The sequence below is a fragment of the Sinohyriopsis cumingii genome, chromosome 19 (assembly GCF_028554795.1).
Source record: "Sinohyriopsis cumingii isolate HCF-2022 chromosome 19, ASM2855479v2, whole genome shotgun sequence".
NCBI classification, from domain to species: Eukaryota; Metazoa; Mollusca; class Bivalvia; order Unionida; family Unionidae; genus Sinohyriopsis; species Sinohyriopsis cumingii.
Window position 1 is genome coordinate 61,363,084 of NC_142979.1, and position 72,089 is coordinate 61,435,172.

The following is a 72,089-nucleotide window of genomic DNA, read 5'->3' on the forward strand; positions in this document are numbered from 1 at the left end:
ACAAGATGAATACTTTCAGAGAAACACAAAACAAGTTGTTTAGAAAGGCACAAATCAAGTGTGGGGCTTCTGAAGTGGAATGCGATTGTGAGCCTTGCGATGGGTACGATGCTGTACGTTGTGACCTTAGCGATGCCGTAAAGCATCATGGGAACTTTGTTCTTACGACCCCTATCATGGAAAGTGATGCTGTGCGTGTCAAACCGGAGGGATGCGAAAGTGATGCCGCTCGTCCTGTTGGACATTTTACTGGGTTTCGTTTTAAACGGGAATGTTCACCTTCACGTCTACCCCCCTACGGATGTCATCCAGCCCTGAGCAAACTCCTGTTCATGTCACCCAACCCTCATCGAAACGAACCTGTGAAAGACGAATATTCGTTCCCTGTGCGTTTGTCCGAATACTGCGACTTTGAAAATCGTCTTCAATCGTTCAAAGGAAAATGGCCTAAGTATCTGGGAGGACCGACCCCCGAAGAATTAGCCAGAGCCGGATTGTTCTACTTGGGCGAAGGAGATAAAATCAAGTGCTTCAGTTGCGGTGTGTCACTTCACCACTGGGAACCGCAAGATTCGGCCTACGTAGAACATGCTCGATGGTCACCGAATTGTCATTACGTACCCTTAGTGGGACCGAGACATTGAAGTAACTTACCATAATCTGTTCATGGATACTTTACAAGAGAACATTCGTGCTTTGCCTGTGGAGTTGAGAGAACGCATTTACCGAGAGCTGGTCAAAATACAAGTGAAACGTAAAGAACAATTGCATCCGTTACGTCACCGGTGTTTGAACCACTGGTACCTGAAAGCTATACAAGGACTGATTCAATTGAAAGTGTTCCATTGGACAGACATTGATCAACGATCCCCTGGTTTTAAAAAGGATTGGTTTGTTATGGACGATTCTATCTACTACATCATTGTAAACTTACTGCATCGAATTCCAGAGGAAGAGTTAACGAATTACCAACATCTTGAACACAATGTCAACTTAGTGAAAGAGGAAACTTCTGAACGAATTGTAATGTGTAGATTAGTGACTAAACGATTTAAATTCGACACTGAAGTAAAACCATGTTTGTGCAAAGAGTACATTTCTTGTGTCAGACCAAAGAGGATTTAGTATGACCTATTCATGAATACTTTGCTAGAGAACATTCGTGCTTTGCCTGTGGAGTTGAGAGAACGCATTTACCGAGAACTGATCAAAATACAAGTGAAACGCAAACGCAAAGTTATTCAACCGTTTTTAAATTGTGCTCTGTTCCAAAGTACAGGAAGACTGATTATGAGTGGATATTACATTAGGCACTAAGGTAAACGAGGCTATTGGCCACCACCCAACGATTCCAAAAACAGTGTATATACTTATGGATACTTTACAAGAGAACATTTTGGGCTTGCCGGAGGAGTTGAGAGAAAGGATTTACCGAGAGCTGGTCAAAATACAAGTCAAACGTAAAGAACAATTGCATCCGTTACGTCACCAGATCTTTAACCACTGGTACCTGAATGGTATAAGAGAACTGATTCGTCAGAAATTGTTTCAGTAGTCAGACCTTGTTAGTAAGTTAGTGAATGAACGAAATGTTCATCATTTTGGTTACTTTGAGATTCACCTAGAGCAACGCATTGAGGAAGACGAGTTAAAGGATTACCAACATATGCTACGTGGAATCTACTTAGTGGAAGAGAAAACTTCTAATCGAAGTTTGAACTGTAGGTTACAATATTCTAGATTTCCTTCTGGAGAACGAAGATGTCTGGGTAGAATGTACGTGTATTGCTTCCGAAACAAAGAGAGTACAAAAACAAGAATCCATGCCACGGCTTATGTCACAAGTGATTGAACAGATTCCGTGGAAGGAACTCAATGACCATATTCAAACCGTGGATCATTACCATCGATTATTACAAGAACTGTATCCATTCAATTTGGGACGACAAGTGGTGTGTGTCTTAGTGACTTGTTTTCTGGGATTTCGTTTACCAGCCGATTCCTTGTGGACTCTTTACGATCAGTACTTACCACCTCAATGGCCTTAAATGGTCACGAAGAACTCCTTTTGCTCAAAGCCTTGCGTTTTCATCTGGATACTTCTCGACCTCTACGGGAAAAAAAGATTCGTCAACTTTTAACTACCCAAGACGTGTATGAAGATGTGTGTGTAGCTTGTGACTTACATCCCCATTGGACAGATGTCCGTGCCTGGAAAGAATGGGATTTTGAGGTTTGGACCCAAGAAGTGGCCCAGTATGCACGAGAGTTGTTCAAGGAAAAAAGTTACTTTTCAACCCGTGTTAGTGACTGTGCCAGAAGAACCAGTCACCCAGGACAGGACTGTCGTGGACAGGCCTGAAAGACCCTTTCGGGAGGACACTTGTGTGACCTTACTACCCCCTACTATAGAACTGGTTAGAACATTACCCAAAACATGTTGTTGTACAGACACTTGTGTTTATTCCACGTTAATGGTTATCATGTGCCTTTTATCCTTGTACTTAAGCCATTGGCTTTTATGTATTTTTATCTTTCGTATTCATGTTTGAAAAGAAAACATTCAATAAACGTGTTCTGAAAAAAGTATATAAACTCTTGTCTTGTTTGTTTTCGTGTCACAAGTGACATTTCTCACACTATGGCTACCTCTGTTGTCTCTGCTCCCTCTTCCTCTACTGTCAAAGTCATCGACGAACACTTAGATCGTGCCAGTTGGGAGGCTTTGTATCTTCGCCATCCCTTTAACATGCTCATTGCTGGACCTAGCGGTTCAGGCAAAACCGAATTCGTCAAACGTTTGATCGAACATAAACATCATTTGATCGATCGGCCACCTCAGCGGATCGTGTGGTGTTACAAAGAGTGGCAATCGGCGTACAGCCTCTTGCGAGAAAGTCAAGGCGACTCCATCGTGTTTGTGGAAGGCATTCCTAAAGAAGACGACGGCATCGTCTCTGACTCCCGTCAAACCCATTTGGTCATTTTCGACGACATGTTAGGAGAAGACGAAGAAGAAATTAAACTGTGGTTCACGCGCAAAGGGCATCACCGTAATGCCAGTGTCGTTTACATCACCCAAAATTTGTTTCAACAAAGTAAAGCCCATCGCACCATCAGTCTCAATGCTCATTACGTGTTCTTGTTTAAAAGCCCTCGAGATAAATCGCAAGTGCAAGTCTTAGCCAAACAGTTAGGAACGCCTTGGCTGACTCAGGCGTACGACGATGCCACTCAAACTCCACACGCCTATTTACTCGTCGATTTAAAACCTACGACCCCCGAGGATTTGCGATTTCGTACCCACTTGTTTCACCACTGGTGCCAAGACGGAGGGCCTGTCCTGTACACGTCTCCGTCCTCGACTTAATTTCACTCCACATAAAAAAAATCTATAAAAACCTCAGACCCTTTTTCGTCTGTCTCACACAGTGTGAACATGACGTCCCTTCAGTCGCATCTTCCCGTCAAATTGATTCGTGCCTTGTATGGCATCAGTCGAGAAAAAAATCCACAAATACGAGCTCGTGTCTTAGAAGCTAGTCTCAAAGAAGTCTTACGATGGTTCACGGTGACGGCACGTCAAATACTCCAAGGAATCATTCAGATTCCTCATCAAACCAAACGCTTTTTCGATCGAAACAAAGTCGCTTTGGTCCAACTGGCCGATCCCCGCATCGACACTCAAACCAAAAAACAAATCATTTTGGAACCTGGAGGGAGCGGTACTCTAGGAGGGGTCATCATTCGCTCACTCTTAAGATGGGATCCTAATGCCCCCAAAGTTATAGCCAAGAAAATAGTCCAACTAAGCTCCAAGAAGAAGAAAAAGACCAGGTCCCCAAGAAGAACTTCTCCAGTGGCGGGACCCTCCTGTGACCAGACACCACCCCGGAAAAAGAAAAGAAGCCCCCAGAAAAAGAAAAAGAGAAAAAGTCCCCAGAAAAAGAAAAGTCCACAGAAGAAAACTAGTCGCAAGAGGGGCACTTCTTCTTCGGCCAGGACGCAACCTTACACTCGCAAACCACGACCTGCCACGGCGGTGACTACGTCTCCGGCAGCCTCACGTTCATCCACTTCTCCGTTGATGACACCAAGAACTGAAGAGTACTTGGAGACGTTGATCACACCAAGAACTTCTCCGTTGATGACCCCCAAAAGAACTTCCCCAGTGGCAGGACCCTCTAATTTAGTGGCAGTGGCTGCTGCTCACAAAGTACCTTCTCCCAAAATCAAAGTCCAAGAAAGATCGGGCATGTTACAAAGTTGACTGGATTTGCCCAAGCAAGAACTGGCTCGATTTAGTCCGTTACGTACCCCTGCACGACGTGTCATGCCTGTCCTCAAACTGATACGACGTAAAGACAATCAGTGGCGACGCGTTCCAGTATAAAAAAAGGCGTGTGACCAAGTAGGGTATCAGTGTTTTTGGTGCTCCTGAAGACTCAAAGATGTCACCCTCCAGAAAACCCCAAGGAAAGAAAAGGAAAGGACTGCCACCACGTTTAGTCAAACATGGGGACATGTTATCTGTCCTGTTCAAAGCTTCTCCACCCCTACGAAAAAAACTCATTCAATCGGCCTCCAAAGAGGTCATCGATACCGTGTGCGAATGTTGTTTGAACGTCTTGAAAGGCACGATCCCTTTGTCCAAACACCAGAAACAATGCTTAGTCAAACATCGTCACGTTCTTCGCCAAATGGTTCAAAAGAAAATTCCCATTCGTCAAAAGAAGAAGATGTTGGTCCAACGTGGAGGTATATTACCCCTCTTGTTAGGTCCCATACTGAAAGGAGTCTTAGGAACCATGTTGGGAGGACTGGTGGGAGCAAGATAAAAAGGCCCTCGGAAGTCCCAAGATCTCAGAATCGACCCCTGACAACCCCATGGAAGGACGAAAACTAGCTTTAGTGCCTTACAAACGATGGATGGAATACCATCGGTGGCAAGAACAACGCACCCCGCATTTACCTCCCAATCCCAATTTGAGCGAGATGTCCCAGTTACAACACGAATTGCAGTCCTTTATGGATCGCCAAGATTTGTCCGAGACAGAAAAATCGCAAAAGTACGGTCAACTCTTGCAACGACTGCAACTCTTTCACCAGAAAGCTTTAGACGAAACAGCTCTACCCACTCTGAAAGATTTTAAGAGCTTGATGAAAAGTCCAGCACCATCACCAGTACCAGTACCAGTACCAGTACCATCACTACCAGTGACCAAGACAGAAAAAGGAAAAGAAGAAGAAGAAGAAGGGTTTCAAACTCCACCAGAAAAAGTACGCAAGTTAACAACACCACCTACCTCCAGAATTGGATGGATTAAAAAGATGATGGCCACCCGTTCTTCATCACAAGAGAAAAAGAAAGTGAAGACAGAAGTGAAGACAGAAGTGAAACAAGAACCGATATCCCCCGCTCAGACATCCTCCTCTTCAACACCTATTGCCGGTCGCACACGCAAAGCATTGCAATCGAAGAAAATACCCCAAGAGAAAAAGAGTAGCATCCTCCAAGAGTGGGTGCCTTATTAACACACCAACCAACACAAAAAAATAAAAAATGGAAAAAGTCTTAGCCAGCATTTACTACGATCCCTCGCATCCTGCAGGTTACGCAGGAGTTCAAAAATTGTATCGTGCTGCCAAAACGCGACTGAAAAGTCTCCGTTTACCTCAAGTGCAACGATGGTTACAAGAACAAGCTACCTACACTTTACACAAACCCATTCGTCGCAAGTTTGCCAGAAGTCGCACCCGAGTGGAAGGCATCGATCATCAAAGGCAAGCCGATTTAGCCGATGTCTCTCATTTGGTCAGCTACAATCGTGGCTACAAATATTTGTTTTGTGTCATCGACGTCTTTTCCAAATTTGCATGGGTCGTGCCCTTGACTTCCAAATCGAGCAGCGAGTTAGTGCGAGCCCTGCAACGGGTGTTGAAACAAAGCGGTCGTCACCCTCTTCGATGGCAAACGGACAAAGGCACCGAATTTCTGAACCAAGCTTTCCAAAAAGAATTAAAGAAACGTGACATTCATTTTTTTACCACCGAGAATCCCGAAACCAAAGCCAGCATCGTGGAACGTTTTCAACGCACTTTGAAAGAACGCATGTGGAAATATTTTACGCATCACCACACTCTGAAGTACATCGACATCTTACCGCACCTGGTGCAAGCGTACAACCAATCTTACCATCGAAGCATCGGACGTGCCCCGCAAGACGTGACTCCCGACAACGAAGTGTTGGTGTTTGAGCACCTGTTTGGTACGTCCCCGACGAGGGCTGTCCCCAAGAAAAGTGTAGACTTGGCTGTAGGAGATTGGGTGCGCATCGGCAAAACCAAACGCACTTTCGACAAAGGTTACTTACCTGACTGGACGACCGAATTGTTTCGTGTCACTGGACGAGTGCATGGCCGTCATCCTGCCGTCTATAAATTGGAAGACATGAACCGAGAAGTGCTCAAAGGAACGTTTTATTTACCCGAGTTACAACGTGTCACCAAAAAAGAAGACGACGTGTACGACATCGAAAGCATTCTCGAACGTAGAACCCGTAAAGTGGGCAAACGACGTATCAATGAAGTCAAAGTACGTTGGAAAGGATATCCACCCAGTTTTGATTCTTGGATCGACGCTTCGCAAGTCATCGACTATAAAAAGAAGTGACCATCATGCCCTTTCACACAGCAGACGCAGCTACGTCGACCACTCCTCCTTCACCCAGTTCTTCTGTGCAAGATTTACAAAAACAACCCTTGTGGGTGTGGTGTGGAGAACGTGTGCCTAAAACGCAAATCGTCTTTTTCTGCCAAATCTTCATGGTGTATTGTGTCATCGGGGCAGCCATCGCCAATTTGAGTTTGCAACAAGGAGACAAACAATTGTGGACCATTTTATTGTGCAGTTGCATCGGTTACCTGCTTCCCAATCCCTCCCTGAAATTCTCCTCGAACGGGAACTACGGGAACCTTGTGTCCAGTGCCAGTGCCAGTCACCACTCCAACCACAACCAGAACCCCATTTTGGGCGGAGACACGCCTCTGACGTCCAGTAATAACCCCTCGGACAGCCACAGAACTCTGGAATTATGAGTCACGAAAACCAATTTTACTTAACCTTACCCAGTGACAGTTCCATGGAGGTGTTTCCCAACAACACGTTGTGCTGTTACACGGCCAAATTACCTCAAGCCATCCCGTTAGATCACGAAGCCCATTGGGAAGTGGCTTTAGTGGAAATCATTCACCCGACCCAAGTCCTCAATGTCCTTCCCAATCAAAATAAATTTGATGTGGAAGTTCATGACGAGCAAGTGCAACAGCACTTGGATACCAACGTCAAATATGACAAGAAAACCCGTTTACAAAATCAAAAGTACACTACCTATCACTTGTTCATTCCCCCAGGCTATTATTTTAGTGGTCAACATTTGGTCAGCACCATAGCCACCAGGTTTAATAGCGTGTTTCTGAAAGCTTTGGAGAGTGTCAGAAAAAGTGTCACCTTGGAGTACCACAAAGCAGCTCGTCGCTTCTCGATGACATTTGACGGGAGTAAAATCCTGTCCATGTTATTTTGTCCTGAATTGTTTGACATGTTGGGCGGAGACATGAACATGAGAATGACCATGATCAAGAAAAACGAATTACCCATCGTTTACGACAACGAGTCTTTTATCAAGTTATTTCGTGCCCCGGTAGAACTAAATCAAGGACTGAATTTGATGTTCGTGTATTCCGATGTGGTGGAGTACAACGTGGTGGGACACACCTCCGTACCGTTACTGCGTGTCATTCCTTTCAAAGTGGATTCTGCCACGAACGCTGACGAGGAAGGTGGAAACACTTACCACGTCCACCGCGAATTTGTCCATCCTCACTATTTGCCTGTCAGCAAGTCGTATTTGGACACAATCAACATTACTATAAAAGGAGATTTGGGACAAAATATTCCATTCACCAAAGGAAAAGTCACGGTGAAACTCCATTTTCGAGAACGGTTTTCTCACGACTCCAGTGTACCGAGGGGTCGCACGACAGCGAGGACACGGTTTAGCAGATATGTTAAAATCGGCCTTTCGTTCGGTGGCCCCAGTCTTGAAACCGATGGTGACACGCGGATTGCACGCCTTGAAAGATGCGGCACTGACGCAAGGCAAAGAATTTCTCCAAAATGTTATCATCGACAAACAAAACCCTAAAGAAGCCTTGATGAGGGCAAGCAAAAATGTCTTGTTGCAAACGGGCAAAGACATTTTGGGCCGACGAGAAACACCTATAAATGCCCTGCACGCTACCGAGTCAGGCATTCAGCAAGGACAAGGCAGAAAGAGACGACGCAGAAAACACCCTTTCACCAGACTTCAAGCTAGAAAGGCCAAGAAAAGAAGAACCGTTCGAGACTTAGACGCTTTCGATTATTGAGAAAGAACAAAAAAAATGATGCACCGAGAGTCTTGCGCTTGTTCCAAGTCGGAACTGGATATGTTTGCCATGCTCCCCTCCATGATGACCATGCAAGAATCCCAGTGGGTGGAATTTCACCCCGTCTCCTGTTTGACGGATTCCGCTCCCATCGAGTTTGAAATCAAAGGACAGCCCGAAGATTACATCGATCTGAATAGCAGTTACTTGTACCTGAAAGTCAAAGTTCTAGATAAGACTGGAGGTCCTATAGACGATGAAGCAGTAGCTCCCGTCAACAATTTCATGCATTCCTTGTTTAGTGGAGTGGACTTGTACTTGAATAACAAACTGGTCAGTAGCAGCATGGATACTTACCCTTATCGTGGCTACCTGGAAAATCTCTTGACGTACGGAATAGATACCAAGAACACTCATCTCAATACCTGTGTGGTATGGGAAGCTGACGAACCTACCAAGTTTGAAATATTGGAAACTGATGAAAAGAAAGACAACAATGATGGATTTGTAGAACGAAGAAAGAGAATCAAGGGAGTCGACACAAGTTTAGAACTGATGGATCGTTTGCATTTGGACATGTGGTTGCAAGAAAAGTATTTGCTGAACGGGGTGGATGTCCGCCTGAGACTGAATCGTAGCAGTACCGCTTTCCATTTAATGGCTGATAGTGACGGTTACAAAACCAAAATACAAGAAGCCAGACTTTACGTACGCCGTGTGGAAGTGTTACCTAAAGTGGGAAACGACATCAGTCAGACGTTGAGCAGAACGACCGCCAAGTATCCCATACGACGCGTGGAAGTGAAAACCTTCACCATTCCCAAGGGACAGCGAGCCATGATCGAAGATCATCTGTTCCAAGGACAGTTACCCAAACGTTTGATCGTTGGTATCGTCGAGAATACAGCCTTCAACGGAGCTGCCGAAAAAAATCCTTTCTACTTTCAACACTTTGGCGTGTCCAAAATCGAAGTCAGTCGCGATGGCAAAACCTTGTGTACCCGACCTTTCGAACCTGACTTTACCAAGAAGAATTACTTGAGATCGTACTTGTCCTTGTACGAAGCCACCGGACAGTTAGGAACCAATACAAGTCACGGTATTACGTACGAGGATTATGCAGGAGGTTATGCTTTGTGGGCTTTTGATTTCACTCCAGGCCAAGGCAGCGACGAGGGACATTTCCACCCTATAAAATCCGGCCAGATTCGTGTGGAAATTCAGTTTAAAGACCGAGACCCTGATGAAACGGTGAACGTCATCCTGTATGCAGAATTCGATAATACGATAGAAATCAACAGTTTGAGAGAAGTCATCCTAGATTACTAGAAACCATGGAAGACTGTTATCCCTCTTTACCTAGTGGAGAAACTTTGGAGATGGAATGTGAGGAGACCCTGGAAAAAGAAGAAGTGATCATGATGAAGTCGAGATGGCCAGAACAAGAAGCCCATTTAGTCTCCTGTTTTGCCAAACACTTGGTGGAAAAAATGACGGAATTGATCAAGAAAAATTGTTATGGATGTCAAAACGATCATCCCAGTCAAATTCAACACGATAAATGCCTGATGTTGAGTCAAGAAGAAAAATTGGACGAGTATCTGGACGAAGCTTGGAGTCTCATCTCGGACGAAGACGTGTGGCACCAGTGGTATAAAGACTTGCGTGAACATTCTTGTCCACCATTAACCATTCAAGAGATCCATCGTATCGAAGCTCTCCTGAATCAGATTGAGGAGACGAAACGAAGAAACGGTTATTTGTCAGACATTTTCAAGCAAAAAGTCAGGATCGAATTGACAACGTATTATTACCTGTGAAGAAGAAAAACAACACAAATGGATACCTGGGAACTTTATTACCTTTTGAACCACAGTTCGTATACGGCTTCTTGGAATCCTGTCGTCTGTGCTAAAGATGAACTCCCTCATCGCAAACCTAAAGACCATCTAGCTTACGTGATCAACACGGACGACAGTCATCTCCCAGGAACCCACTGGATAGCCGTCTACTTTCCTCAAGAAGGATGTGTGGAATATTTCGATTCGTACGGATTGCCTCCTTTGGAAGACGATATCATTGACTTTATGAGAAGAAATGCTCAGACCACCCGATTCAATAATGTGAAATTACAAGGCACAGATTCCTTGGTGTGTGGACAATTTTCTGCATCATCGCAGCCTGGGCTATTCCTTAGAACATTTAGTGACTCATTTTGATCCTTGTTCTTCTTCAAGAAATGATGTGAAAGTAGATCGATGGTTTTGTGACCATTATGCTTATCTTGTGTCTCAAGCTAGGAAACGTAGTGTCCATCAATGGCCTAATGATTTCCAACAGTGGAAATCACAACGTTGTCAGCCCTGTTTAAAGTAGAGTGTGAATTGAGAAAAATGTTAGTCATTTTTTTTTTGAAGAAAAAAATGTTCGATGTTATCATGTTGGATTATTGTTAAAAATGTTAGAAATGTTGTTGTTTAGTGTTAAGTGATTTTTGAATAAAAAATGTTGTGTTTTTGAAAAAAAATGCATTTGTCTTTTGTTTAGCTATATGTTTGATTGATGCTCTTTAATTTCTCACTATCCCTCTCATGACACTCACTGAACGTTGCGGCTCGAAAACCATGTGGGGGATGTTTTCCTTCACGTCCGCGCTTTGACTTTAAGAACCGGGGCAGTTTCCAGTCTAACCATCCATTGTCGACTCATCCTCCTACGAAGATGTGCTCCAAACTAGCTAAGCTCAACGAAGCCTACGTGAATTTGCATAGGGTCAGACACAGTCTGATACCGAAGCCAGAAGAAATAGAGAATGTGAGAATGTTAAAAGTCACTGAAGACCTGATAGAAGAGCTCTTCAGAGAAGAAATGAACAGGGAGAAAGAAGAATGGACAGAGAAGTACAGATTTCAGAGACAGCAGCAACAGCAGCAACAACAACAACAACAGCAGCAGCAGCAACCTGAAGCTGACAGAGGCTTTGTCGATTGTCGTATCGACACCAAAGAGTTCTTCTTCTCTTTCCGAAGAAGCAGACCTATCGCCAGAAAGTCTATCCTCAGAGGACATCGCATTCTTAGAAACTAAAAAAAAGATTGCCATAGCAAACAAAAAACAAAAAACAGCCCTTTTCAGGGCTACCCTAATACTCTAGAAAAGAAATAACCATCCATTTGCCAATGTGTGTGTGTGTAGGTAGAGTAGTGTGAATATAAACACTAACTCTTTCTTAAAAATGTGAGGGTATGTGTTTGTGTGTTTGTAAGTGCTCACGTACGTTGGTATGGATAGTAGATTAAAATGATGTTTGTTTTTTTGGCTGTTTGAGGTGTAGATTTGGGGTTAGATTGAATTGCTTTGCGTATGTGAATAGTCTATTGAAGTGATTAATGAAAAAATTTTAGAATAGGAATGGGTAGCATTAAAAGGTGAGTGAGTGTTTCTTTTAGGTCCGCGCGTTGTTTTTTGGTCATGATCTAGGTAAGATCAATTTTATGTTTTTTAGGGGATGTTTTCCTTCACGTCCGCGCTTTCGCTATAAATTGAAACTCGCTGGGCAGTCTAGCTACCCTTGTTGATTGATCAACACAAGAATGAATAGCAGAATAAGCAAACTTCTTGAACTCCAGATACATCTGGAATATGTCAGGCGCCTGTTAAATGAACTGGCCGCGGAGGCTATAGTAGAAGAGGAAAGAATAAAGAAGGAAGAGGAGGAGGAGAGAAGACAGAGGGAAGAGGAGGAAAAGAAAATAGGAGAGAGGATGTCGTACAATATTCCCGAGACAGAGGATTGGGGTGCTGAAGCGAATCATCCTCCCTCTGCGCTCCCCAGATGAAAGGTGAAAGGAGACTGGGGAAGAAGATGCGTGTGTGGCGCCAGGCCAGGAAGGTGCCATCATTAGATAGGTGCATCTGGAGTTTAAAAAAAAAAACAGCCCTTTTAAGGGCTACCCAATACTCTAGAAAAGAAATAACCATCAATTTGCCAATGTGTGTAGGTAGAGTAGTGTGAATATAAACACTAACTCTTTATTCATAGTGAGAGTGTATGTGTTTGTGTGTTTGTGTTTGTGTTTGTAAATGCTCAAGTAAGTTTGTGTGAATAGTAGTTTCTTTATTGTTTCTTAGCGTATGTGGAGAGTATAGTTTGGGTTTTATTATATGAAATGAGAAAAAGTGGGGGATGTTTTCCTTCACGTCCGCGTGTTGTTTGGTCATGATCTAGGTAAGATCAATTTTATATTTTTTAGGGGGATGTTTTCCATCACGTCCGCGCTTTCAGTATAAAACTAATAGTGTTAGCCATTGGAGCCCATTCTACGGAATAAGCAAACAAGAAGATGCCAGCAGCTTCAGCTTTATACAACGATCTTATGGGAAGTTGGTATTGGATGGTGGATGGATTGAGTGTAGCAGAAAGGGTTGAACAGGAATGGAGGTATGCAGTGACAAAAGACTTCGTCTCAAGACTTGTAACCAGCCTCCACTTATCCGTAAATATTGTAAAAGAAATGATAGAGGATGAGGAGAAGAGAATCAGAGGTTTAATTAACCCACCGTATGTGAAAGTGGGTAAGTTAAAAGAAGCGATAGTCCATGTGACGAGTGCAAGGTGCTTTTTAGAAGACATTGTAGAATGGACAGATTGGTCTTTCGCGAAGTGGGGGTTAGACAAACTTAAGAAAGCGGAAGAGGTAATGAGGAATGTGCTGACCGAAGAGGTCAAGAAGATCAAAGAAAAGTGGTCAAAGGAAAGAAAAGAAGAAGAAAATGGAAAAAAAGGAAGAACTAGAAAAACTAAACGCAAACTGGATGAAAATCCAAGAGAAGTTCCGAGCCATGGGTCACCCGGACTGGATGCCGGAAAAAGAAAAGAAGAAGAAGAAAGGAATGATGGAAAAAATAAGAGGATGGTGGAAGAAGTTAAGGAGCTAGAAGAAGAAGAAAAAAACCCAAAGGCCCTTTTCAGGGCCACCCATATTTCTCGAAAAGAGAATGACTTTTCAATTGCCTACCCCTTTTTAAATTTAAATTTAAATTTAAATTTTTTTTTTTTTTTTAAAAATCCCATATTCAATTTCCCTTGTCGCTAGAGTGACCCAACAATTTTCCCCATGTTAATTTCATTTGTCGCTAGACAGACCCACGATTTATTCCCATGTTAATTTCCCTTGTCGCTAGAGTGACCCACGATTTTTTCCCATGTTAAATTTCCATTGTCGCTAGAGTGACCCAGGGGTCTCTGTAATGCTAATTCCCATTGTCGCTAGGGTGACCCCATTCACTACTAATATGTCACCAAATTTGACCTTTTGAAGGATTCTGGCAAATTCCACTCACGGAAAATGAAAAGGAATTTCGGCATTCGTAACTCCAGATAGACTGTATCAATGTAAAGTGAATATCCAAATATAAAGCATATCCAAGGTACATTAAGTTAATCCACATGCAGACCAGAAGTCTTTCTTGACACTTTTTAAAACTCTAGTACAATTTTTAACAATATTTTTATTTCATATTTCAGTAGAAAGACGAGAATAGTTAGATAATATATTTTCATATCTGAATAGAAAGCTACAAACAAATTACCCACCTATACATTTGAAGTGCATATTATTTCAGCCCCTGCTCAGGTTATTTTATTCGGTGATTTCAACCCTGTTATTTTCATCAACAAATTGTAAATCAATCATTAGAGATTGCATAGACTGAGTTTGACGTTACAAGAATACAACATTGACAATAGGCACATCAAGAAAATGGTACCTGATTGCAGATGTACTTTCAAGTGTATGGAAGTACTATAGTGGCTTGCTTTGCTTATATATTGTGACATTTATTAGACAATTGTCTATACAGTTTTGATTATTGTAGTGCCATATGTATATTTGGGTAATGTGTTTAAGAATGCTTTATTGTATAAATATTTATTTTTCTTTGTGAGGGAGGTGCCGATTATATTTAATTTTGATTGTGTGATTGACCTTTGTACACAATTAAGGGGAGGAGTTTGGGTTTACATGACTAATGTCATGTTTTTGTAAACATGCTTACTTAGTGTTGAGTTCTAGATACAGCTTTAATTCTGACCTTAGAAAATTATAGAAACGATTTTTATTTTACAGTTGGATGGAAATTTACATTAGGATGACCCTTATCCTAGTCCTCTTATTGTGTCTTAGGTTCTTATAGAGGGTTGTTTACCTTTTTGTTTTTAACTTCAGTTTTGTTTAGATTTAATTTGAGGAATCTTTTATTTAAATCATTCTCAGGAATTACAATATGCTCATTAACACTTAATGACTAAATCACTATTTTGGGAATATATTAAATATATTTAGAGGCATTTTGGATTATATAAGTGTGATACATGAAGACTGTTAGCAAAGCAACACATTTCCAGGCTTGGGTATTATCAATACAATTGAATGTGCGTGTGTGTGTATTTATTACTGTGCGACTGTTCTTTGTCATATATCAACAATATGTGTAAAAATGTTTCTTTAATATAATAAATATGGCATTGCGATAGTAAGTCTTGTATTCTTGTATCTCAGTAAGTTAGTTTTCGCCACAAGTTACACACACTGATACGCACTCACATACATACACTGATGTATGTATATATCTGTATATATAAAAGTCAGATTCGGAGTTAGATGCCTAGGAAAAAAGTAGTAGAACTGCCTCACTTTATGATGACTTAAATACTCTTACCATTCATTAAAGCTCCCTTTAACACAATCTTTGAATCTGGTTAATTTACTAAACCGTGGGAGAAGAGATTTTCCGTCATATACATAAGTTCTATGACAAGTTCGATCTGAACAAGCATAGAAGAATATCCCTTGTAAATAATCTATGCACGATCATTACTGATATTTTTAAAACTCGTACTTGCACGTGGACGGAAGACATTGCGGTGATGGAAGAAGCACAAGCAGGGCTTTAGGAAAAATACTCTGCATACTTCAATACGGTTATTATTCAGGGTTCACCTCAAACATATATCTCGAAAATAAAAGGTAGATTTTATTGTGTTTTTGTAGATTATAAAATAGCGTTGCTAAATAATAGCTTGATAAATTATAGTCACCATTCATATGTAAGGGTATGAATGGTAAAATAGTAGACATTTAAATATACGTTTATAGAAAAGCGAAAACCTGTGTCTGAATACCTAAAGGTTTAATTACGTATTCCAAACGCACGTTAGGTACAAAGTAAGATTGTGTTTTGAGCCCTAGCATACTTTCTCTTTGTATCAATGATTTGATTACACAGTTTAAGAACCAATGCAATGCATATATCTTTATCTCAGAAGAAATTTACGCTGATGAGGTTGCTAACTGTGCTGATACAGTAGGGCTCATTTAACAATAAATACATGCCTTTTCAATGTTTCTGTGATAAAACCGGTATGATGGTAGGTAGCGATAAACTGCAATCATTGTTTTCAGGAATTGGGGGTGTCTTAAGCAAAATTAGGTTTCGTTTTCCAAAGAAAGAGGTATTGAATATTTGTGCCTTAATGCAAATATATGGGCTCATGTTTCACCCCAAAGATAATTTGGAGAAAAGCAAAGCTGATGCTAGCGTCTCGGGTAAATAAAGCAGCTACAAGGATTTTGAATTATCGGAAACGATTAGGCTGTTTTAGTGTAGAGGATGCTTTTAACATTCTTGATTCTGTGATAAAACCAATTGCTTGGTATGGATCAGAAACTTGGTATATAAATTTAGTAAAGATATTGAGATTGTGCAAAATGTTTTTAGGTGTTCCTTAAACTGCCAATAATGCGACTGCGTAAGGGGAGTGCGGATTATACAAACTTTATACATCGTATTTATGCAATGTATTAAACATTTTCTGAAAGTTGTAAGAATGCGTTCAATTTGCGATTTATTAAATACTGGCTGAAAGTTGTAAGAATATCTTCAACCGCTATCCGCACCAATATCATTTAATATTGAGGATCAGATGAAGCCAACAATGTCAACTGGGCTACCAGAATTAGAGACGCATTATTTCGCTATCGTTTTGTGTATGTCTTGCTCCATCTCAATGTTGGAGACAAAAAAAACAATTTTTCTCACTATTTTCGCAAAGAACTGAGGATTTGTCTTTCAAAAACTGGCAGTGTCATATTGACCATTCACACAGAAGTGTATTATAGTTTGTCTAAAACTCAAATTAGAGCAGAAAAAATATATATTGTGTGGGTTATAGTAAATTTCGCACATGTTGAAAGAATAGACAGGGAGGCATAGCGGAACTGAGAGAAATAATAGGTACTTTGACTAAAGTCGAAAAAATAATGCTAATTTGGTAGAAGATTTATTGCATTTCAGTTGTGTTTGTCCAGTCTATGACCATCAAAAAAAGATATGTTTATTATCTTTATCCGTACCGCTCCGGTGGCCTAGGGGTTAGAGCGTCCGCCTCGGATGCGAGACGTCGTGGGTTCGATCCACGGCCGAGTCATACCAAAGACCTACAAAAATGTTACTAACAGCTGCCTCGCTTGGCGCTCAGCATTAAGAGGTTAGTGTTAGGACTGGTCGGCCTGGTGTCAAGATCATATGACTGGGTGGGACATCATGGTACATGTCTGTGGCATGATGCCCCAATGCTAGACATCACTATAAACTGTCACTTTGCAGACATCGTAGCGATATGACTGAACAATTGTTAAAGCTACGTTAAAATCCAAATCACACACACATCTTTATTCGTCTGTAGAAAATTGTGTATCCTACATGAGTCATACTAACATATTAGCTATAAGAAATAGTTTTTACTGTATCAGTTCAATTTTTTGTCTGAGACATTCTTTGATAACTCATAGGAATGGTGAATGAGACACTTAGTGGTAGTAACAGCTTTATAATATCATACATCGATGTTTTTAGAAAGTTGTGCATGTATACGTATGTTGACCACCACATTTAATTTCTGTACACTATGGCGTACATTATATTTACTTGTGTTGGTTTTCATAGTATGGGCCGGTGGCCTAAATTACTCAATAAATCATTCTTATTCTTTCAAATGGATATTTTAAAGTCTCCTTCTCTGCCAGCAGTAGAGAAGGGGTCTCGATCACTTCGAAAAATGGTGGTGTTTCTTACATAATATATTCTGAATTCCATGAATTGCAAATTTTGTAAGATGCCGTCTTTCTTGTTATTGTTTATGTTGCTGTTATCCTATCGCAAGTTTCAAAATGGATTTCGAGCCACTGTGGTCTTACTGAAGTTTTAAACATCAAAACACAAGAGCAGCACACTATAAATATTTTATTCTTCACTTCTACTGGAAATGTTCCTTTTCCGTATTAGTATTTATGACGCCTTAAAATAAGTGTAAGTGGACAATCTTCTCCTTGTGTGACTAAAATTGCACTGAATATTTACTTTTGCTTTTTTGTTCGGTTTAACGTCGCCTCCTAACACATTATTAGCTACATCGCCGAGAGTATGTGTATTTACCAAAGACACACGCTAACAACCGACTCTGACTTGCCTGTTGACCTGAACTGGTATCGAACCCGCAACCCATGGATTACAAGTCCGATATACTACCATCTCATACATGTTTTTAGTTTACAAAATATATGCTTCTCATATGATCAGTCTGCTGAGCTAGGTGCCATATAGTATTCCATAAATGTAAGATTAATTTGCAATCTTCAACGAATCCGAGTTACTCTATTTTACTTGTACAAATATTTAGCAGGTTCTTGCTATTTCCATCTTTATTATCTGCATATGACCGTGTCGTCCAGTTCATCTACAATTTTGATTGACTTCAACTTACGTAGATATGATTTTCCTTATAACTATTCCCGCATTGAATCCTCCTTATCTGCAAGATTCATTATTTTATGAAACCGAAATCCTTCCGATTGTTTGCAAGTTTACGGGTATGCTCTAAAGCTGTTATTTCCAATGTCGGTTATACCGAGTGAAATAAATTGTTTTCGTGACACCGTTCAAGATATATACAGGAAGCAAATACATTATATCTAGATAATCCCATTATATCCACAGGATATTTCTAAATTCTAAATCTTAACCCTAGTACAGAATGTTTGATACAAACTTAAACACGCTATCAGTATAACATGAAGAATGCTGAGCAGGTAATGTCAGACAAAATACTGTGGGGTCCCGAGTGGTCGAGTGGTCTAAAGCGCTTTCCGTTACGGATAATTGCCATCTCACCTCTGTATGCGTGGGTACAAGTCTCGGATTCGGCTAATGTGGGTATGTGAGAAGCTTGCCAGTAGCTTCTCGTGGGTCGGTGGTTCTTTCCGGGGTTTTCCCGGGTTCATCCTCTACCATTAATACTGGCCGCCATGTATAGCCTATCGTGTGCTGAAAATGGCGTTAAACACTACAACAACAACAACAAAATACTGTGCGTAGATAAATTCAATGCCTAAATACGAATGTAAGTGTCACGCGTGTGCCACGATAAAGTAAACCTATCACGTGATTTGGCGCTTTGCCAAACGCCATGTTTGTATTTAGAGTCGGTTATTTTGTTATTGTGTTCTCGTAATATTCTAATATATTTTTAATATCCATATAATTGTTTTACCTTGGATTATGACATGTTTATGCTGATGAGGTAAGTAATCTCATTAATATACAAGTCTGGACAATATTCTTACGTATACATCAGAAACTGGAAGTTTCAAGGAATTGACGAGTAACTTACCTCTGACGTAATCTGTATAACGGGTCATAAACTTCAAAAAACAATCCATAATTTGGTGTTACAGTTAAAATCAATTTACCGTCAATGATAGTATATAAATGAAGATAAATGTATAATGTATTAAAATAACCGCGAGACGGGTATTTTGGGGAAGATTTTTTTTAACAGGTAAATTATGTATTTCAAAGTATATACAGTTAGTTACTTTGTCGCTTCTATTCTGACATGGAACTATCTCTGTTAAATATTTTCATATATCTCTTGAATTATTAAGTCAGAATGATGTTATACCGTCGAAAACAGAGTTTTAAACAATGTAACGAATTACATTGGGACTAAATCATTGATTCTGTAAACCGAATCAAATTTGGCCTTCTTGTATATTAGCCACATATTCGTATTAAACCACGACTGGCATAATGAGTCAGATAATAACCCATATATTTGTAAGTACATACCATTTTATTGTTTGAACCTCTCTGCTTAATTTGTGATCACCTGCATGGTGTCCTATTGACTGATCTATTAAGTTACATTTTATATACCACACAGAAAATTCATTTTTTCTTCTGAGTCTGGGTTCTGTTTGTGATCAGGGTCTTTCATGCTCTATGATGCAACGTTTTTGTATATATATATATATATATATATATATATATATATATATATATATATATATATATATATTCCCCCTTTCTACTAGATAGGGTCTACTGTTTCCTTGTCGTTTGGCAAACGCGTTCTTAGTTCCCATTTCATTGGCATGATATGGCAATGTAAAGTGCTAAGAGTGCAATTAAAATCACCCAGCTAACATCATACTTTACATTTCCAGAAAAATGCTTATGTAAACAGCGGAATAATCTGAATAAAGTTCTTATATCGGCTGATTTTGATTACAATTATTAAGACAAGTTTGTAGGTAAGGGAACATTATATGCATACCAAGGAAAAAAAGAAAAAAAGAGATATTTTTATCAGAAGAAGGATCGGAGAAATCATTGAATTTGCTGGTGTCTGTACATATTATTAAGTTAAACGATTATGTTTAATATGTGCACAAATAAATAAGAGAGAGAGAGAGAGAGATGTGTTCAAAGTATATGATCATATTAGTACGTTTATATACCGTTTTATACCGACCACATGTCAATGAGTGAAAATAAAATACCTGCATATGAATCAAAATAATATACTTAAATATTCATTGGTTTTATTATCATATAACATGCTTTTATTTGCAAACCAGATCTAGTGTATAACAATTTTACTTCCTTCTCCAGAAATACACATATATTCATTTTGTATTTACTTAGTACAGTTATCGAGTCACTAGTTTAACGTGAAAATGAATATGAAAGGGTACCTAACAATGCAGTGATATAAACAAAAATGGCAACATTGGTAAGAACTACCCGTACCATGTACAAGTCTAAAACATCATACAATATTATTTGATGGCCGACTCTTAAATCGATGTGGCTAAAATAACCTACGACTGAGCGGGTTGTATCATTGTTATTTAATCCTTCCTTTGTATTGCTAGAAATCGATCAGTGCGAAACGTCTATCAGAAAAGGAAAATATATAACGATCATATCTAAGAAAAATACTTAAGTCACATCACATTTTAAGGCTTACAAACCTGTGTCATCATCTTTGCTCTCAATCTGCAAACGCCGAACCACCAGCTGAACACACAAAGAAGTGGTCATAGCCCCATATGCGTTACATATATGGAGCTTCCACCATTTTTCTCTCTATTATATACCCAGTCAACTTGTTTAAAGTGTCATTATAATTTACATTTTCCTTAATTTAACCTTAACACCCTCACACAGACCCAAGAAGAGTTCTTCATGAATTATACCGTCTTGCATGTGATTACCGCTATGACAAAAATAACTGCCATAGATTAAGGAGGACACTTGGTAACAGACAGACAGACGGTAGAAGGATATCGCAATATTCCATACTCTAAAGCATTGGGGACAAGAATTGGCAACGAAGAAAGTACAATAAAATACTCATTGCCATCCAGGGTTTCCTAGAATGAATGTTCTTAATAATTTTTTTATTTCTCTATAGTGGCAATTTAGTGCCTGATGTACCTTATACAAAGCATAAATACGTATTAATTCCAGACAAATTGTGGCAGAAGAAGCTGTTAAATCTCATCACTAAAGTGATTACCAGATACAAATACAAGCTTAGTGCAATTTTGCTAAGAAACTTGCATGCAATGTCAAGCAAAATTCAGCTAATCTTGTATATTTATATCTCGTCTATATAAATTGTGATAGTAGCTTAACTATAGGTTAAATAAGATATCTGTTACACAGAACGCAATGTTATTATCTGTGCCACTGTCACAAAACAAATGTACCCACTAGGAACTGTATGCAAACAGTTTTACAGCAGAAAAGAGATTAAACCTTTCTTCGACGGCTAAATTACATTAAAAGAGGCACCTTTTGGGGAGGGCTAATATCAATAAGAGCTATTCGACCTGTTGACAGCTACAGTATTATATGTCTACACCTCTAAAGAAATGTTCAGTATTCAGTTATATGAATCACAGCTAAATATTGATTTTATACACATATCACTCTTATATGTGTGTTTCAATCCATGACTGTAACTTTTATACATTCACGCACAGATCTCACAGCAGACTGTTATGATATGGACGGGTCCAAGCAAATTTTAATATGTGACTTGGATGCAAAACAAAATGTAGCAAAAAATCTCACCCAGTCTCGAACACTTTTAATTTCCAAGTGTGTATGCACTCATCATTATATTAATCGATCTGTGTGGTGTATTACATTCACTTGCAAATAAGATTTGCTGCAAAATGAAACAACCAATCCATCCAATAGAGCACTTTCCTCGAAGTGGGCCATATACAGAACAAACCTAGATAAAATCTCTTCTACCCACCTAACCCATTTAAAAGTTGAATTTCGTCATTGAAGAAGCACAAATATATGTGCTGATCGCGATCTACAATGTATTAGAGTTGAATTAATGTGTTTGTTTGTTCCTCTAGAGAACATAAAACGCAAACATAGCGTAATGAATAAATTATACACGAATATGCTGCAGTGCAGGGTTTCTTGGTAAGCTCGAATTGTTATTGTGGTACAACAATTGCAGATATAATTGAGACCTTACCTACACGGGTAATTTCATACTATAGTCTAATTCTGGTGCTTTACACCTGTCTGACCCTGAATAATTTTTAAACGAACCATATATATTGTATGCTAAAATATACAAAAGACGGTGACGTATACATTCATGATTACCGTCGTTAACAGACCTTGCGCTCCTAAATCACTTGCGCAGCAACTCTACGGGTAAAAACTGTCAAGACTTATAACCGAAGGACCTATGTTAACCAATGTTTTCAACCAAATATACATCTGTTGATGCATTTACGGGGTTTGTGGGAAAGAGCTGGAGCAGAAGATATATTTTGATCTTCGTATAGTCATCTATAATTAATCGCGTTTGGACCAGAAGTTCTTTGGTTTTCCTCTTTTTGTGTCCTTTAGCATACCGAATGTCCACGAAAAGACATACTCAACGGTTATTTGCCCCGAGTCAGTCCATACCAGGTAAGAACAAGACGGTGGAACTTCGTAGTGGAGATTAAAACAGGGAAGCACGCGGAAATGCATCCTGCAACAACGGAATTTAATATGAACATCGATTGCTTGATAAAGTTACGGATGGATGCGAGTTGGTGATCCAGTGATGTCCTAATTTGTTTGAACGAGAACACGCATGACAGAAAACTTAAAATAATACGCGGAAATTACTACAACTTTAAAAGGCTTTAAAAGCACCAAAGTAATTGCTGAAGAAGTAGTAATAGTTGTTTCAGTACTAATAATATTATTCGTATTAATAGTTGTAGTAGTTGTTGTTCGTTTTGTTTTAATTTCATTATAATATTGTACCTGTTTTGCGCATCTTTGTCCTGGTCACTTACATTTGCAGCAAAGGAAGGTAAAATTGCACATAATAAAAAACATTGGTATTGTTCTGGTAAGTAGCTACTTCAATTTATTGTCCGGTATCGTGTTTAGGCGAAGTGCTATACATATATGTTTATAGTAAAATGTGGTGATTACTTTGCCAACATGTACAATTTTCACAATCGTAATCTGTATCGTGTCTCTTGCCCAAGGGCGAGTACAAAGTGGCATCGCATTCTCAATTACAATTAGATGGAATATAAAAATGTGAGGTTAGCGGCCTATCTTAGGCAGCCAACGTTGCCTGAAGTGCTACACATATATAGTATAATGTGCCTACTAAGTTGCATAGCTAAATGCTAATAATTGTTTTGATACACATGTAACTTTTCACAAATACTTAATTTAGATAACTCTAGCATTGCGAAACAATTGTTCAAGCATATACGTTAGGAACCATGCAAAACTAGTTAGGAATTCTTCCAAAGACAGATATTTTTATATGAAGCTAGTTAGCAATCCTCCAAAACACATGTACATGTATATAAAATTAGTTAGGAATTCTCCCAAACACAGGTACATCTATATAAAGTTAGGAATCCTACAAAACACAGGAATGTGAATTTTTAAGCTAGTTAGCATAATACAATATGAAAAGATAGTAAAGACTGTCATACATGTAATAGAGATGTAAACATCAGTCTTATTCAAATTCATATTGAAAATGATTACAAGCATATTACCAGGAACTATGTGTTCTTGAAGTGTTATATTTCTGTCTGAGAATTATGTCGTTGTTAGTAAACTTTACGTAGATACCTGAACTTAGATGTACAGTTTCTAAGACGCCGCGCGGCTTACCCGAGATAATATAATATAAAAATTTGTTAAGGTACCTCGAGATGTATTTAGTGATTTCAGAGAGTTTATTATCTGTGTGCCTGTCTTCCGCGTACTGTCTGACTGTCTGTCTCCTCCGTACTGCCTATCTGTCTGTCTGTCTGTCTGTGTCTCTCTGTCTCTCCCTCCATATATGTATATATATATATATATATATATATATATATATATATATATATATATATATATATATACGGATGCGTGTCTGTAAATAAAGATTACCTTTAAGCCATCGTACACGTGGTAAGAAGAGGGTTTGATAAAGGTGACAGGGAATGTTATAATGAGATATTCATAGATTAAAACTTAAACAGAATTGATACGAGAGTGGTGGCAAGATGGTGACTTTTGATCATGAAATTGTTCCTAAAGGAACAGATACATCATATGCTATTACTAATTGATACCCAAATTATTTTGAGTTGTACATTTCTTACACAAGTTTCCTATATGTGTGTGGTGCGTGCAATTATAATTGCGATTTGCTGTTAGCACACATTTCTTGTCTTAGGTAACTAAAAGAATGAAAACTAATATTTTGTAACATGCAAGCTAAGAACGCACATGTCGTACGAAATTTCCATAAATCAGGACAGTGAAAGGCTGTCAGCCACAAAAGAATCCTTTAATTGTGGTAAAGTTCCATCTAGCAGTTTAGGAGTATATGGAGTTCTTGGCAGAAGGACGTACAGACAGACTGAAGATATCACAAAATATAGTGACTAAAGCGTTTTAATAACTGCATCATCTCCGAGTAAATAATAATAATAATGATAATAATAATAATAATAATAATGAGGACTTTGTATAGCGCCTCATCTTTAGAAGCTCTCAGCGCTTTACATTAGACAGCACCTATAACATAAAAAACATACAATGATATTATTACAAAAAAAACAAACACCATGAAATAAAAAAAAACATAAACAACATGCTGAAAATATTTAAGGTAAGGAACATTATTAGGTCTTTAAGTTTGTTCTTGCAGTCGAAATATCACTGCTGTTTGGTCTTTATTTTGCACTGTACTATATTCGGCAGTCAGCAATAACGAGGTCCATTTGATCCAAATATGCAAAGTGTTCGTCTTTGTGTACACAGTGTTGTAAAATGTTTTTATGAAGACAGTCACGTAATATGGAGATACCCGGACAAAATTAAACTATTTAATATCAAGGTAGAAACAAGGTCTATTTGTATTGAGTATATGTTTCTCCCCAACAGTCTCAAATGGATGTGAATACGGCATTTAAGGCTTAAATTTCAACTTGAACAAAGGGAACACATTTAATGCAGAATGAAAAGGACGGTTAGTTACAACCCCTTTGTAGTAACCGTACAGCGCCTGGTTGAACGGAATATAAATGTGTCATGATAAGGAAAAGCAGTTGCGAAAAAATGAAATTCATGTTAATTGGTTCATTTGGGAACAAGGGAGGGTATCGAACTAGACAACGTAGCTATCGAAAGGTTAAGCGATTTTATCAGAGTTTTCCGAACATGCGAGACAAAATTCCGTGATCTAGAGATAGTTCAGGACATGTACATATGTAAATGATATGGCATTCTGCTGTATCTTAATATGAACGAGTGAGCACTATTAGAAGCCATTGGAGCCCTAAACAGTAGAGTACTTACTGATCAATTGAGACATTTTACAATGGTTCTTATCCGCATATATTATTTATAGGCAATAAGGATAAAATAATATAAACATAAAGGCTCAATTTCACTGTTAACAACAGTAAGTACAAATATTCAGCTTTATTTAAAAAGGAGGAACAAATGCTGTTGCTTTTGAAAGGAAATCCTTAATTTGTTATATTTGTAAAATCTCAAAAGCACAAACACGCAAAGATGAATAAATTAGCCGTTAGAACCAATTTCATTCGATGAGATGTATGATATTGACAAACGGCAACGTTTCCTAAGCCATAATGAAACAGAAAATTGGTTTTATTACCCAATTACTTTTTACGACGATGACCTTACAAGTGACAAGGAAGTTAATTGATATTTCTTGTTAGCTCCAATTAATGTCAAATGAATTGATTACACACATTTTTTTATATATAAGCATCCGTAAAAGCAAATTTGCAACTGGATTTCTGAATGCGGGTTTTATGTAACACACACACACACACACACACACACACACACACACAGACATAACAAAAACAGTAATAACAAAACAAGTCAAGTCCAAATGTAAAAAAGGGAATGGAGTCAAAGGTTTATTAAATACACTTGTTAGGTAAATCTACAATTTAACAAAATAATATTCCTTTCTTAATCTCTTTCTTCTGTAATACCTGCATATCTATGTGGAGATCAACAATAGACGACAAGGAATAAATGCACATTTTGTTTGTATCCACCATCCTTGCGATTACATATATATATATATATATATATATATATATATATATATATATATATATATATATATATATATGGAAAGTTTGTCTGAATCGTGTGCACAAAATAACTGATAATTACCTTTTCTATCCATTGAATCCTTTTGATTATGTAGACATTTTGAAAACAAAATGCTTAGCATATATGTGTGTGTGTGTGTGTGTGTGTGTGTGTGTGACTACGGAAAATTAATACAAATTTGACACATCGGAGTAATCTGCAAATATTCCTGGAATGATTAAAACGATTGAGAGCGAAGTAAATATAATAATAAGAAGAAAATAATCATTTATATGGAAATAACAGCTTTTCTACTTCAACATGTTTCAGTTAGTGACATTGAGGAGCCATTTTGTCTACACGTTTTCATGAAGCAAATGAATGTAAACGGATAATGATTCGTTAGTGATATGGTGTATATTTGACATAGTATTAATTCAGCTGTGTCCTCTTCATGTGTTTCAGAACATTTAATATAACCAATGGCTTACTCAAAAGATCCTAAGCCAAAGATGGGACTTCACGATGACATATTTTACACTACAGTTGAAGCCCGGGTGGAATGTTACCCAAGAATAAAGTACTTTCAATCGGAGCTGCAGGGCCTGTTTCCTAGATTCCAAAGAATTTTTGGTGCGTATAACGATAGTCAAGTTCATTTTAATTAACGTTTGACATCCTAACACCGTAAAAATATGAACTGTGTTGTCTACTATTGACCTTACCTTGATCGACAGGTCAAACTAGTAGTAGATTAAAACATAATATCATATTTAGTAACTGTTAAAAACTTATGTGAAGAAAAATTAAATTACGTTGGATAACTTACATACAAAACACATTGATGCAACCATAACATCTACTCTTACATGCATGTTTATAGGTTTTTATACTTTTCTTAGAATACTAAAATCATGTATCATGACAAGGCTACATACATACTGACATATTGATACAAAGTACACACATACTGAAATACTGATATATGGTACATACAAAACTGTCATGCTGATACAAAGTACATAAGTACTGAAATACCGATACATGGTAAGTACCTGAATACTGATACATACATACTAAGCTACTGACACATAGTACATACAAACTGAAATACTGATACCTGAAACATACATACTGAAATACCGATGCATGGTACATACAAAACTGACATACTGATACATGGTACATAAAAGCTGACATTTTGATAAATGGTAGATTCATGCGAAAACACTGATACATGTACATAAAAACTAAATTACTGAAACATTAATGAACCCTACTCGATGTGAATACACGACATTTAATCAAGTCTCATTATATCCAAGCCTTGACAAGTTATAGGCAGGGATCACGAATGCATTTAGCGGAGGGTTCATCATCATCACTAAAACAGCAGAAATTCTCCTATGGAATGAAGAGCTATGTTTCCTTGGTGTTTCATAAATCCACCAACAGTTTTAGAAATTTCTAACAATAACTTCTCATCACGTATCTCACCGCCTTTAATCATTAAAAATAGCAACATCTCATGCGAATAAATGTGGCGGAAAGAGAATATATATTTTCATTATCCTGTATATATATATATATATATATATATATATATATATATATATATATATATATATATATATATATATATATATATATATATATATATATATATATATATTCTTATGTTACTTGTTTAGGCTCGAATAAACAGTAAGAGTGAAAGCAACAAGCTTTTGAAAAAGTTAACAAATTATTTATTTCTCTGGAAAAATACTGTAAAAATAAAAAAATAAGAACTTACGGTTTTAAGAATCAAATCCAAAAATAATCCAAGAATAATCCACGAATAAAATTTTAGAAGTCCTAATATTGTAATGTTCTGATGAATTCAAGTTCTACTCCCGTCGAAGAAACCAAGATGAAAGGCGCTGACGTATGCTGTATCCAGTACTGTGTTCAAGCCTACAGTTCCTTGTAACAACTCAAGAAATAATCCGGTGTTTGACTTAATGGCATTTCTTTAATACAAAAATGTTCTGCATGAGCATTCAAAATATTTCCAGAGAAACGTATTAATCTTTTAGAATCCAAATAATTATAATAAACATTAAAATGTAATTCCCAAAATGACACAACAAAATAATCACCTTCACGTCCTAGTGTTTAGAAGCTCAACTGAGATCTCTCTCCCTAAACAATGGTTCAAGACTTGAATATCGCGCAAAACAGATACCAGGATAAGGGTCGCGTGATCATGTTTACATCACGTACTCTCAGCATAGCCCTGACAAGAACCAATCAATTTGCTCAAAGAATAAAATAAAAAAAAGATTTTTTACTTCAATAAAGCTATTTACAAGCCTAGGGTCATGTGTTTGATACAGCCTCGATCTCACTCTTATTATTCCCGCAATAAAAATAAATATACAAAATACTTGTTGACGTGAATGTTACTAATTTTGAATCAAGGTCGGGAACTAGGTCAGATTTTCGTGTTTACAAAAATGAACAGTCAAGGTCAAACTATGTGCTGGAAAAAGCATCGAGTTCCTAGTAAACAGAACTACATCATTTTGACATTTAATGAAATTTAAAAAAAAGATTTTAAACTTGCAAACAATTAAATCAGATATAAATTAAATCACATATGCATAACACTATATATATATATATATATATATATATATATATATATATATATATATATATATATATATATATATATATATATATATATATATATATATATATGTCCAGCATTGTTTGTGTCTTGTGTTTCAAGTGTGCCTGAATGAATTATGGCCTTTGTGTCTGTCGTGATCTCTAATTTGTAAAATAAGATTGTAAAAATGTGCATTCTACAAAATATCTAATTCATGTTTGCTTTGTATTGTAGAACAATTGCCAGGAAGTTTGAAACTGTCAGTTGAAGGTTTAGGTTCCATTAGCGATGCCGTGCAGCACATGAAAAATTCCAGGCCTAAGCTGTTCATGTTCGGCCCGACACATTCCAAAATCCCTATATGGGATCTGGTAAAGATAGGTAAACTCTATAAACCAGAGACTCACCTTTTCGGAGAAATGCATAATCTTGATGAAAATGAGAAGAAGTACAAGATGGTATTGGCAATGTGTACGCTGAGAATGATGGATACTACGAAGGTACCACTTTATTTTCAAATAGAGACTTTGTAATTATATCATTTTAACACAAGATGGCATGCACTGCTTAAAGTTCATAAATACTTCTTTTTGTAGCCCAATAGTGAAATTTAGACATTTTGCAAAGGATGAACAAGTATATATCTTTAACTTAAACTTGGAGACCCTTTTCTCACCTTTCCTTCCTGATCATTCTTACTCGGTCAGCAATTAAATGCTTTATCTGAATGATGAATATTCTATTTAACATCATTCTACGTTGCAAAAAAATCTTAATAACGTGCATTGACTTCGGTTCAATTTCGTTTCCAGGGACAGGATACCTTGCGAAAAGTGAAAAGCTTCTTCGGAGCGGAAAATATGATATTTTTTGTAGACGGAGCATACGAACTCAACAGGGACATGGTTGTCAATACTTTGGCACTCTTAGAGAATTTCCTCAAACTGAAAAAAGATGATATAAACGTCGTCTATGAGAGCAAAAAGGAGACCATTTCGAATTTTATAAACAACCATATGGAACACAAGTTTGTCAACACCTTCGTGTCACTAAATACGTTCTTGCTAGAAATTACCAAGAAAAGAAGTCATACCCGTGGGTCTACGTTTGGAGATAAACGCACAGGAGGTCGATTTTATAGAGAAATTAGAACACACTTTGAGAATGTTTTGACAGTAATTGACTTGCTAGTGACTTCGAAAGGGGAATCTCCCGAACAGAAGCTAGCAACAGCAATCGTTGCTTTCGCAGAAACACTGTTGATCAGAGAGATAGCAGAAACATACGAAATGCAAGATGTAAAAGTATTTGATTACTGTCAGAAAGAAAACTACAGTGATAATTGGATATCATCTTTACAGAAACATCTTTACCAAGTTCCTTTGGTAAAGAAATTTGATCAGTTCGTCAGAACGCCGAATGATGAGTCAGTCAAAAGTGACATAGAAAAACATTACACATTAGACGATGCAAAGACCATTGGCAAGGAAGTAACAAAGGTTTTGATTGGACACTTTCTTCAAGTAGGGACCAGTGTTAAAGAAATCAGAGTTACTTTAGATCTTTTGACTGATCTCAGGAAGGAACTTCTGAGACTTATGGAAGAAACAATTGATGGAGACAAATACGTCGAGCGTGTGCCAAAGTTGGAGAACTGGAGAAAACAACTACTAGGGTTTGCTTTGCTATTATATTCTATTCTCTCTGTTTATCTCTGTCTCTGTCTTTTCTCTCTTAATCTATCTATCTATCTATCTATCGATCGATCGATCGATCTATCTATCTATCTAACGATCTGTCTGTCTATCTATCTCTCTCTCTCTCGCTCTCTCTCTGTCTGTCTGTCTCTCTATCTATGTATATATCTATCTATCTATCGATTTAATTTTATACAACTCCTTCTCAGTTGATTCGTGCATATATTAGATTGTTAAGTTAGCATAACATGTAGTATTACTGATCTCTAGTTATGATTTGAAGTAGTTGCTCTCTAGTTGTTATAAATTTTCTCCATCATGACAAGTCATTTACGTTTTCCTTATAATGATTAATGTACATTTAGGCAGGCCTGTTGATTCTTTTAAAATCTTTTTTGATAATGTGGCATGAATGGCGTATTTATAGAATAAAAAATACGGTTCAATCTTTATAAAATGTTATCATTTTTGTTTGTTTTTGTTGATAACACTGTCAGGACACATATTATGTGGAGGCGAATAACCTGTTTCAAATGAAACTCACACTTCAAATTTTAAATTCCATAAAAAGAGAGGATATGTGTTATACTATGCCCCGACTGGTTTAATTAATATGTACCATTTTTCTACCAGGATTAAAGAGGTTGAATCATTCGGTATTGTTCTCGGGAAGACTGCTGTATTCGTGAAACCGTCAGAATCTAAGGAGAGAGAAAGAGAGGTTTGTACGCAGATAAAAAAGTCATTGAAGGGTTTCCCGAGTGAATTTGTTGTTAAATTTGTCACACACACCTCCTTTGCGGGAAGACATGGGACCGGAACCAGTTCAAAAATAGTCATGGGTGATGCATTTCTTAGTGAATGTGGGCAACGTGGAACAATCGGCCTTTTCATGCATGAAGATGGGACTGAGCACAGGGATCTTCATTTTGTCACAAGCAGTCATGTTGTCTTAGGTTCAAAAATAGTAAAAACCAATGATCAGAGTCCGGTTCTTCTTGGCACAACAAGACACTCCTTGCTGACTGACGACGGTTTGGTTGATATTGCTGCTATTCGGATTGAAGAAGGTATACAAAATCGTTGTAATATCTTCTTTAAAGATAACGATGAAACTTGCAAGTGTAAAATACTTGATATGAATGAAATCCAAAATCTGAAAGAAGGAAAACATATTTACAAAAGAGGGTCTACCACAGGTGAAACTAAAGGATCTATCATTTCAGAGGATTTCAGAGGATCTGGTTTAAAGGATCACAATTTTCTGGTCGGTCTGCCGGTTGGATCGGATGAAGCTGCACGCAATATAGGATTTGCCCAAGAAGGTGATAGTGGGGCCGTGTTGTACACAAAAACACCAGATGGAGAAGTTCGATTTGTAGCTGTACTAATGGGAAAATATAATCTAAGAGATGAAGAAGATAACCCAAATTCAACGTTTAAAAGTTTGACCAGGGACGTGGGTTCTCTAATTCTGATCACCTGTCTTCGGGAAGGATTAAACAGAATTGAACAGCAGTTTCATTTCAAATTGACCTTACCAACATTATAATGAGAAAATACTAGTATGAAACATGTAGTGTAATGTTTTAATTAGGGAAAATACCTGTTTTTTGTGTACAAATTACATCTCTTAATTTGTTGAGAACCAAGAATAAAAGATTGTTTAACTTCAGTATAAAACACCCATAAGCCCCCGTCGGAGCCTGCGAAATTGGGATGTCTAATATGAAACTGAGTAAAACGCGTTTGATTAAAAAAAGCTCAACTAAATAAATAAATTAAAAAGAAATTACTCACGATGTTAACATTTATGGCATGTGTAACAAGTTTAGCATTTTAGAATTACTTGCATATCTTACTGTACAACTGAATCCATCAAGAAAGTAACATGGCATAAAAAACCAATTTTCAATTAAAGTTACTTTGTGTGTATTGGAGCCATATTGGAATAACATTTCTAGGCTACATTTTCGTAGCGAGCATTATTTATTGTAAAACTATGAGATACTGAAAATACAGAAAAGTCTGATCCAACCATAGCAACTAGAAATAATCTTGCTCTTGAGAATAAAGATTGCGGTTTTGCGTTTTTCATCTTGTTTTCGAATATTCTTTACATATCGCTGTTTCATATAGTTTGATATCGTAACGTGCACACAATGTTTTGCATTACATTCACAGTTAAAACGTCAGTTTTGGCAAGAATACAGAATACTTTTCAAAAAAGACAAAGCCAAAGAAAAACAAAACCGGTATCTATCTATGAAATGGATCAGGATATAAGTCTATTTCAGTATTACTTTGCATAACGTATTCAAATGATTTAATTGCTTGCGGTAATGTTACTTTTAAAAATGTCAGACATAGGACCAAGAACTTCCAAAAATTGCACTGTAAGAAAACGTGTCAGTCATTTATTGTTGAAGTTGTACGACAGTAATTGATGGCTATTTATTTTAGCCATAATTGTGCAACATATTTATAATTTAGTGGAAAAATCTGTGGGACAATGCAAAGGTTTGCACTGGAAATGAAGAAAAGGATGGTAGGTACGCTTGAATAATAGTCTGGATGAAGTATTGCCTGGTAACCAATTAAAACAAATTGATGTTTATTGTGACAATGGATAGTAAGATCAACATTAGTAAACCTAGAAGCGTGTATGCCAAATCGTGTTGCCTTTAAAATTCGTCTAAACGTTAATTTAACTAATGTGATCAAGGAAGGACGTACAGAATGACGTGGGAACGGACCTACACGGGCTAGACTATATGACCCAAAATTATAGTGGTGGGGTGTGTGCAACAGATGGTCTACTAAATGTTATTTTCGTATCACGGATTTTGATAATGTTATTTAACAAATGAATCAAATAAATACCATGTTATATATTATAATATCAAATTATATTTCAACTTAGAAAAGTGGAACAATCACCTACTTCAGCCAGCCAAAACGTTTCCAAATGTCTTCATTAAAAAAAGAGCGTGTATGAGTCAACTTTGCGATATACAGTTGCTCAACCTTGCCGTAGCCTATTACTAGAAGACACCTATTTGTTACATTTTGGGAGATTTAAATAATTAGTTTCTGTCAGAAAATATTCGTTAAAGTTTTCATATGAGTACATTCTTTATAGATTTACGAGTGTACGTTCTCAGTAATTTATATATATTTGTTAACGTATTTCAAGTGTCATCAGTCAATTTATCGCTCTAATCGTAATTAATAAAATGTAGCTGATGGTAACTGTTTATGCTATAATGACAACTGTAAATGTGATTTGATATTTTATATCCAGTTTTTAAGAAACAGGGAACTGAAGGCTATTTTAATGTCCGTCCGGATATCTCTGGTTTTGATATATTAATGCAGAACTTGTACAGTATTGTTCGTCTAACAAAGTACATACTGAAATAATTCAATGACATTCATGTTTTCGTATGTAATGGATTTATGAACATGTTGCTGTTTACAATAGCCATCGGAACCACATAATGAACACATAATTTGCCATTACAATGAAAGTAAATGCATCGTATCGTCACTAAATAAAAATGCTTTTTCGTCCAATTAAAGAACCCCATCATATATGCTAAACATATTGTCTGCTTCTAACTGCATTTAAATGCAGCATTAAATACTCTTGTGACCTCAGCTGATCTATTTCTTGCTGTTTCATTGTTGTGAACCCCGGTATATACGATATATATCATGTGATAGTGTACCTATCGAGCAATGACTGCTTCAGTGTCTTTGTCAGAGTTACGTCCTTTCTAAGACTTGCAGCTGGATAGATTGCATCGCACATAGCTTTAAAGGAAACTAGTTCAGCAAATTTTTATTGATATCTGTGAAACTTGGTGCATAAAATTATCCTTGAACAAGATCATGCTTGACGTATGTTACGTGTTTAGGTTCTCATAAACTGTAACGAGAAAAAAGTAAAGACAACAAATTTAGTAACATATAATAAATAATTTATTTAACTTGAAACATAAGGTAAAATGACAAAAAGAACATACAGTTTTAAGAATCAAAAAAAAAATTTTTAAGAATAATCCAAGAATAAAAGAATTAGAGTCCTTCTATTAAAATGTTCTAATGAATTTGGGTTCAAGTCCCGACGAAATCCAAAATGGAAGCGATGAGGTATACTGTAGCCAGTATAGTATTGACGTGTCAAAGTAGTTAAGTGGGGCACCCTAGGGACAATGGGACTTAGCATTAAAAAGACCCCTGGGCAACTCTAGGGACAATGGAAATTTAACATGGAGAAAAATCGTGGGCAACTCTAGGGACAATGGGAATTTAACACAGAGTTTGGGTCTGTCTAGGGACAAGGGGAAATTAACATGGGAATAGAGTTTGGGCTTGTCTAGGGACAAGGGGAATTGAATATGGGATTTTTTTTTAAAAGAAAATTTTTTTAAATTTAAATTTAAATTTAGGCAATGGAAAGGCTATCTCTTTTCGAGAAATATGGCTGGCCCTGAAAAGGGCCTTTGGGTTTATGTTAATATTAATATTAACATAGATGGCATCTGTCACATCTTCTTCTTCTTCTTCTTAAACTCCTTCTAACTGCCGGTCCATACACAAGTACCCTCTTGAGACATCCTTGTCTTTCTATGTAAACTCTCCTCATCCATTGACTAGTATCTGTCCTATCAACAACAGTCCACTTGGACCTGACATACATGAGCATGTCCGTCCTAAACATCATGGAAGACACAAGGGTGGATGACTCAATGAGCGGGTACAAACACAAACACACAAACACAAACACACAAACACAAACACACAAACGCATACTCTAAGAAACAATAAACAAAATCCATAATCTACTATCCACACAATCGTACGTGAGCGGTTACAAAACCCAAACTATACTCTCCACATACGCTAAGAAACAATAAACAAACCCATAATCTACTATCCACACAATCGTACGTGAGCGGGTACAAACACAAACACACAAACACAAACACACAAACACATACGCTAAGAAACAATAAACAAAATCCATAATCTACTATCCACACAATCGTAAGTGAGCGCTTACAGAACCCTAAATATACTCTTCACCTACGCTAAGAAACAATAAAGAAACCCATAATCTACTATTCACACAAACATACCTTAGCTCTTACAAGCACCAACACACAAACACATACCCTCACACTATCTTAAAAAAGAGTTAGTGTTTATATTCACACTACTCTACCTACACATTGGCAAATTGATGGTTATTTCTTTTCTAGAGTATTGGGTAGCCCTGAAAAGGGCTGTTTTTTTGGTTTGGAACTTCATGGACACCTGGTTAATGGTGGCACCTTCCAGACCTGGCGCCGCATACACATCTTATCCCCCAATTACATTTTACCTTTTGGGGGGAGAGAGCAGAGGCAGGATATGTCGCTTCAGAATCCCAATTTTCGCTCTCTGGGATTCTGAAATTTCTTCTTCTTCTCTCCTTTTCCTCCTCCTCCTCTTCTTTGTATCTTCTCTCCTCCTCTTTGTATCTTCTTTCCTCTTCTTTATATCTTCTCTCCTCCTCTTCTTTGTTTCTTCTTTCCTCCTCCTCTCTTATCCTTCCCTCCTCCACAATGGCTTCCGCGGCCAGTTCATTTAATATGCGCCTGGCATATTCCAGATGCACATGAAGTTCCAACAGTTTCTCCAGTCTCGTGTTCATTTTTGGTGTTGATCAATCAACAAGGGTAGCTGGACTGCCGAACGAGTTTCAATTTATAGTGAAAGCGCGGACGTGAACGAAAACATCCCCTAAAAACATAAAATTGATCTTACCTAGATCATGACCATAAAACAACGCGCCGACCTAAAAGAAACACTCACTCACTTTTTTATGCTACCCATCACTATTTTAAAATTTTTTATAAATCACTTCAATAGACTATCCACATACGCAAAGCAATCCAGTCTAACTCCAAATATACACCTCAAACACCAAAAAGACATCATTTTAATCTACTATCCATACCAACTTACTTAACCACTTACAAACACAAACACACAAACACATACCCTCACATTTTTTTAAAAAAGAGTTAGTGTTTATTTTCACACTACTCTACCTACACACATTGGCAAATCGATTGTTATTTCTTTTCTAGAGTATTGGGTAGCCCTGAAAAGGCTGTTTTTTTTTTGTTTGCTATGGCATTCCTTTTAGTTTCTAAGAATGCGATGTCCTCTGAGGATAGACTTTCTGGCGATAGGTCTGCTTCTTCGGAAAGAGAAAAAGAACTCTTTGGTGTCGATACGACAATCGACAAAGCCTCTGTCAGCTTCAGGTTGCTGCTGCTGCTCTTGTTGTTGTTGTTGCTGCTGTCTCTGAAGTCTGTACTTCTCTGTCCATTCTTCTTTTTCTCTGTTCATTTCTTCTCTGAAGAGCTCTTCTATCAGGTCTTCAGTGATTTTTAACATTCTCACATTCTCTATTTCTTCTGGCTTCGGTATCAGACTGTGTCTGACCCTATGCAAATTCACGTAGGCTTCGTTGAGTTTAGCTAGTTTGGAGCACATCTTCTTAGGAGGATGAGTCGACAATGGATGGTTAGACTGGAAACAACCCTGCTCTTAAAGTCAAAGCGCGGACGTGAAGGAAAACATCCCCACACGGTTTTTGAGTCGCAACGTTTAGTGAGTGTCATGAGAGGGATAGTAAGAAATGAAAGAGCATCAATCCAACATTCTTATATCTAAACAAAAGACAAAGGCATTTTTTTCAAAACACAACATTTTTTATTCAAAAATCACTTAACACTAAACAACAACAACTCTAACATTTTTTAACAATAATCCGACACTAAAAGTTTCTCCACTAGGTAAAGAGGGATAACAGTCTTCCATGGTTTCTAGTAATCTAGGATGACTTCTCTCAAACTGTTGATTTCTATGGTATTATCGAATTCTGCATACAGGATGACGTTCACCGTTTCATCAGGGTCTCGGTCTTTAAACTGAATTTCCACACGAATCTGGCCGGATTTTATAGGGTGGAAATGTCCCTCGTCGCTGCCTTGGTCTGGAGTGAAATCGAAAGCCCACAAAGCGTAGCCTCCTGCATAATCCTCGTACGTAATACCGTGACTGGTATTGGTTCCTAACTGTCCGGTGGCTTCGTACAGGGACAAGTACGATCTCAAGTAATTCTTCTTGGTAAAGTCAGGTTCGAAAGGTCGGGTACACAAGGTCTTGCCATCGCGACTGACTTCGATTTTGGACACGCCAAAGTGTTGAAAGTAGAAAGGATTTTTTTCGGCAGCTCCGTTGAAGGCTGTATTCTCGACGGTACCAACGATCAAACGTTTGGGTAACTGTCCTTGGAACAGATGATCTTCGATCATGGATCGCTGTCCCTTGGGAATGGTGAAGGTTTTCACTTCCACGCGTCGTATGGGATACTTGGCGGTCGTTCTGCTCAACGTCTGACTGATGTCGTTTCCCACTTTAGGTAACACTTCCACACAGCGTACGTAGAGTCTGGCTTCTAGGATTCTGGTTTTGTAACCGTCACTATCAGCCATCAAATGGAAAGCGGCACTGCTATGATTCAGTCTCAGGGGGACATCCACCCCGTTCAGCGACTACTTTTCTTGCAACCACATGTCCAAATGCAAACGATCCATCAGTTCTAAACTTGTGTCGGCTCCCGTGATTCTCTTTCTTCGTTCTACAAATCCATCATTGTTGTCTTTCTTTTCATCAGTTTCCAATATTTCAAACTTGGTAGGTTCGTCAGCTTCCCATACCACACAGGCATTGAGATGAGTGTTCTTGGCGTCTATTCCGTACGTCAAGAGATTTTCCAGGTAGGCACGATAAGGGTAAGTATCCATGCTGCTACTGACCAGTTTGTTATTCAAGTACAAGTCCACTCCACTGAACAAGGAATGCATGAAATTGTTGACGGGAGCTACTGCTTCATCGTCTATAGCACCTCCGGTCTTATCTAGAATTTTGACTTTCAGGTACAAGTAACTGCTATTCAGATCGATGTAATCTTCGGGCTGTCCTTTGATTTCAAACTCGATGGGAGCGGAATCGGTCAGTGAGGAGACGGGGTGAAATTCCACCCACTGGGATTCTTGCATCGTCATCATCGTGGGGGGCATGGCAAACAGATCCAGTTCCGTCTTGGAACAAGCGCAAGATTCTCGGTGCATCATTTTTTTTGGTCTCTTTTCTCAATAATCGAAAACGTCTAAGTCTCGAACGGTTCTTCTTTTCTTGGCCTTTCTCGCTTGAAGTCTGGTGAAAGGGTGTTTTCTTCGTCGTCTCTTTCTGCCTTGTCCTTGCTGAATGCCTGACTCGGTAGCGTGCAGGGCATTTATAGGTGTTTCTCGTTGGCTTAAAATGTCTTTGCCCGTTTGCAGCAAGACATTTTTGCCTGCCCTCATGAAGGCTTCTTTAGGGTTTTGTTTGTCGATGATGACATTTTGGAGAAATTCTTTGCCTTGCGTCAGTGCCGCATCTTTCAAGGCGTGCAATCCGCGTGTCACCATCGGTTTCAACACCGGGGCCACCGAACGAAAGGCCGATTTTAACATGTCTCCTAAGCCGTGTCCTCGCTGTCGAGCAACCCCTCGGTACACTGGATACATGACTTAAGAGTCGTGAGAGAACCGTTTTCGAAAATGGAGTTTCACCGTGACTTTTCCTTTGGTGAATGGAAGATTTTGTCCCAGATCTCCTTTCATAGCAATGTTGACCGTGTCCAAATACGACTTACTGACAGGCAAATAGTGAGGATGGACAAATTCGCGGTGGATGTGGTAAGTGTTTCCACCTTCCTCGTCAGTGTTCGTGGCAGAATCCACTTTGAAAGGAATGACACGCAGTAACGGTACGCAGGTGTGTCCCACCACGTTGTACTCCACCACATCGGAATACACGAACATCAAATACAGTCCTTGGTTCAGTTCTACCGGGGCACGAAATAACTTGCTAAAAGACTCGTTGTCGTAAACGATGGGTAATTCGTTTTTCTTGATCATGGTCTTTCTCATGTCCATGTCTCCGCCCAACATGTCATACAATTCAGGACAAAATAAAATGGACAGGATTTTACTCCGTTCAAATTTCATCAAGAAGCGACGAGCTGCTTTGTGGTACTCCATGGTGACATTTTTGTTGACATGCTCCAAAGCTTTAAGAAACACGACATTAAACCTGGAGGTTATGGTGCTGACCAAATGTTGACCACTAAAATAATAGCCTGGGGGAATGAACAAGTGATAGGTGGTGTACTTTTGTGTACGGGTTTTCTTGTCATATTTGACATTGCTATCCATCCACTGTTGCATTTGCTCGTCATGAACTTCCACATCAAATTTATTTTGATTGGGAAGGACATTGAGGACTTGGGTCTGGTGAATCATTTCTACTAAAGCCACTTCCCAATGGGCTTCGTGATCTAACTGGATGGCCTGAGGTAATTTGGCCGTGTAACAGCACAACGTGTTCTTGGGAAACACCTCCATGGAACTGTCACTGGGTAAAGTTAAGTAAAATTGGTTTTGGTGGCTCATAATTCCAGAGTTCTGTGGCTGTCCGAGGGGTTACTGGACATCAGAGGCGTGTCTCCGCCCAAAATGGGGTTCTGGTTGTGATTGAAGTGGTGACTGGCACTGGCACTGGACACAAGGTTCCCGCGGTTCCCGTTCGAGGTGAATTTCAGGGAGGGATTAGGAAGCAGGTAACCGATGCAACTGCTAAATAAAATGGTTCACAATTGTTTGTCTCCTTGTTGCAAACTCAAATTGGCGATGGCTGCCCCGATGACACAATACACCACGAAGATTTGGCAGAAAAAGACGATTTGCGTTTTAGGCACACGTTCTCCACACCACACGCACAAGGGTTGTTTTTGTAAATCTTGCACAGAAGAACTAGGTGAAGGAGGAGTGGTCGACGTAGCTGCGTCTGCTGTGTGAAAGGGCATGATGGTCACTTCTTTTTATAGTCGATGACTTGCGAAGCGTCGATCCAAGAATCGAAACTGGGTGGATATCCTTTCCAACGTACTTTGACTTCTTTGACACGTCGTTTGCCCACTTTACGGGTTCTGCGTTCGAGAATGCTTTCGATGTCGTACACGTCGTCTTCTTTTTTGGTCACACGTTGTAACTCGGGCAAATAAAACGTTCCTTTGAGCACTTCTCCGTTCATGTCTTCCAATTTATAGACGGCAGGATGACGGCCATGCACTCGTCCAGTGACGCGAAACAATTCGGTCGTCCAGTTAGGTAAGTAACCTTTGTCGAAAGTGCGTTTGGTTTTGCCAATGCGCACCCAATCTCCTACGGCCAACATTCCACTTTTCTCGGGGACAGCCCTCGTCGGGGACGTACCAAACAGACGCTCAAACACCAACACTTCGTTGTTGGGAGTCACGTCTTGCGGGGCACGTCCGATGCTTCGATGGTAAGATTGGTTGTACGCTTGCACCAGGTGCGGTAAGATGTCGATGTACTTCAGAGTGTGGTGATGTGTAAAATATTTCCACATGCGTTCTTTCAAAGTGCGTTGAAAACGTTCCACGATGCTGGCTTTGGTTTCGGGATTCTCGGTGGTAAAAAAAATGAATGTCACGTTTCTTTAATTCTTTTTGGAAAGCTTGGTTCAGAAATTCGGTGCCTTTATCCGTTTGCCATTGAAGAGGGTGACGACCGCTTTGTTTCAACACCCGTTGCAGGGCTCGCACTAACTCGCTTCTCGATTTGGAAGTCAAGGGCACGACCCAGGCAAATTTGGAAAAGACGTCGATGACACAAAACAAATATTTGTAGCCACGATTGTAGCTGGCCAAATGAGAGACATCGGCTAAATCGGCTTGCCATTGATGATCGATGCCTTCCACTCGGGTGCGACTTCTGGAAAACTTGCGTCGAATGGGTTTGTGTAAAGTGTAGGTAGCTTGTTCTTGTAACCATCGTTGCACTTGAGGTAAACGGAGACTTTTCAGTCGCGTTTTGGCAGCACGATACAATTTTTGAACTCCTGCGTAACCTGCAGGATGGGAGGGATCGTAGTAAATGCTGACTAAGACTTTTTCCATTTTTTTGTGTTGGTTGGTGTGTTAAGAAGACACCCACTCTTGGAGGAGGCTACTCTTTTTCTCTTGGGGTATTTTCTTGGATTGCAATGCTTTGCGTGTGCGGCCAGCAATAGGTGTCGAAGAGGAGAAGGATGTCTGAGCGGGGGATATCGGTTCTTGTTTCACTTCTGTCTTCACTTCTGTCTTCACTTTCTTTTTCTCTTGTGAGGAAGAAGGGGTGGCCATCATCTTTTTAATCCATCCAATTCTGGAGGTAGGTGGTGTTGTTAACTTGCGTACTTTTTCTGGTGGATTTTTGAAACCCTTCCTCTTCTTCTCCTTTTTCTGTCTTGGTCACGGGTACTGGTGGTACTGGTACTGGTACTGGTACTGGTGATGGTGCTGGACTTTTCATCAAGGTCTTAAAATCTTTCAGAGTGGGTAGAGCTGTTTCGTCTAAAGCTTTCTGGTGAAAGAGTTGCAGTCGTTGCAAGAGTTGACCGTACTTTTGCGATTTTTCTGTTTCGGACAAATCTTGGCGATCCATCAAGGACTGCAATTCGTGTTGTAACTGGGACATCTCGCTCAAATGGGGATTGGGAGGTAAATGCGGGGTGCGTTGTTCGTGCCACCGATGGTATTCCATCCATCGTTTGTAAGGTACTAAAGCTAGTTTTCGTCCTTCCATGGGGTTGTCAGGGGTCGATTCTCAGATCTTGGAACTTCCGAGGGCCTTTTTATCTTGCTCCCACCAGTCCTCCCAACATGGTTCCCAAGACTCCTTTCAGTATGGGGCCTAACAAGAGAGGTAAAATACCTCCACGTTGCACTAACATCTTCTTTTTTTGACGAATGGGAATTTTCTTTTGAACCATTTGGCGAAGAACGTGACGATGTTTGCCTAAGCATTGTTTCTGGTGTTTGGACAAAGGGATCGTGCCTTTCAAAACGTTCAAACAACATTCGCACACGGTATCGATGACCTCTTTGGAGGCTGTTTGAATGAGTTTTTTTCGTAGGGGTGGAGAAGCTTTGGACAGGACAGATAACATGTCCCCATGTTTGGCTAAACGTGGTGGCAGTCCTTTCCTTTTCTTTCCTTGGGGTTTTCTGGAGGGTGACATCTTTGAGTCTTCAGGAGTACCAAAAAAACACTGATTCCCGACTTGGTCACAGGCCTTTTTTATACTGGAACGCGTCGCCACTGATTGTCTTTACGTCGTATCAGTTTGAGGACAGGCATGACACGTCGTGCAGGGTTACGTAACGGACTAAATCGAGCCAGTTCTTGCTTGGACAAATCCAGCAAACTTTGTAACATGCCCGATCTTTCTTGAACTTTGATTTTGGGAGAAGGTACTTTGTGAGCAGCAGCCACTGCCACTAAATTGGAAGGTCCTGCCACTGGGGAAGTTCTTTTGGGGGTCATCAACGGAGAAGTTTTTGGTGTGATCAACGTCTCCAAGTACTCTTCAGTTCTGGGTGTCATTAACGGAGAAGTGGACAAACGTGAAGCTGCCGTAGACGCAGTCACCGCCGTGGCAGGTCGTGGTTTGCGAGTGTAAGGTTGCGTCCTGGCCGAAGTGCCTCTCTTGCGACTAGTTTTCTGTGGACTTTTCTTTTCCTGGGGGCTTCTTTTCTTTTTCTGGGGTGGTGGTGGTGTCTGGTCAAAGGAGGGTCCTGCCACTGGAGAAGTTTTCCTTGGGGACCTGGTCTTTTTCTTCTTGGGGCTTCGTTGGACTTTTGTCTTGGGGATAACTTTGGGGGCATTAGGATCCCATCTTAAGAGTGAGCGAATGATGACCCCTCCTAGAGTACCGCTCCCTCCAGGTTTCAAAATGATTTGTTTTTGGTTTGAGTGTCGATGCGGGGATCGGCCAGTTGGACCAAAGCGACTTTGTTTCGATCGAAAAAGCGTTTGGTTTGATGAGGAATCTGAATGATTCCTTGGAGTAATTGACGTGCCGTCACCGTGAACCATCGTAAGACTTCTTTGAGACTAGCTTCTAAGACACGAGCTCGTGTTTGTGGATCTTTTTCTCGACTGATGCCATACAAGGCACGAATCAATTTGACGGGAAGATGCGACTGAAGGGACGTCATGTTCGCACTGAGAGTGAGACAGACGAAAAAGGGTCTGAGGTTTTTATAGATCTTTTTTATGGGGAGTGAAATGAAGTCGAGGACGGAGACGTGTACAGGACAGGCCCTCCGTCTTGGCACCAGTGGTGAAACAAGTGGGTACGAAATCGCAAATCCTCGGGGGTCGTAGGTTTCAAATCGTGTGGAGTTTGAGTGGCATCGTCGTACGCCTGAGTCAACCAAGGCGTTCCTAACTGTTTGGCTAAGACTTGCACTTGCGATTTATCTCGAGGGCTTTTAAACAAGACCACGTAATGCGCATTGAGACTGATGGTGCGATGGGCTTTACTTTGTTGAAACAAATTTTGGGTGATGTAAACGACACTGGCATTACGGTGATGCCCTTTGCGCGTGAACCACAGTTTAATTTCTTCTTCGTCTTCTCCTAACATGTCGTCGAAAATGACCAAATGGGTTTGACGGGAGTCAGAGACGATGCCATCGTCTTCTTTAGGAATGCCTTCCACAAACACGATGGAATCGCCTTGACTTTCTCGCAAGAGGCTGTACGCCGATTGCCACTCTTTGTAACACCACACGATTCGTTGAGGGGGTCGATCGATCAAATGATGTTTATGTTCGATCAAACGTTTGACGAATTCGGTTTTGCCTGAACCGCTAGGTCCAGCAATGAGCATGTTAAAGGGATGGCGAATATACAAAGCCTCCCAACTGGCACGATCTAAGTGTTCGTCGATGACTTTGACAGTAGAGGAAGAGGGAGCAGAGACAGCAGAGGTAGCCATGGTGTGAGAAATGTCACTTGTGACACGAAAAACAAACAAGACAGGAGTTTATATACTTTTTCAGAACACGTTTATTGGATGTTTTTTTCAAACATGAATACGAAAGATAAAAATACATAAAAGCCAAAGGCTTAAGTACAAGAATAAAAGGCACATGATAACCATGAACGTGGAATAAACACAAGTGTCTGTAGAACATGTTTTGGGTAAAGTTCTAACCAGTTCTATAGTAGGGGTAAGGTCACACAAGTGTCCTCCCGAAAGGGTCTTTCAGGCCTGTCCACGACAGTCCTGTCCTGGGTGACGGGTTCTTCTGGCACCGTCACTAACACAGGTTGAAAAGTAACTTTTTCCTTGAATAACTCTCGTGCATAGTAGGCCACCTCTTGTGTCCAAGCCTCAAAACCCTGGTCTCGGTGATGTCCAACATTTGACTCCTAACCAATCTGGTTTCTTCTTCGTCAACGACATGATAAGTTACTTCAATGAACAATGAACTATCGATCTTGCCTAGGGTTCCTTTTCATATACAGACCAATACCGACGTGACCGTACGGTAAGGTGAAGTGATTAGGAAGTCGCACTCGCTTCTGGTATACAATTTGATAGACTTTTTCCAAGGGTCGACTGACGATGTGGTGAGTGGGTAAACGTACAATCTTGTTCGGTTGATAGGTGGTCACTTTAAAGTTTCCATCCTCTCCCGATTGCAAGGCTTCTTTCAATACCCCAAAGTTGACCACTCGACTGGTACGATGATTCAGAGTCAGTCCTTTCACTTTGCACGTCGTGTGCACTTCTCCTTGTTTGTCCCGGTATTCGTAGCCGTAATTTTTGGGACCACCACTGACGAAACTTAGAATCTTGTCGTCCGGATGCTCGTCTGTCCAGGCTCCTAAACGGTCTCCTTCGATGTCAGGGTGCTGTTGACTCGGGTGATGGATGTAAATGCAACTGTCCGTGTCAAACTACAGGACGCGTTCTTCTAACAGTTCTAAAGCTTCGTACAATTTTAAGCGAGCATGAGCTGTCACGTAAGCCGCAATGATGACATTTCCAAAAGGGTTATCTTGTACAAAGTCCAGATCTTCTTCGTAATTGACCAAGATCAAATCCTCTCAAACGACGTCCACGTGTTTCATGTATTTGGTTTTGTCGTGAATCATCTGGAAGTAGCGGGAAGGTTCTGTCAAATATTCCGTCTTGGGTAAACACGGTCGTTGTGCCATTTTACCCTACAAGCAATTTAACATCACTTTGGCAAACGATCGCCTGCCTTCGTTTTTTTCGATGTGGTCTAAAGAGATGCCTTCTTGTTCGTAGTATTTCTCTTTGAATTGTATTTGGTCTTCGGGAGTGTGACACCAGGAAGGATAGCCGCTGGCTTCTTGTTTCAGTTTCAAAAAGGCATCCACGTAGTCGGCGAAAATGCCTTTCTGAGTAGAGTCACCCTTGTGGTACTGTTGTGTCTTGGGAAAGTGGCAAATTTCGTACACTTCTAACAGTTGGTATCCTATGTCCAGAGCTTTGAACAATTCCACGCTGACCCAGGTTCCCGTCAAGGCCCGTTCTTCCTGGCTGTGATGGCAAGGTTGGTCTTGGTTGCACGTTTCGGCACAAGTACGGCACAAGGGAAACATCAGTTTGCCTTGACAATGGTGAGGTAAGACGGGATGGTATAGGTTCGTGGGAGGCAAAACTTTACACTTGATCAAGCCTTCGTATTGTCGAATGTTTTTCAGGTCGATGTGTTCCGTCAGCAATTGCGGGTGCCCTACAGGAAAGCGACAATATTTGCACACGTAGGGATACAGCGAACACACGTCCAAGTATTTGATTTCTTCTCCTTTGTCTTCGTCGGCTTGGTACAGCAAACAGGTGGCATTGGTCCTTCCTCCGTACAAACTATCCCTCGGGTTCAGCGGGTCCATGAACTGGTAACTTTCCACGAGGCGTTTAAACTCGGGATCGGTTTTCATACGGTGATCGTATTCGTGTTCCCACATTTCCACCACTTGGTATCCTTGCTGTTCTAGCTGACAAGTGTCCTGGTACAGGTCTTCCATGGTCCGTTGTAAAAACTGATTTTTAGTGTCACGGTCAGGGTAGCAGACGGGACATCCGTGAAATAAGCAACCGTTAAACTCGTACACGATCTTGGGGTTTTCTAAGTCCCAGCCATCGACCGAATACGTTCCGATGGTCTTTGCGCCTCCTCCGTTGCGGGCATGCTGAATCCATTTGTCTTCCTTGTCGCACAAGTAATGTAACCAACATAGGGCTTTGACCGAGTATTGACGCTTGACATAGTGGGTCGTTTGAGGACTGATGACAGCCACGGTGTTTTCAGGCATGAATCGTTGGCGGTACACTAAGGAACACGCTTTGGCAATGGTGCAAGCTTCTTTCAAAGGATCGACCCCTCCGTGTTCCATGAACAGTTCTCGAAATTTTCCACAGCAACGCCGTAAAATGTCCACGTCGGAACGACAATACTTTAACATTTCTTCCTGAAAGTCGAAAGGGTCCGAGGCGTGAGCTTGGTACCAAGCGTAGAAAGCTTCTCGTTGTTCGGTACGCATGTTGTCGGGGTCGTAATAGTGAGCCTCAGGCAAATGGGGTAGAACAGCATGTTGATTGGCTTCCGTATTGAAAAAGTGTGGAAAGTACCCTTTAGCCATTTCTGTCATTCCAAACGTTTTAGGCATTCGGCTCAAAGGCATGGCCAAGTAACTCATCGAATCTTTAAACTGTACTTGTCCCACTTGCATGAAAATGATTTTGGCTCCGTTCAAAATCACTTTAGGACGTTCGGTGCCATGTTCCGTATAGTACCTCAAAAGAAACTGTCCATCGTATCCGGAGAAATTGTGAGCCATCACTGTGGCATGACGATGACAATCTCCGTAACGTTCGATGTCCTCTTGGCTCCACGTCTTGTCGATGGGGTCTAAGACCCATTGGGCAAAATCGGCTAACGTTTTTGGTCCCCGAAAGATTTTTTCACGCCCTCCGGGAATCTTGCTGCAGTGAGGGCAATGACTGAAGATAGGTTCTTGAATGCACTTCTCGCACGCTCGATGAGCCACGCAGAAATTAGGAATGTGAATGCCGGTCTCTTGCATGCATTCGAAATCGAAAAAGATGAAATTGCCTTTCTTCTTGTGACCGTCCTCTTTCTCTGGTGGGGGTTGGTATTTTTGCACGTAGCATTCGTGTTCCAAGTCCGCGATGTGGTGACAAATGTGACATTTTTTCTTTCCTCGACATACGTGTGCCTTGGCATTGTTGGTAAGTATGCCTTGTCCACACGTAGGGCACAATCTCAGGAGCTGACAAGGACATTTCTTCTGTGAACCTTGTGTTTTCAAATGTTGCTGGTAACAGGCAGGGCTGACAAACGTGCGCAGACAAGTCGAACAAGGCACTGGTTCTTCGCTCAGACAGGGTGGAGAGGCCAAACATCCTGGGCATTTCAATCCACAATGCTTGTGTTGCTCTCGATTGTTATAACCATAATCACATTTCTCACAATAATAACTGTATCCCAGGAATCCGGTGATACTGGTAATGGTATCGAAATGGTCATCGTGATGATAGACATAAATGTATTTTCCGTCCTTAAAATCCTGGCTTCGAAACAACAGAGACCCGCGGATTTCTTGAGGGTGCACTTTCAAGGTGTAGCGTGGAGCTAGGGCATCTTGCAAATTTTGCATCTCAGAAATGCCACAGGGTGTGTCTTTGGACAGGCCAGCTTGTTGCAATAGGAGTTCTGCTTCGTTTCGTTGTTTGGTTCGGTTCGATTTTCGAATGTTCTCCCAGGTTCTTTTCCATTCTACCGTGTCGTTCTTGTTGGCATAGGTTCGTCCCACCACGATGGCTCGAGCTAAACACATCTGGTCTTGAGGGTTGTTAATTCGGACGAGACTTGTTTTGGTGTTGCGAAGGTCGTCCACCAATAACATCTTTTTGCGTCCTGTCCCTTGAGGAAGAGAGACGTGAGCCATTTTCAGTGTGGCTTTACCATCGGTGATGTCAAACTGGTCATTAGATTGTTGTACGTGTTGAATCTTGTCCATGACTTTGGAAGGGGTCAGTTCTGCGGGTCTGCTAAACTCGATCCAAACAGGGGATTTCAAACCGTCGTGATCTATGGATAGTGTCAAGCGATCGTCTTCTTTGGGTTGACATTGTCGCTTGAGTGCAGTAAGCAAAGAATCCCACATCTCGGTGATAAACCCTTCTGCTTTCTCTACGGGTACGTCGGCCTTGAAATCTTCAAACTTCACCGTGGTGTAAGCCGTGGTTCTAAATTTTCTAGAGGAGCGCTTTTCCGTCTCTCGAATGGAATAGTATTTTTCAGGGTTGACTAAGGGTGACGAACTTGGTTTAGAGGGTTCGGATTCTGGTTCACTCATGTCCTCTTCAAAATCACTGGCATGAATTTGTGCCAAGATTTCATCCCTGGTACGAGGCGATAGATCACGTTTCTGCCTCTTACTTTCTTCTTCTTCTTTCTTCTCGAATGAATAGGATCGTTTCATCTTGAGTGCAAAACGTCAAATGACTCAAGTTCAAACACCATAGCCTAATTTATAGTCATGGCAAACCAGCGTATATAAAAAGGGTGTGTCTTGTCCTTTCACTATTCATTTCACTCTCAAACCGAGGAGAACCATGGAAGAGACTACCCAGATGGAACGTTTCGTCAGAGCTTTGCGAGGGGTCATTAGAAAATTCTCTTCAGACCAGCCGACGGACTACTCTCCTTCCTTTCGAGATAAGAGTCAGGATACTTGCTATATCTGTCAGAAGAAAGGGCATTGGTCTTCAGAGTGTCCAGACCGTCAAAAAAGAAAAAAAAAACAGGGGCTAAAAAAAACAAAAGTCAAGATACCTGTTATTATTGTAAAGAAAAAGGACATTGGTCTCCAGATTGCCCAAAAAAGAAACAAGAGGAGTCAGAAGAAAAGAAGGATTCTTCAGAAGAAGAGAGGGATTCTTCGAAAGAAGAGTGGGATTCTTCAGAGGAAGAAGAGGAAGAAAAAAGACAATTCTATTTAAAAGAAGCAAAGAAACAGGAGAAAAAAGAAGGGAAGAAAGCGAGGAGGAAGAAGAAGAGGAAAAGAGTGTGACGGTGAAGAAATTCAAAAAACAGAGAGACTAAACAAGGAGAAAGAAGAAGTCAATGAACTTTTAATTAAAGTGTTCTGTGGTGAATTGTGAATTGGATTGTAACAATGGATAAAAGAATACATGAATGATATAAGGTAAGTGTCTTTGAGTTTTGATTTTAAAATAAGAAGCTACACTCACGCACTCATACACAGACACGTACTATAAAGGTAAAATGGGTGGGGTTTATTTTTGAGTTATTGGCAAATTGAAATTGTATTTCTTTTCGAGAAATGTGGGTGGCCCTGAAAAGGACCTTTTTATTTTGGTGTAGGAGTGAGTTTAACCAATCAACTTTAACTGCCTTAAGCCTTTGCCACGGCCAAGGCCTACTTCTGATGATTGGGTTGAAATCACTAAGGGTGGTACGACAGGCTTAGTCACAGGGTTGGCGTGTTTAGCTCGGGAAGGTCGTATTCTCTTCGGTCGTGATAAAGAAGTCTGATACATTTGTTTCAGTCTTCTTAACTCCGCTAAAATGTCCAACAGTACCGTAGCCGTTTGATTTTCACCCTCTTGTTTCTTTGCTGCTACTTCTTCTTGCTGTTGTTGCTGTTGTTTTTTTCTTACCTCTTCTTGTTGCTGTTGCGATTGCTGTAGGAGAAAAGCTTGTTCCGCTTCCTTTTGTCGTTGCATAAATTTCTCCAATTCTTCTTTCTGTCTCTGTCTAAAATTCTCCACTTGCGGTAATGAAGAAGGTAACGAAGGTTCCGGAACAAAGTCTTGCGAGGTAAGAAAATCCACAAAATCCCAATGTACCTCTTCTGAAAGTAAGTCCGGGTTCCCTTGGGCAGTCTCCCCTGCTGGTGCACCCCAATGGATCGTTTTCTGAGTTTCCGTCATGTTGAATCACTGTCGTATAGATTGACTGCACACAAGCGCTAGCGAATCTATATAGACCAACTGACGTCACAGACTACTCTCTTCGGATTGGATGCGGGCTGACTGAATTTTGTAACGCGTGTTTGGATTGGTGAATGAACTCAATCCGTTTCAATCCTACCTGTACCTATAAATAAGCGCAGTTCAGTGCATTGATTCACTTGTTCTCGTCGCTTCAAGATGTGGACCGATGTGCAATCTTCTACGCTTGTGTCTTCCATGATGTTCCGGACGGACATACCCATGTATGTCCGATCCAAGTGGACCATTGTCCACAGGACAAACACCAGCCTGTGGATACGTAGGATCTACGTTGAAAGACAAGGATGCCTCAAAAGAGTGCTGATTTACGGACCAACAGTGAGACGTAGCCTAAGGACAAGAAGAAGACCAATGCGGTACCCTTTATGTTAATGAATACATTAACATAAACCCAAAGGCCCTTTTCAGGGCCAGCCATATTTCTCGAAAAGAGATAGCCTTTCCATTGCCTAAATTTAAATTTAAATTTAAAAATTTTTTTTTTTTAAAAAAAATCCCATATTCAATTCCCCTTGTCCCTAGACAAGCCAAACTCTATTCCCATGTTAATTTCCCCTTGTCCCTAGACAGACCCAAACTCTGTGTTAAATTCCCATTGTCCCTAGAGTTGCCCACGATTTTTCTCCATGTTAAATTTCCATTGTCCCTAGAGTTGCCCAGGGGTCTTTTTAATGCTAAGTCCCATTGTCCCTAGGGTGCCCCACTTAACTACTTGTCAACAGTTCTTTGTTGAACCACAACAAATAATATTCCGGTGTTTGAAGACCGAATACAATTTCAATAAATGTCTTTGTCCACGAATTCTGAATGAGCACTTAAATATTCATTTGGAAAAGAATTAATAATTCATAAAAGAGAATTTCGACTCATAACTGGTCACAGCAAAACACCCTTCAGTGTCAAAGGTAAAGGCCTAAAATGACAGGTTCATTTCAAGAAACGATTATACAGTCTAAATATGACGCAAAATAGATACCCGTATGAGGGTCACGTGATCACAGTCTAAAACCAGATAGAAGCTTTAAATGCGTACTCTCATTACAGCGTTGATTTCACTCTGCAAGTCCCACACTATGACTGAATAAAAAATAAAGATGTTTTCTCCAACTCTAAATTAAGGCCAGGAACTAGGTCAGCATTAAGATACAACGTTCTAATATTAGGTGTTTACATAAAAGTCAGGTCAAACTAATTTCTGGAAAATGTCAAATTCCAGTAAACAAAATTATATTACTATAACATGTAAGGAAATAAAAAATTAAAAATAACAGACAAACAATTAAATTAAATCAAATATAAATTAAATCAATTATACATAACACGCATCAACACATTCATGGCAATTACAAAAATTTTTGTCTTTTGGCCTTACAACAACTTCCAATGTATGCTATAATCAAATCAAACAATTATTATTGGATGGCTATGAAACATTTTACATTTTATAATCATCTGAAGGTGTTCGTGTTTTATCAAACCAATATGTTCACGTAACATACAAGTTAGTTGCCTTTTCGAGCTACTGCTGGCTGTCGTATATCGTATATAGGAAAATTTTGTGACCGCGACTAGTCTTGCAGTCTTTGTATCATTTGCTGTGAAAAGCAACGTACATATAATTGTCGTCAGTTAGAAGTTTACATTGTCTAATCATGTTCTAATGGTGTTGTAAGTGTAGATTTAATTTAAAGAAATGCGTTAAATACGATGTTATGCTCAGATGCTGGATGCGGCTCTTTAAATTAAAATAGCTCCAATATAGGTTTGCGAAGCCAACAAAAATGCTTTGACATTTAAATGAAATAAAATATGATTTGAATTTAATGAAAGATACAAATATACATAAAATAGAAATTATGAGGACATTACCCAAACCTTCCTAAAATTTGATTGTTGATGTCACATATGCCATTTTGACTCGTTACTCGTATAATGAAGTTTATAAGAAACCATATTAAATATGGATGATATATCACACATATCTCACAGACAGATAACATAAAAACGTATTCCGATTATATAGGTTAATTTTCATTCGAATACAAGCTTCAAATATAAGCATAAAAGTCTATTTTTGAAATAACATAACCGGCTTTTCTGTTGCAACTGCGTTATGTATTTTAGTTTATATTGTGTGCTTGACCTTTGTCCAAGAATGTGAAAATAGTCTTGTGCGTGCCTGAATTTCGTCGCATTAGTAAGATATACATAAGGTGTTCACTAATATTTGGGCCCAATATCTAACATTATTTATAAACTTAGAATGTTCTTGACGCGATCATTTGATCCAGACTCTGTATAAGTTTAACTATTGTCTGAGGGCTTTTTAATATACGGTTGAGATTAATAAAATGATGCATTGAGCTCAATCTGTGGAATCATTTACTGTTGTGTTCACTTATAGTTGGAGAGGAATAATTTATTTAAATTATCAATTGGAATTACAAAGTGCTTAATTATATTTTGACATAATAATTTTGAGATTATTGTGAATTCATTAGAAGACGTTCTGGAATATATAATTGGATGCACCAAAAATTGTGGTACATTAAACCATTCAAGGCTATTGGTACATCACCACATTCAACATTGGAGTTCGATCGGAGTACCTTATAAGTTTGGACTTGTGAAATAATTCTTAATATTATATGTGATATATTGGAAGTTCCTTTTAAATTTATTTTCACCTTGTAACTTAGAGAATTAAATTATTTGCTGATTTTACTAAACTTGTTTGCTTTTTGTTCCATAATTTAAGAGTATAGATTCGTAACAAGTTGCAAATACGTAACAAATGCTCCGTCATAGGTCAGGTGACAGTTTGGATATAAATAGAAGTACATGATTTTGCAAGCTCTGTTACCTACATTAGTTTGCATATGAATGTCTTATCGATATCTTGCTATTATCACAAGTTTCGAGGCTATGTTTGCATCATTGTGATAATATTGACATATATGTGGGCATATTGAGTAATTACTGTTCTTTCTCGATTTTTATATAATTTTTAACGCCTTTATGTCTTTAAAGTGGAGACAACTGGCTTACAATTTTCTTTGATGGATATCGCACTTTAAACTCTGTTTCATCAGTTGCGTTGTGGTAGGATGGTCAGAAAATGTACGCTAGCATTTTGCTCTCCTTTCATCCAACCGGGTTTCTATCAGAACAGTCCTGAATGATTTCTTTTAGATTTTATATTGGTTTTGAGAACTTGATATTTAGAAGAACTAATTCTCGATTACAAATGACTCAAAGATCTTTATCAACAAACAGCGAATATACGGATGTGCTTGCTTAATATGTATATAAACTATATAAATAACGTTTGGTTTGATAGGGATACAATATACAAATCTCAATATTGTATACTCCTGACATATGTTAAAATGTTATGCAACTGCATTATTTCTATTGCTTTAGTTTGTATTTATTTTATATCATATCAGTCTTGAGATTTTTTATATTGAATCTTTGTGATGAACTTAAAAAAATAAATTAATGTCGAATGAAATAGCACCATCTCGATGTAAGCAGTGTCTACGCATCTATGAAAATTAAAATGGCAAAATGTTGTTAATCACTGCCGATATCAATAAATTAAATATTTAAGTTAATTCCACGACTCGCCTTAGCAATTCACACAATGCTCTTTATGTCTTATCCTTCCCATTTCCTTGCCAAATCTGTATTATATATTTCCTAGATACATGCAAAACGCATTATCAAGAAAAAAAGAAGCAAACAAAAGCAATAATAATTACCAAAATTAGTATTATTCAGAACTATTCGCTTTTGCATGTATATATTGTGATCACTTACAACACTTTACTCATTTGAGAAGAGCCAGACACAAATACAATTTTTGAACTGTTATGATATTAACAATTGTGCCCTTTTGCATGCCCACTGTATATGTTTCATAATAATGTAACAATGTTCAAAGTGGCAGCGTCTACAAACGGTTGAGAGCAATAAGTATAAATTGTAATTTATAACAAATCCATTTTTGTACCGTGCGATGTAAGTAATTACTCAGTAACAGGGTATTCTGGAAGTAAACTAATGTTTACTACCATTTTCTGATAGACTAGAAAAGAAACAAGTAAAACCAAAGACCACGTAACTTATATATCGGTACACATTTATATATTGTGTACGAGTATTTTGTATATAAATGCAGAGTTGAGTGGTAGTCTAAAGGTTGAGGAAGAGGTTATTTAAGCGCGTATCTAGGGATATTCTTCAACGCTTATAAGAGTTGATACAAGTACGAATGTTTGCGCTTAGGTTCAGTGATCAGAAAAAGAGCTGCAAACAGTGTTTTTGGTATTTCTGACTTCTTCGATATCAAAGCTGTTCAGCTTTGCCATCGAATAAACGTTAGCAAGCAATTTAAATAAGTAGCTGAAAATGACGAACATATTTTATGACACTAAAAACAGCCACGTCATGATCATAACACTAACTGACAGTTCATTCATGCGTGGCTCTATTTATATGGTACATGTTTAACTAAATCGTCTACTTTCTTTTTAAGGCAGATACCTTTAAATTACTGAGTGTGAAGATAGTATTACAATTTCGTCAAGCCTTCTAAATACTAATGCAACAAAGATCAGTTGGTCATCTTGTGATATTATATTTCCAGCCTCTGTTACTCCTGAACTTAAAGTACGCTCGTATTCCTAGTTTATCTATCTAGAATTTGCTATTAGTTGCGTCTCTCTATTTAGGATAGTTAACCATTCAATGCTCCCATTGTCGTCTTGTCCTGCAAATCTTGACCCTTTCACTGCACTGCTGGTATGAATTATGGATTTACGCAAATAGTACTCCAGTCTGGACGCCTTTGTGGTCGATCTCTTCGTACTCGAGCCGTGTACCTTTGACTTTGGTATCAAGAACCCTTCTTCTAGCAATGCAACTTCGTTCGTCTATAATTTCTATGGAACATAATGTTTTAAAATTTGCCAGTTCTTCAATACAGATCTACACCACTACTCCAATCTGAATATACACGGCACAATGCATTATGGATTCTGGATGGTATGTGTATTGGCGAAGCAGTTGTGGCACACGGTGATTCCAGATTTCAATTGCATATGAAAATTAATCAGACTCATCTCAATCTACAACTTAGTCTTACATTCTACTACTTGTCCTTTAGCGTCTTCGTTGAAGACACATAAACAGTCAACTAGAAAGTACCAGAATATTCTGATGGAGAAGGTTACATTTAAATCAGTTTAAATGATACATTTTTAGATGTTGATATTTATTAAACTGCAATTAAATTATTCAATCTGTATATGGGGCTCTCCTCAGATGTGGCGCACTCCACAGATATCACGTAATTCTGACACAGTGACAGGTGAAGTTGTTTACATTGCAATATGCACAATGGTATGAATGTTGGCATACCTCTATACTACTTTCATGTACTGTGGATGAAATTTCTTACATGTTGTAGTTGAGGAATTTGTGCATCATCTAAGCACACATTTGTTTACAATGCGTGTCTCTATGTTCTCGAAAAACCTGAACTAGTCCAAAGTACACTAACTTCAGCCGGTATTAAAATAATGTGAACGAATTTTGCTAGAGGAGGCAATGCCATCTTTTCAAAGTGTAATGAGTGCATTACATATTATATATAATATTAAATAAAGTTGCAGGCTCATTTTGAACAATTTAGCTTTGAGATCCCGGACGTGAAAATTACCAAGTGGAGCTAGCAATATTTTAATACGTGTTCATTTGAAGTACGACAAGGCTGTATACTATATAACCTAAATTACACCAAATAATCATACACCAAACTATAGGAATCCTAAAGTCCTTTTATCAATGCCTAAGAAATACAAGATATTTATATATAGCCAGGATAACCAGTGAGAGAAACCTAGGAAGTTATTGTTTCTTACAGATATCAACCCTATGCAAAGTACGCCATAGCATAACGATATACTCGTGCTGAAGTATTTTGTTTGGTCTTGAATATAATCAAACAGTGATTTCTGTAAGACATTAAGACATGACAGAACGGATGATGCCAGACTAAGTCAGACTAAGTGTGTATACAGTTAATAGATAACTTCATCGATCTAAATACAATTGCTATTCAGAATGTATGTGCCATGTGTGTTACAACATAAAATTCATCTGTTGTATGACCTGGGTCTTAGACAAACATCATGTGAGAGTATACAGAGTATATTCTTTATCAATATCTCGGATACATATACTAATCAAGTTTTCTTAAATGCTCTGTAACAGTTCATAAGCTTCAAACTAAACTTTGAATTATACCTCCATGTTTTGGGACTAATCAACATTTAAAATTAACCAATCAAAAGTTATAGAATAGATAACACGTTGGGTGCAACCGTTATTATAGCAGGGAAACATGGCTTTCCTGTTACATATGGGTAATTACTTTGTATGTTCTTTTTCTGCTATCAAAATAACGCTGCTATATCTTTGTGAAGTATTAACATCAATCTACTGAATTAAAAGATGAGAATGCTGCTAAGAAGCTAAAGAGAGAATTTCAAACAATGCGAACAAAAATATGCTGGGGCTAAATTGTATGTCTCCTTAAGCTTTGATCACTGGGGAGGTTGGCTTGCTTGAACTTTTGTTTCTTATATCACCTACAGAAAAAGGAACATTTTCCTGATTCCATGTCTTGATCTATCAGGGATTCCATCTAATATAAGGTTATGTTTGTGATTTGTTTGTCTGTTTGTGTATATAATCTTACTAGAACAATTTGTTATGTATGTATGTATGTATGTGTGTGTGTGTGTGTGTGTGTGTGTGTCTCTCTCTCTCTCTCTCTCTCTCTCTGATGTTTACCTTTACTGGGTACTTTTTGTCTAATACATAATTTGCGGAGGTCATGCTGTATCGGTTCGTAGAGCGTATATTTTGTAATCCAGAAGTTGAGGGCTCTACCCTCGCCAGCCCGGGTCAGTTGTTTCAGGATGTCATTTAAAAAGGCCATTTGCTTCTATGCCCTTGACATAATATAGCCATATTAAGTACTAAAAGTGAGGTTAGAATCAGCCAATCAACCAATATTATAATAGTATACATTTCGCAAATGAGAGAGAGAGTTTAAACAATAGAAGGATTTGTTAGTGTCTCTGCAATTTATTAAGCATCTATTGTTAAGAAATATATAGACGCGAAAGTCTGTATGCATACGTAAAGTCAAGACACCATGATACAGAGAGAGACAACTGAGGATAATTGATGTTAATATTATTATCATATACTCATTTTATTCTCCGTTAACTTTACATTGTCAAATTATTCAATATTTTACGATATTGCACTCTTTCATATTGCATTCACGTGCATAAAGAAACTACTTTCCCATGTAAACAAACAATAGACGCAGACGCCAGCACTTTTGATTAGTAAACAAATCATGTACACTCGCGCAGTAGGCGCTTTAAGTTTTGGTTAATTAAATTTGTTTCTGAATGAAGAAAAGCAGATATTTCGTGGACTGCCACTTTCCAGCTGCTTTGGCACAGTTCGCGTTAACTTTTTTGATACAATGTTCCGGATTTAGGTTAGCTATACAGTTGACGCCAGAAAACGTCCTTACAAATAGCATTGAAGTGACAAGGGATAAACTGTCTTCTTTAGCTGGTAATAAGAATGGCAACAAAATATACTTACAGTTTTACATCCTGAATTTCCTCAAAATGTACTTTCTTAGTTCTGCAAATCCGAATTACATGAGCCATGTCATAGGTTCTCAGCCTTGATTACACATTTCGAAACTGTACTGTAATTTCGATTATAAGTGTAATTACATCCTCGTTACTGCACTCAAAATGAAATAAGCATTAAATTCCATAGCGTCTTTTTGATAATTGCAATTGAAAACCTTCATATTTTTCCCACATTATGATTTCAAACATTCAATGACAGAAACAGAAACACACTTGCAGATGTAAACACGCTTCTCCCTCGCTTCTTCAATCCGATGTATTTCATGTGGAATTGTTACATATAAATCCAGTCCATAATTACGAAATTTTGTAGAATCGAAAACAAAACAAATCTATTCATTCCAGATCAAATTGGAAAGTTCTTGCAATGCGCATTCATTCACAATGTGACTCCAGTTTTAACTAGACACGTCATTTTCTTTGGAAAGTTATGTCGAGCGCGCCACTAAGTTCAAATTTATCTGCGTGGAGTTATTTGCGCAGTAATAATGTTGTTGTTGTGTAATGATGAATCTGCGCTTGTGTATTTAGTTTGGAATACGGCATACATTCGGTTACTATTTGTCTTGTAGTGTATTTTATTAATATAATTAAGCATTAGGTAGAATAAGAAAATGAGCACATAATAAAAAGGTTACTGCATTTATATGGGAAAATATGAACTCCCAAGGTCTTGCAATATTTACATCCGAAAAAGTCGTTTATATTTTCCCATACAAATTTAGTAACCTATAAGTACTAACCGTTAATACCGTTTTATACTGACCACATATCTATAAAATGAGTATGAAGATACCTGTATATATAGATCAACGAGTAACTCTCATGAAAATAATAAAGTATTGGCTTCATTATAAAATATGACTGTTTTGTTTTTGACTTGCAAACCTTATTTAGCTTGAGATATGAGTTTTGCTTCCTTCTGCAGAAATAGACACAAAGCAATCTGAAGTATAACTTGTCTTGTACAGCTGTAGAATCGCTTTTTTAAAGTAAAAGAACGTAAAAAGTGCTTTACAATGCACTATATCGACAGAGAGCGAGAGAGCGCCATTGGTAAGATATACACGTAAGATGTATATGTTTACAAATTATACAATATATTTGGAAAGCTGACCCTTAAATCCATATGGGAATAGTACATGTATGTTACGCATATCTATATCACATATATTATTTTATAATTAGCTTTTTATTTACGTCATTTGGTTAATGACAATATCCTTACGACTGGTGTTCTAACAATATAGAATGCACTTTACAGGTGAAGTTACGTCGCGTGTGTAGAGTACATGTACAATATATTGTACTATTTCCATTCGTTAATCAAAGTCGAATTGCCAAGGTCATGTCAACATCCTATTTTGGTCAAAATCGGCTATGAGTGTTCAAAGCAGGTCAGGAAAACATCACATGATCTAAAGAATACATTTGTAGTGTAGTTATGTCATGTCTGCCCTAGTTGGTGATTGGCTGAATCATAAAAAGGTAAAAAAAATGACTGTTAATGCATTTCGCAATATAAAATATATAAATGATTGTGAATTTTTTCTAGTGATCATGTTTATTTATTTGATGCGCATCATGTGACTATATAAAGGAGTTAATGCACCGCGTTCTTATTCTACAGTTATAATTCAGTCTTGTGAGTTTTATGAGAGAAGTTTTGATTTATTTCTTGTTCGTTGAAATCGCAGAGCTGGAACCATTTATTCTAAACAGACGGTACCTTACTGGGTGTCCGTAAAACCTTCAAGGACATTTGGGACATTCAACTTCATTGGATTTACGTTTGGATATTAGAACAATAATTATTATGTAGTGATAAGCACATTAGAACATTCATTCGGAATACTTTTCGGAGCGTTTCCGGATTAATGTGAAATTGGTAGTAAATTTAGGAAATTCTAAGAACTTATTTTAAATTCTTTCACTTTGTTTGAGTTTATATTTTAGCAAAAGAAATTTGTGTCTTGGATTATATCATACACGTTAGATTTTACCTTTACTTGTTAGGTTGTTTAAGCCCCTAGGACGTAATAGTGTATGTAATCCTAGGAATGAGCGATGTGGAAGTACCGGCTTCATTATTCTCATTTCACTTCAAGATAACTAATTATAAGACTGGAACCAAGTATGAAATTTTCAATATTTTTATCACTTCAATTACTTAAGTGCAAGTGGTATCGCTTATCTAATTTACTTGTTGTATTTTGCTGCAAAGATTAGGTCTGCAAGTGTTCCAGGTGCACACACAACATCAAATAAATTCTGAGAGAAGAATATCAAAATATTGTATGGCTGGTTCACACTTTCATTACCTTCTTGTTGTCTTCTGGAGACGAGGCTGCGAGGCAAGCTTCCACCACTGGTCCCTCATTGCTTCACGCTAAGTTCCTTTAAGGACTCATGTTCCACTACATATTTGGTATGACTTCTGTCCCGTTGTGTCATTACAGCACAAGTGAGCGTTGTCTCTCCGATGCTATTCTGATTTATCATGAACACGTTGATACCATCTCCTTGTTTAGTACATAAATATAATGGACAGGGACATATGCTTTTGCTTTCTTACGCCTTTATACTTGATACATTCCGAGGATGATGAAATGTTTAATAGGATAAGATTGAAATGCAGAGTACTAACTAATGTTAGGTTATCGTCTATTAACCTTTTGTATGGTCGATGAATTAAAATCCAGATAGATGACGATCTTACAGCCGATGTACAGGAATAACCTGAATTTTTGCAGTATAGACTATGTTTCCGGGTTGTATTGCGATTGTTTTTATTAGATGTTCTGCTCGTATCCGCATTCGCTTATTACTAATTACCTCGACAGTTAGTCACTACAACGAAATACGCCTCTTCTAAGTCTGCTTGATTTATCCTAAACCGAGATGAAATCTGTCCTACCCACCCACTCAATATTCTACAGTAATTTCATCCTTTGTAAATACAAATCATCTGATATAGTGCGCGAGAGTATTTTGGAATTCTTGCAAATATATGAATTGCCTGTTCTTTAATTCTCCTAAAGATTGTTTTAATGCAAAACATTATCCTAACATAAGTTAGATTAAGTAAATAAATGATATATAAATACTTTGAGGAGTACAGTTTCATGTCAAACTGAATAAATATTTAATACAAATAATACTATCATACAAGGTCGTCATGCTAGTGTGTCTGCTATACACGAGTGCATATAACACCGATTAAGTAGCATCATTTTTTGGTGATGTGTGTTTAGTCGTGAAGGAGTATGGGCTCATGTGTGTAGGCAAGGCGATAGGTGCGGTTTACCCGTGAACCTGGGTTCGACTCTCCGTAGAGTACGAATTAAAAATTCTCTAACCTTTATGATAGTATTTTTTGTATTAAATATTAATTCTGCCTACTATTATCACGCACACCGATTAAGTAGCATCATTTTTGGGGATGTGTGCATAGTAGTGAGGGAATATGGGCTCATGTGTGCAGGCATGGCGATAGGTGCCGTTTACCCGCGGACCTGGGTTCGAATCTCCGCAGGGTACGAATTAAAAATTCTCTAACTTGTATGATATTATTATTTGTATATATATATATATATATATATATATATATATATATATATATATATATATATATATATATATATATTAAGGTGGATATTTATTTTCAACTTTTGTGCATGTGATATGATTTTTACATGCATAACAGTTTCTAATCATGCACAAGTTCTGAAAAGATAACCGTCTTGCTACCAGACAAATTATGCAGATAGGCTTTGAGCCCTCGTCCATCCCTATTTTAGCGATAACGATCATACTACTGCGTTACATTTATCAGATATAACCTGTCTTGTTCAACACAAACTGACTTAACAAGAAAATGCCTGAGTAATATTCTGACATTACTACACTAACTCGAGAAGACGAGATGATGTAATAGATTTTTTTCTGACAAGAGTTAGTTCTTCAATCTTTAAAACAATAACGAATACAAATGACAAGCAGTATATGAATTTGTACTCAAAAGAAGATAGAATAATTGGAAAGGAAGCGTTTCTATGAAAAGCTATTATTATATTTCGAATCTCTCGTCCGTAAGCACGGAACATAGCACTTTACCCATTCTTTCATTAAGAGAGGAATGTAATGGATAATCATTCGTTTCTCATATGCTTTATTTTGTGCAAATTAATTATTTAACGCTTTCGTCCTTATGTCTTTCAGAATATTGCTTGAAACCTATAGCTGGACAGAAACAAACTTTACAAATTGGAAATCAATATGACATATTGCATTACATTTGAAATTCAGTTTGAATCGTACGCTATAATCAGACACTTTCGAATATGTCCAGGCAGTTTATCGCAAATATATGACACGCACACACACATACGCACACAAAGGAAGAAAGAAGAAAGTACTAACTAAAACACTGATTAAGTCAGTATGTTCCGACGTGGTCATAAAATTGCATCGACATACCTATCAATGCTGTTTGTATTTGTGTCCGTGTGAGAACCTGCATGCATGTAAACCACTGTTAGTCCCTCTAATTATGAATAAAGTGGTTTCGAAAGTTGATTCTGCAAAAAATATGCAATTCATATGTTTATTTTAGCAAGGTTCCAAGAAAGTCCAAAGCTCTTATTAGATAAACTGAGATCATTTTCTGATGCCGAGCATAAATAAACAAACTAGCCAAGCGGTGCTTCTGTTCGGCTCGAAATATTAAAAAATACCCTAAACCTGATTTGCTCGAGAAACAGATAAATATATGTTGATCACGATCATCACAATATTCTGACGCATTTGTTTAGTTTGGTGAAAAATGCTGGAGAGGAATATAAGTTTTCATTTAAATAAAGTAATCAGTTAAGCTAGCATGTCCTGATATTGTTTCGTTTCTTTTGTATCCTTCATTATTATATGATCATTTTTTTCTCCGTTAACTTTGCATTGTCAGAATCATTCAGTATTTTATGATATTGAACTTGCATGCAATTCGTATTGAATTCACGTGAATAAAAGAACTACTTTCTATCGTAATCAAACAATGAACGCAGATGCCAACACTTTGGATTTATTTTATTTGTCTGTGGATGAAGTAAACAAACTGATTGAACTAAAGCAGATGTTTCGTGGACTGCCACATACCAGCCGATTTGGCACATTCCGCGTTAACTTGTTTGATACATTGTTTCGGATTTAGGCAAGCTATAGACGCCAGACAGGGTCCTTACAAATAACATGCAAGTGACAAGGCATAAACTGTCTTCTTTAGCTGGTATTAAGAATGGCAAAAAATATACTTACATTTTTACATCTGAGTTTTCTCAAAATGTACTTTCTTAGTTCTGTAAATTACATGAGCCATGTCATGGGTTCTTTGATTACGCATTTCGAAATTGTACTGTAATTTCGACTATATTTCAAGTGCAATTACATCCTCCGTACTGCACTCAAAATTAAATAAAGATTATATTCGTCTTTTTGATCATTGCAATTGAAATTCTTCATATTTTCCCCACATTATGATTTCAAACATTCAATGGCAGAACAGAAAAACACTTGCGGATGTGAACAGTACCCTGCTACGTTGCCGCTGAAATCCGATGTACTTCATGTAGGATTGGCACATAAATCCAGCCCATAGTCATGAAATTTCGCAGAAACGACGAATATGCCAAAATCTATTCATTCCAGATCAAATGGAAAAGTTGTTGCAATGCGCGTTTATTTACAATATCACTCCAAATGTCAATTTTAGTAGACCAAAACGCCATTTTCTTTTGAAAGTTATGTATAGCGCGCGACCAAGATCAAATTTATCTGGGCGGAGTTATGTGCGCATTAACACTGTTGTTGTTGTGTAATGATGAATCTGCGCTTGTGTACTTAGTTCGGAATACGGCATACATTAAGTTACTTTGTTTCGTGTAGTGTATTTTTATTTACATAATTAAGTCTTAGGTAGAATAAAAAATTAGCATATAATAAAAAGGCTACTGCATTTGTATGGGAAAATATGAACTCGTTTTGTCGGAAGGATATACTTCACTCCCAAAGTCGTGCAGTATTTCCATCCGAAACATTCGTTTATATTTTCCCATACAAATGCAGTAACCTATAATTCTTGTATATTGCATGATGCATACCACCAAAATGACAGCATGTATCATTTCTTAATATGTGAACAAAAATGAAATGTTATCAGCAGTGGTCTCTTTGGTTTAAAGAGCTAACGCAGAGTATAGTTCCTGGGTTACTTAAAAAATACTGCGCCAAAAATAATCTTTTAAAATTGTATTATTTGAGGCAAGTGAATATAACGCCCCCACCTGTCTTGTCATCTGTCCGTAGCAAATTGGAGCCATTTACCATGTTTTTGAATCAGTCAGCTGATCCATCCATCCGTCTATTCCTGTCCCCCATGGACTTCCATCTTAGGGTCTTACCATAGACACTATAGACATCCTCACCTAATAAATGTGTACATGTGTACTGGGCAACTGATATTTCCCTGGAGTCAATCCTGATCCGCAATAATCTTCGCCTCTGGGTAATAGATTTAAAACATTCCATATTTCCACCGTAAAAACTGCCAGACTCAGTTGTCATTTGCCTTGTGTCAGTCCGTGCCCTCAGAGACCTACTCCTGTGGGAAACTTCCGAGTGGATTTCAAAATAAGTAGGCATTCCTTTTTAGAAACATACTTTTAGTCAATCAGTCGATTTCTTGATAAATTGATAGATGGAGAAAGAGCTGATGGATGAATAATATTAGGAGGTCCTAATTTTGGTGATGGAGGAACAGTGCGTCATACTCGACTAAAGTTGATAAGTTTTGCGTTTTATTATTTTGATACCTTTCTACCTACCTACCTACCTACCCCCACACACCTACCCATTCAGCTACCTACCTACCTACCTACCTACATATATATATATCAGGGAAAATACTGGCAGATATGGAGGAGTAAGTGGAAAAAACTGATAGACAATAATTGATCTTGACAAAGAATACCTTACTGTAACGAAATTAGTAACATATCTATATCCCAGCTGGCGTTTTGCCAGGACTACCCAAGTACATGTTAACGTTTGACAAATACTTGAGTTAGATAATTTTAGTATGCTACACTCTTGTCCAAGATTATACATTTGTAATCTTCCAAAACACAGAAATGAGTATATAAAGCTGGCTATTATAATACAATCTCCGTGTTGAGTTTGTATGTTTTGTGAAGATAGTCCTATGTGCGGGTGACATAAAAATTAGTCTCACAAAAGATTTGAAGTTATTCGGAACATGCACACAAGCGTATTATCAAGAAGGGTATGGGTTAGAAGTGTCATATTTTGTTTTGAGGAAGATGCAGGGGGTGTTAGCGGCTGTAAGCGCAAACCTAACACAGATGTACAGTTTTCAACATGCTACAACCTTTACCCTATTGTTTTATTTTATGTTTTTTAATGAAAAATTAGTCCTTTGACATTCCTTAGGATATTATGCATTATTTCCACCTTACTGGTTGAGGTCAAGGATCTATGACATGATCTTTTCATATGATGTTTACGTTCTTATTCGTTTTTGTAATTTGTGTATGTTTGACATTAATTTCGTTCTATCACACACTTTCTCTCTGTCACTAATTCTCTCTCTCTGTCTTTCTCAAATTTATATACAGTTAGGAAGATAATATTCAGATACCGAAAAATTTAAAACCGTCCGATATAAAGGTAAAAACACGTATTCTGTTTGTATTTAGTATATGCTGCTCCCGTATAGGACCCCAATATACATGATTGCCTCTTAAAAGTATTTGAATTTCCACTTGAATAAAGACATAAGTTACAAATGTTTATTTAAGCAGAACGTAACGAAGGTTAATTATAACTGCTTTGTAGTGGTATAGTTTTACAGAAATCATTATACGGTGGGTCTCTAAGAAGAAAGGGGTATTATAAACAAATGAAACTTCTATTTCATTGTTCATTCGAGAGCGAGAGATAATTATTGACTAGGTAACATAGCTACAAACATATAAAGGGACTTTATCAGGTGTTCCCATGTATATGTTAGATTGTCCTTATTCACATGGAGATAGTTCAGGTTCATATTTGAATGCTATGGCATTGGGCGATACACCACGACAGACAGTTGAGTAGAACGGGAACTCATTAAAGCACTTATATTTAATCTTTTAGACCAGTTACTGATAAATTGATACATAAGTTTATCTCTCCATTACCGATAAACTGACACGTAATGTGATGTATCTCTCCCTCTCAGTGTTATTAATCAATTTACACGAAATCCAATCTCCCTCTCTCTCTCTCTCTCTCTCTCTCTCTCTCACACATAGACACACACCAACACACACACACACACACATATATATATATGGGTGTATATGTATGTGTGCATGTATATATATATATATATATATATATGTGTGTGTGTGTGTGTGTGTGTGTGTTTGTGTGTGTGTGTGTTATAACCCGCGAACGTTTTAATGCTACGTGACCGGATTTTAAGTACAAGTGTTCAAGTGCAACATTGTTAAGAAACATTAGCAGCTTTATGGGGATTTATGTAATTTATCTCTTGCTTTTTACTTACATGATTATAAAATATAGTGAACATAAAATAACTTCTCCACAACGATTTAACTGGCAATTATACCTTAATGACAATAGTATATTGACCTAGGTATAAAATGTTAATAACAATAGCTAAAGTTTAAAACATCTTTCAAAATCTGGGGTTCGAAAAGATAGAAAGTTACATAATAAATTGAGTTTTTTTTTATAAATATGGAAGATGGAAAGCCATATCTGCCGCAAATGCGCCCAGTACTAAAATTTCCTGTGCTGAGTTAAGCTCTTCTTCTAGGTACGTATTGATGTGTTTGGGTCGTCCTATGCCTATCTTCTCTTTGCTAGGAAAAGATTGCATGATTCTGGGTTGAATATTACCTAACAGGCTTAAGGCAGGTTGCAATATGAAGAAAAATGTTAAGATACCTCAGTCACACAAATATTAGACATGACTCGGCTATTAAGGCAAATTACTAATTTCCAGTGATTATGCGTAACATATCTTTGTCACGTTTGCCAAGAAATTCCAGTTTACCGGGTGCTATTTTGCGACGCTTGTCAGCAGCTTATGATATGGCATCGCTAGCTGATTTTGTTATTCTGTATGTTTCTTACAGTTGTTCAGCTAGATGCTTTTCCTCACAGGCCAGTCCATTAGCCAAGTCAGCGGCGGTTTCTCGGTGAGGCAGGCAAACACATTCTGAAACTCATGCCACGAGTGGTTGACGGCTCACCAGTTTCTGAGAATGTTTGCGAGGCCATGCACATCACTACCACAAAATATCATCAGCATGTTACAATTTTATCGGATCACTTTAGGCACGAGTGCCTATCGATGTGTCATATAGACCAGGTCGTGCTTTTGTGCAAACCTTGGGGCAATATTCTTGCGGAATTGTCTTGGTGATCATGCATCACATTATTATATACAACAATATTATCTGCACGAGGATCTAGGTAGTTATTGGTATGAGCTTCATCGACTGTTTCAAAATAAATCAATGGTTGACAATTTGGTCTTCTTGATGACTGTACAATCACTGAATACATGATAGCACTGTTGCCCTTCAGCTAATGGCGCAATTATGTACAACCGATGCAACTATAACCATCTCGAAATCATACCAAAAAAACGGTCTGATTTGCCTTATTCACCCGGACCATTATTCAACGCGAGAACATCATTTGGAGATATGTCACTGGTCTTGGTTAATTTAGACTTTGCCTGCGCAAAAGTCAATGATAGTAAGAAGAGAACTTTTACACTTCTGTGGTGCCATGATGAATCTCGATTGTTTTATAACACAATAGTTCTATAAGACAGCCATGTTTTCAAATAGTCTGCGATGCCACATAAAACCTCGTACTGCAAATCCATCTCAAGTTTCAACACCTAATGGTCGAACACAAATTGTTGGAATCTGTGTCGGATGTGTTTCAAAAAAAGTAGCTTTTATTATCAAAAACAGCAGGCAGAGATGTCGTTGTTGAATTAACAAAGCTACCAGAAAATACCCTGGTGAAATGCTCATTTCTTTATACAATTAGTGTGTGCCTGGAAAAAGCTGGTGATGTAGTAACTGATTCTAACAACCAACCAGAGCCTGGGAAGAACCTCTAATTTGTGTTGATGCTTCATGTGTTACTGACATGATATTGTTTATAAGCTATCACATGGTCTTCGTGCACTCCAATGTGCTGATACAGGGCTCATCAATGGCTTGAATGTTATTAATCCTACTCTCGGGTAAATATGTGCCAGATGGATCATCAAAGCAGGTCTGAAGATTACATTAGGAGGCTAGTATATGGTGGACAATGTTGATTCATATTGATATAATAAACAAATAAACAAATAAACATGCATAAGGAAAGCGTAATATACGAGCTGAGTTTATCCAGTATAACCTACAGTCCGTGCTATCAATGGAAAGGTGAAGCTGACGCCGAAACGTTAACAAGTACTTTCGTGTACAAATATGTTTGATGCCATATCCGCATATACATCCTATGTGATGATATGCATACCAGGTGAGTCGGTGGCCGCGTAGAGAATCCTCACACGCTTCTGGTTAAACTGTTTGAGCTTATAGTTAAACTCATACATGAGCAGTTTTGACGAATCCGACACGGAGACAACCAGATAGATTGTCTTTGCCAACTTCAGCTTAGCTTTCTTGCCTGACTGAAATGTCAGATCAGCAACAAGAAGTGAAGTTTTTCGTGCTCATTAGGTCGACACGGATGCTCTTGCGAATATTCTGCATCGTCTTACTGAGATACATGATGCAACTGTATGGAGCAGCCCGAAATATCCGTCAACATCTGAATTGTTAGTTCTAGAATATGGGTGTCTCAACGTTGACATACCGCCACGAATAGCAAGTTCAATAAACATATGATGGTCATGTCAGTGACTAGTTCCATCTTCACCTAGGATTTTGACAACAGCCCATACGAGTCCTTTTCTGGTCACGAAAAGAAGTGCTCATCATTGAGATTGTATTCAGTCATGGCTCCGTCAGGATATCAAAGACATTAGTGAGAAGATATACATCTCTTCGCATATGCAAGTCATTGGAGTCGAAAAAAGTAAAGATCCATGTTTTTCATACGCATTTGATGCATCAACAGGCGGCAAGTATGTGCCACTCACACTTATGGGTGCTGAAGAAATACACATTGACTCCTTAATCTCCAATTTCATTACAGCAGTAATAGGCACATCCAGCAAGATTCTTGGCATACATCGTATGATAGATACGCCCTGGGTCACAGCTCATATCCTAGACCTATGTGATATGATAAGAAAACTGGAGAGGAATAGGGAAGACCTTAAATGAGCAGAAAAATCTGGTAAACAGGATAATGGCCCACCTTATGGACCCAGTCTCTGATCATCGGTCTTCCTCAGGAACGGAATATGCAGCTGTGCCGTAATTATCGAGCAATCAGCCTCATCAGTCATCCAGACAAAGTTATACTTAAGATTATCCTCAATAGAATGAAACCCCTTTCAGAGCAAGCCATTCCGAAGAACAGGCTGGTTTCAGAGCAGGATGTACTATAAATAACATATCTTCAATATTAGAATCCTCTGTGAAAAATATCTGCGGTATCAGTATTACCTCTGTCATATCTTCGTTGACTTCAACAGGGCTTTCAGCATGGCATGACATGCAGACTTGTGGGCCACCATGAGGATATATAACATAAACGCAAAACTAATCAGCACCATATAAAACACGCATGACAAGGCAAATAGTGGAGTTCTCTTCAATGGCAATATATGAGATTGGTTCGGAGCTACAGTCGGAGTCAGACACGGGTGCCTACTCTCAGCCACTCTCATCAACATCTAGCTGGAAAGGATCATATCCGATGCCTTGGGAAACTCCAATGGCAGTGTCAGTGTTGGAGACAGAACAATCAACAACTAGCGCTTCGTTGATGATATCGATTGATTAGAAGAAGATGTTGTTGTTGTTATTGTAGGGTTTAACGCCATTTTTCAGCACAAGATAGGTTATACATGGCCGCCAGGATAAATGGTGGAGGAAGTACCCTGGAAATCCCCGGAAAGAACCATCGACTACGAGAAGCTACTGGCAAGCTTTCGCACATACCCACATTGGTTGAGTCCGAGACTCGAACCCACGCAGACAGAGGTGAAATGGCAGCGATCGGTAACAGTGAGCGTTTTAGACCACTCGGCTACTCGGGGCCTCCGAAGAGGAGTTCGAAGGACCAAGATGGTATAATTCATGTCCCACGCTCATCTGGCCTGTTAAAGACAATCCTACAATGCACAGTGAGAAGAAAGAGAAAATGAGGCACCAGAAGAAGATATGGGAAGATAACTTCAAAAGGGCTGACTACCTGATATTTCACATGCCCTTTAGTAATTTCTTAGTAAGAGACGTGCCATTGTGTACAACGCAGAATATTCTGGAATTGAATTGAATGGGGAAAACCCCACATTTTTGTTTTGTTCTTGTGTTTTAGTGTTTTATATAAAGATGGTGATAACAAGAATTATTCATTTATTATAATATTTTAACATCCGTCTGAGTAGTCTCAATTTAATTTGCGTTTCAGTTTTTTAGAGGATTTTTTTATTCAAATTATTTATTTGCTCATTAATACGTTTAGGACTAAATCACTATTTTGAGATTATTGTGAAATCATTTAAGAATAGTTTGGGTTATATCTTTGTGATACTTCAATATTGCATCGGCACTTTCCAAGTTATTGTTTCTTCAATACATTCATGATTGGAATTCAGCCAGAACACTACTGGAATTCATTCGGGCTACTCTATACTTATGGACTTCTGATAAAACATCTAGGACTATTTGGGATTTATTTTACAATACGGTAAGGTATTTTAACCTTCACTTTGTGTACTAGGGAGATACACTATTTGTTGAATTTAACATAATGTTCATTTTCGAACTTTTCTGTTACCTAATTTAAGTCGTAACAGTATTTACACGGCTGGCCTGCGTTGTCACTCGCAGGATGCAAAGAGTACACTAGGGCCCATTTGAAATATTCATTGTCATTGTTTTGAATGTTTCTAACCGACCACGAATGAACATAATTTGGCGTTGGTATGTTGCTCGATCCTCGGTAATGTACGTTTGAGAATGTATGGAGTCCAGTCTTTACCTAACTGACAATAGCCCATCCTGAACCCGCGTTGATGCATTTTTTCCAACGTCTTCCGAATCTTGTCAATACTTTTGGCCATTTTATGATTATCATCGGTGTCTAGGTGTGTTCTTTACGGTTAAAGATTGTAAGTAGACTATCATAAATCAAATATAAACTCTGAACTATGTCTGCTTAACTCTCGTGGTGGAA

General features: G+C 38.4%; 1 protein-coding gene across 1 annotated transcript; it reads left to right on the top strand.

Annotated features, from left to right (window-relative positions):
* The first annotated feature begins 18,952 nt into the window (after positions 1–18,952).
* Positions 18,953–34,693, top strand: LOC149775809 (uncharacterized). Its single transcript, XM_089943694.1, has 5 exons — positions 18,953–19,069; positions 26,929–27,096; positions 29,354–29,619; positions 29,932–30,794; positions 31,450–34,693. The coding sequence occupies exons 2-5, from the start codon at positions 26,946–26,948 to the stop codon at positions 32,366–32,368; spliced, it is 2,199 nt and encodes a 732-aa protein (XP_089799820.1). The 5' UTR covers positions 18,953–19,069; positions 26,929–26,945; the 3' UTR covers positions 32,369–34,693.
* The last annotated feature ends 37,396 nt before the right edge of the window (positions 34,694–72,089 follow it).

Coding starts and splice junctions, on each gene's coding strand:
- LOC149775809 (XM_089943694.1), top strand. CDS start 26,946: ATGGCTTACTCAAAAGATCCTAAGCCAAAGATGGGACTTCACGATGAC. Junction 29,620..29,931: donor GAATGATGGATACTACGAAG/GTACCACTTTAT, acceptor TTTCGTTTCCAG/GGACAGGATACCTTGCGAAA. Junction 30,795..31,449: donor TGGAGAAAACAACTACTAGG/GTTTGCTTTGCT, acceptor TTTTTCTACCAG/GATTAAAGAGGTTGAATCAT.